Raw genomic sequence first — 72,089 nt, 5'->3', positions numbered from 1 at the left:
ATGGGGCCTTTAGTCATGTGAAGTGCATGCTCAAATGTGGTTGAGACCTGATGATTCACTTGGCCATGATCTTGGATGGTTGACTATTGTGGAATAGTCTACTTCTTTGCCTTAAAAATCTCCTGTTATGCTTTCTCAGTATGTTTTAGAAGCCCTAGTAATCCAGTGTCACTGGAAGCCATGCATGCGCATGTCATCACACTGCCTCCACCATGTTTTACAGAGGATGTGGTGGGCTTTGTATCATGAGCTGTTCTAAGCTTTCACCATACTTTCTTCTTCCAATCATTTTGGTATAGGTTTATCCTAGTTTCATCTGTTCAAAGAATGCTTTTCCAAAACTGGGCTGGCTTCTTTAGATGTTTTTTGGCAAAGACTAGTCTAGCCTTTCTATTTTTAAGCCTGATTAGTGGTTTGCATCTTGTAATGAACCCTGTGTATTTGCTGTCATGAACTCATGTTTAGTAAACGGTTTCTTTGTGGTAGACTTAGATACTAAAACACATACTTACCAATTTCCTGGAGAGTGTTCTTCACTTGATGAATGTTGTGAAGGGTTTTTCTTCCCCCTTAAAAGGATTCTGTTGTCTTCCATCTTCCATGGAAATCTTTTTGAATTCCCAAGCTCACCAGTGTGCTCAATTTTGTGCAGAATGTAACAAAACTGTTGATTTGGGCACTCTTAAAATTTATGTTTTCTTTTCTAGTGATTTCTTCTATTTTCCAGCCTAATGATGGTCTGTTTCTCTTTTATTGAAAGCTCCTTTTGACTAAATGTTGTGGGTTCAAAGCAACATCTTCCAAATGCAAATACAACACCTGGAATCAGCTACATACTTTTTTTCTGATTATCTAATGATTAATTAAAGAGAGAATAGCCCATTAAACAGCTTTTGAGATAATTTTTCAATTACCTTTGGTAACAAGAGGCAGCTACATATTAAAGATCTGTAGTTCCTAAACCATTACTCCAATTAGGATGTGAATACCCTCAAATTAAAATTTAGAATCTGCACTTTAAGCCCATATTGATTATATAACTGTATCTTGAATATGTTTTGTTAAAGAGCTAAAATGCCAAAACTTGTATCGCTGTCCATATATTTCCTGACGTAACGGTCTGTGTTTATATTTTCAGTATGTACAATGAGTACACCCAACAGATTTGTCAAGACCTTTAGTTTCCTTTCAGAATCAACATTTATTTGCTATAGGATATCATACTGTACAATACTGCCACAAATGTGGGCCATTGATTGCATAAAAGATTTGCTATTTTGCACAGCAAAAAAGTAATTTTTCTAACAAATTCTTACAAGACCATGTTGCAAACATTAGTTGACCCCAATCTTTCCATTGCATGCTGTCTGTGATGGCACCACATGAAAGAAACATTTCACAAGACCTGGGAAAAAAATAATATGATACCCAGTGTTGTCAAAAATGTGTAAATTGTTTTTGTGTTCAGTGAGAAATTGATTAAAATCTTACTTTTTATAACAAGTGTATGCAACACAGTATGCCAAATATGAGAGAACATAATAAGAAAGATTTGATTGGCATAGAATAACTTTGATGCAATTCGATTTTCCTGATCAAATTTGATGGAAATGATGAATTTGAATTTGTAATATATATTTGAAAAATTGATGAGCCATAAAAAATTTTTTATAGAACAAAGTAGAGTTCCAAACCAACATCTGTCTATGAAAGTATAATAATATACAGAAAGTGTATTTGTGTCGATATTGTAGTTTGTCTTTGAATATGAAATTCATCCATGTTTTTATAATTGGATCATTGCCTAAGCCATTCAACTGATTTCATGCCTGCCACAAGGAAGCAACAAAGCAGGAAAGCGCTTTCTTCCTTGTTAGCAAGGTATTTGGCGGATTAGTTTAGTAAACTGAATTCCCAAAATAAACAATATCAACTCTCTCCATAGTTTACATAATCTCCTTACTCATGGCTATACAAGACTCCTCCGGCACATTCCGAAAGCTGCTTTCAGATCTTGTACAAATAGTAAAGCCTGAAAGACTTAATAGTATTTTTTTCTTGGAGGAATAATCCAGCTGTCTTGGATAAATCCCTGCTGAGTTCAGTGGATATATGTGAACAAGAACCACAGAATATGCAGGACAAAGTAAATTTGCTTTCCCGACACCCGGCTCTATTGTTCAGCTTCAGCTAACAAAAGGAGACAGGAATGATACAGTTGTTTTATTATTCCAATCTCACCGTGCTTCATATATTACAAAAATCTGTAGTTGAATATAAAAGCAGAAGTATAATCTGGTGATATCGTTAGGTGGACTAGTGTGAAAGGAAACAAATGCAAAGTGGCAGACTGAAAAATGTGACTATTAAGCCATAATCAGTTCTCTTACATTTTCACTAAAGTGCGCCATGTCAGTTTAAGGTTTGTATCGTTGTCAAGAATCATTAGATATTACAAGTGATTTATTGCAACTAGATTTTAACTGCTTCAGGTTCAAAATATTTTATTCAGATCAGATTGATTTTGTTTATAACCCGTCGGGAACTGTTTCTTAGAAAATGAATATCAGGCTGTAGTATTGGCAATGAGTTTTTTTCACTTCTTCACACAATAATTAATTAGTAACTAAGCCTTAAACATTTATATATATATATATATATATATATATATATATATACAGTATATATATATATATATACTGTATTTTAGACATTTCGATTGCTTGCATATTGGTGAGATTTTGATGCTAATATCCCACCAATTGTGCAAAAGATTGCTGAGAAATGAGTATTTTACCCTGTTAGGGTTGGCAGAGCGCACTAAATAAGATATAATAATAAAGGGCGTTCGCAAGCCCAGGTCCACCGTGCAGAGATGCAAAACTGCAGCTAATATGAACAATGGTGAACTAAAGACAGCGAGCGAACTCCTAAAAGGACTATATTAACTCCACCCATATGAACAGAACACACCACACTCAGCTCTGTTAGCTTCACAGAGAGGTAGAACTAAAGGGTTGCGCTCGCTCTGTAACTGACCCATGCCAATCGCACACATGACCGAAACAGATGCTGAGACACAAGAAAAATACAAAAACTGATGCTTTTCTGGTAAAACAAAGATAAGCTTTTATGTTCTTATTGCTCAACAATAATAATAATAATTTTATTTCTATAGTGCCAACATATTCCGCAGCACTTTACATTATAGAGGGGACTTGTACAGACAATAGACATTACAGCATAGCATACCAATAAACACATAGATCAAAACAGATACCAAGAGGAATGAGGGCCCTGCTTGCAAGCTTACAATCTATAAGGGAAAAGGGGAGACACGAATGATGGATGGAAACAATTGCTTTTATTGTTTCTATGGTTTGGACGTTCCCTAGTGTAAGAATCGGGTGTTCCTGTTGCTGCATGAACCAGTTAACAGTCTAAATATGTAACAGTACAGACACAGAGGGCTATTAAATGCAAAAAGCATGTGAGAACATGATGCGAGGAACCTGGTTATGATAAAAAATTTAGAAATGAGCCACATAGGGATATTTACGTTAATGCATTGAGGCGATAGGCCAGTCTGAACAAATGAGTTTTTAAGGCACAGTTAAAACTGTGAGGTTTGGGGATTAATCGTACTAGCCTGGGTAGTGCATTCCAAAGAATTGGCGCGGCTTGTGGAAAGTCTTGGAAACCGGAGTGGGAGGTTCTGATTAATGAGGATGTTAACCTCAGGTCATTAGCAGAACGGAGGGCACGGGTAGGGTGGTAGGCTGAGACGAGGGAGGAGACGTAGGGTGGTGCTGAGCCATGGAGGGCTTTGTGGGTGAGGGTAATAAGTTTATACTGAATTCTGGAGTGGATGGGTAGCCAGTGTAAAGACTGGCACAGGGTAGAGGCATCAGTATAACTATTGGTGAGGAATATGATTCTAGCTGCTGAATTTAGGACAGATTGGAGAGGTGAGAGTTTGTTAAGAGGGAGACCGATAAGGAGAGTTACAAAAGTCCAGACGAGAATGAATAAGAGAAACAGTAAGAGTTTTTGCAGAGTCAAAAGTAAGAAAGGGTCGAATTCTAGAAATGTTTTTGAGGTGCAGATAGCAAGAGCGAGCCAATGATCGGATATGGGGGGTGAATGAAAGCTCTGAATCAAGTATGACCCCAAGACAGTGGGTATGTTGCTGGGGAGTAATGGTTGAACCACAAAACAGTGGTTTTCATCTTGTAACTCTGCCATTCAGCCCATTTTTGCCCAGTCTCTTTCTTATAGTGGAGTTCTGAACACTGACATTAACTAAGGCAAGTGAGGCCTGCAATTCTTTGGATGTTCTTGTGGGGTCCTTTGTGACTTCCTCGATAAGTCATTGTTGCATTATTGGGGTAATTTTGGTTGACCGACCACTCCTTGGAAGGTTCACCACTGTTCTATGTTTTTGCCATTTATGGATAATGGCTCTTAATGTGGTTTACTGGAAACTCAAAGCTTTAAATGTGTCTTTATAACCTTTTCCAGATAGATCACAATTATTTTGTTTCTCATTAGTTCTAGAATTTCTTTGCATCGCGGCATGATGTCTAGCTTTAGGTGTACTTTACTTTGTCAGGCAGGCCCTACTTAATTGATTTCTTGATTGAGAACAGGTGTGTGGCAGTAATCAGGCCATGATGTGGCTAAGGAATTTGACACCATTTTGTAAACTAGACCCCTTAAGGAACTTATCAAGATGTGTGGAGAGCACGTTGAACCTCCAAGTGCTTCACAGAAGTTTATAATGTAGAGCCGCAAAAATAAAAAAAATCATATTTTTTCCACAAACATGATTGCTTCACTCCCAAATTTTTATTTTCACATGGGTAGCAGGAGAAATTAGACCCCCAATATTGTTGTGCAATTTGTTCTGAGTATGCAGATATCCCATCTGTGGGGGTAAACAACTGCTTGGATGCAAGGCAGAGCTCAGAAGAGAAGGAACGCCATTTGACTTTTTCAAAGCAGAATTGGCTGCAATTGAGATAAGATGCCATGTCGCATTTGGAGAGCCCATGATGTGCCTAAACAGTGAAAAACCCCCACAAGTGACAATATTTTGGAAATTATACCCCTTAAGGAACTTATCTAGATGTATGCTGAGCACTTGGAACCCCAAAGTGCTTCAAAGAAGTTTATAACGCAGAGTCGTGAAAAAAAACCATTTTTTTTCCTCAAAAAATGATTTTTTTTTTTAGCCCGCTATTTTTTATTTTCCCAAGGGTAACATGAGAAATTGGACCACTGATGTTGTGGTGCAATTTGTCCTAAGTACGCTGATATCCAATATGTGGGGGAGAACCATTGTTTGGGCGCATGGCAGAGCTTGGAAGGGAAGGAGTGCCGTTTTGGAATGCAAACATTGATGGAATGGTCTGCGGACGTCATGTTATGTTTGCAGAGTCCCTGATGTGCCTAAACAGTAGAAAACCCCCTCATGTGACCCCATTTTGGAAACTAGATACCCCATGGAGCTTATCTAGATGTGTAGTGAGCACTTTGAACCCCTAAGTGCTTCACAGAAGTCTATAAAGCAGAGCCATGAAAATAAAAAATCTTTTTTTTCCACAAAAATGATTTTTCTTTTCAATGTTCTTTTTATTGAATTTTAAGCATAACATCAAACATATTGGTATATTGTTACACATATGGGTTTCAGTGCTCTAACAAGTACATAGCAAGTCCAACTAAGTTCATTATGATTCAGTTTATGATACTTACAACTTGCATTATAATGCCATAATAGGAATATTGACTTGGAGCCTGAGAAAATTACATTACAATTCAAATTAACAATCTTAAGAATCACATGTTAACATCCAGTAATCATATGTTCTCAAAGTAACTGATTAAGGGAACAATAAGAAAGGTAGGAGTAAATAGTATTAAGAAGAGGGGGAGCAGAATGGATAAAGAAAGGGATTTGGGGTAGGGGCATGTGAGGAATCACTAGTCAGCACCTTGTAACATATCTGAGTGATCGTTTGATCTGAAAAGAATCCATGGTTTCCAGGCATCTTTGAAGATTGCTTGTGTGAGGTTTACTTGAGCCAACAACTCAGCCGTGTAATACAATTGGTCTATTTTGTGAAGCAATTGTTGGCGCGTAGGGCTGTTTGTAGTTTTCCAGTATGTGGATATCAGAAGCTTGGCTGCCGCTATTATGTTGTGAACCAATGTAGAGAATCTCTTATTTCCAGGCCACACTGGAAAGTTCAGCAACGCAGCTTCGGGCGTTAGGTTTTCTTTTTTCCCAGTTACATACTTAATAATTTTTTCTGTGAGCTCCCAAAAGCGTTTTGTATTTGGACAGGTCCACCATAGATGGAGATGTGGTACCGGAGAGGGTCACTATCTCCAACACTTTGCATGAAGATTCATCCACCAGGCCTGAAACTGTGTCTGTACAATATACCGTCTTGACACTACCTTATAGGAGTTTTCTTGGGTTTTAACACATTTAGCCAGGCCATGGGAATGTTTGTATATATGAAGTACTTGTTCTTGTGAGAACGTGTAACCTAGATCTTTTCCCACTTTGCTATAAAGGCTCGCTTAAAGCAAAGGCATTCTGAGAGGAGCTCTTGGTATATTGTAAATAGTACTTTTAAGGGTTTGTTTGATTTGGAACATAGAGTCTCGAAAGGAGTGAGTTTGCGTGAAATATCTGTATAATAGTGTATTCTTTTCAAGGTCTCTTTTATTGTGGAGTATTGTATGAAATTGATGTTTGCAAGTCTGCGTATTTTGCAAATTTCTGGAAGTGGTAGAAGCACTCCCTCCATTAACAACTAGTCTATTAAGGTTTTCAACCCATGCGGTACGTTCTTGGATGAGGTTTCTAGGGAGTGAGCTAATATGTCTGAAAGTGTTAGTATTGGTGATGGGGGGGTACTGTACGAGAATGCTGTGTGTTTTCGCCCACACCTTAAATAATGAGCGTGTGAGCAGGTTTGAATGGGCAGATAGGGAGCTCGGTCTAGAATAGGTCAGAAGTGGTCTAATAGGTAGAGGTGAAAGCTCTTTCTCTACTGTTATCCACTGCTGGTCCTGCGAGCCCCGAATCAGGTGTACTGATCGTGACAACACCGCGGCATAATAATACTTCCTTATGTCAGGCACCCATTCCACCCCTTGCTTTAGGTAAAGTCAGTGTGTGGAAAGCTATTCAAGGCTTTGCACTGTTCCACATATATTTAGAGAAGAGGGAATTTACTCTAGCCAAATGAGAATCCGGCATATGGATGGGCAGCATTTGGAACAGGTAGGTAAATTTTGGTAATATCAGGCTTCTTAAAAGATTTTTCCTACCTGTCCATGATAAGAACGGGTCTCTCCAGGATCTAACTGTAGTAGCAGCGCGAGCGCGTTCTAATGATGGGTTATAGTTGTGTGAAATCAGCTCTTTTTCTGTCCTACTTATTTTAACTCCCAGGTACGTAATATAGTTTTTGGGCCAGGTGAACGGGTATTGACTCTTCAGTTTGTTAAGAGTGTGTTGTGGAACGTTTAGGTCCAATGCCTCAGACTTAGACACATTCACCTTAAAATTTGAGATATTACCATATTCATCTAATATCTTCATGAGGGCTGGAAAGCTTCTGAGTGGTTTTGTCATTGTGTCAAGTAAGTCGTCGGCGAAGGCTGCTGTCTTATAATGTTGCTTTCCGATTTTTATGCCTTCTATTTCTATACATTGCTGTATCGCATTTAATAGGGGCTCCATTGTCAACACAAAAAGTAGTGGCGGCAACGGATATCCTTGGCGTGTGCCATTTTTTGTAGTGAATGTGAATGAGCCATTGATTCCAATGCGGGCCTTTGGGTTTTTGTATAACTTCATTATGGTTAATACTATCTGACTCGGGAATCCAAACCCTATCAACGTTTCCTCTAAGTAGGTCCAGTCTACCCTGTCAAAGGCCTTTTCTGCATCCATACCTAGCAGAACCAATGGGAGTTTACTCTTTTTCGCATATTGCAAAAGGTGTAATATTTTATATGCATTGTCCTTCCCCTCTCTCCCCCCCACAAAGCCTGTTTGGTTTAAAGAAATTACTGTTGGCAGGATCTTCGCTATCCTGCGCGCCAGCATCTTTGCGAATAGTTTCAGGTCGACATTTAATAGCGATATTGGCCTGTAACTACTGCATTGATCCTGGTCTTTACCTTCTTTATAAATTAATGAGATTTTAGCTCCCAAAGCTTGGGTGAGAAACTGATCCTTACCCAGTATGGAATTGCACATACTCAACAGGTGTGAGCTAAGGATCGAGGAGAAGGACTTGTAGTAAGTTATTGGTAGACCATCTGGTCCGGGTGCTTTGCGCTCTTTGACAGGGCAGACTGGAGCTCATCCATGCGGAATGGTCTAATCAGCTGGGTCTGTTCTGTTTCAGTCAGTTGGGGTAATTTCAGTCCGGACAGGAAGTTTCTAATTGCACTTTTCCTTTTTTGTTGTTCTAAACTTGATTCTGTCAAGCGTAAGTTATATAGTTGTTTTAATATTCCAGAAACTCTGACTCTATTTGCGCATAGTTTTGGGTGTTTTGTCCTCCTGGTTTTTTGATTGAATGTATATATGTGCGTGTTTGGCGCTTTCTTATTCTTGAAAGCATAAATTTAGTGGCTTTGTCTCCATGTACGAACATTCTAGTTCGCTACGAGGCGTACCATTTTGCAGATTTTTTGTTTAAAGTGTCCTTCATTTGTTGTCTTTTCTTATTAGTGCAGTCATCAATTTTGTATCTAATTGTTTTTTATGTTGGGTCTCTAATTCAAATATCTCTTCGTATAAAGTGTTTATTTCTCGCTGCCGTTGCTTATTTTGATACGAGGTGATTGAGATTAGCTCCCCCCTTATTACAGATTTATGTGCTTCCCACAAAATAGGAGCAGAAACCTCCTTTGTGTCATTTTGGTCGAAGTATTGTTTGAGGGCCTTGGTTATGCGTGTGCGAGCTCCTAGGTCAGACAATACTGACTCGTTCAGTTGCCATGTTCTATTGATGGAGAAAGGTTTGGGTAGCGTCATTTGGAGGGTTACTATAGAGTGGTCTGAATGAATATTAGGTAGTATCTTTTAGGTCAGGGCATTGGGGAGTAGTCTTCTAGGGATAAATATGTAGTCAAATCTATTGTAAGTCTTGTGGGGATGGGAGTAGTAGGCGAAGTCCTTGTTATTCGGCTGTAAGTACCTGCAAATGTCTAGCATCTGCATTGATCCTATTTTTGTTTTAAGTCTGGTCAGATCTCGTAGAGATATTGAACCTTTCTTTTTTGTGGTGTCTATTTGAGGATCTAGTGCTACATTCAGGTCACCCCCTATGATAAGAGTCCCTTCTCTAAATTCTTCTATTTTCCTAAGGGTTCTCAGCAGCCATTTCAAATGTTTCTTATTGGGAGCATAAAGACTACAACTAGTATATATATTCCCAGCTAAGAGTCCCTTGATTAATACAAATCGCCCGTTTGGATAATTCAGCATTTTATGCAGTTGAAATGGTATTCCTTTTGCTATTGCCACCGAAGTGCCCCTAGAGCCCGCCTGTGTTGTTGTGGCATGGTACCATGAGTCGTAATATGACAGTTCAAAGTTGGGGAGTTTAACTGGGAGTTCTGTGGAAACTGTTTGGGTAAGAATACAAGGACAGAACAATGGAAAGGACACCATTGTAGGCATTTACTACAGGCCGCCTGTGCAAGCTGAAGATATGGATGAACTCTTTATGCATCAAATGGCCAAGTTCTCCAAAAAATATGACATAGTTGTCATGGGAGATTTCAACTATCCAGACATTTGTTGGGAATCTCTCTCAGGCAAAACTAACAGGTCAAGGAAATTCTTATCCTCTCTTGCTGACAACTTTATCTTCCAAAAGGTAGGGGAGAAAACAAGGGGAACTGCTACCTTGGATCTAATCCTTATAAACAGGGAGGAAATGGTTGAGGAGGTAAAAGTGGCTGGAACCCTAGGAGGTAGCGACCATGCTATTTTAGAATTTTGGATAACTAGAGGTGGAAGACCTGTGAAGACTCAGACGTCAAGGTTAGATTTCAGAAAGGCAGATTTTAAGGGATTCAGAAAGATAATTGGAGGGATCCAATGGCTGGATATCCTTAAAGACAAAAATGTCCAGGAAGGATGGGAAATCTTGAAAAATGAAATTCTCAAAGCACAGTTGTTAACAATTCCGAAAAGAGGGAAGAATAGGAAGCATTTAAGGAAACCAGGATGGATGAATACAGAACTTAAGCACATGCTAAAAAGGAAGAAAAAAATGTTTATAAAATGGAAAGAGGGAGGCATATCTAAAGAAGAATATAATGCTGTCTGCAGAACCTGCAGGGCACAAATCAGATTAGCTAAAGCTGAAAATGAATTGAGGCTTGCAAGAGATGTCAAAAGCAATAATAAAGGATTTTGGGGATATGTCAAAAGTAAAAGAAAAGTCAAAGATGCTATAGGATTTTTACAGGATGAAAATGATGAAATGGTAAGACAGGATGTTGAGAAGGCTGAACTTTTAAATTCCTATTTTGCATCTGTTTTCTCTCAGAAAGGAAATGTAACATCAACTGTTATTCACTGTCCTATTAAGGGAATAGAAGAATCCAGGATATCTATAAACAGAAAGATAGTGAGGAAACACTTAGCTAACCTAAATGAATTCAAGTCTCCAGGTCCAGATGAATTACACCCCAGAGTACTGAAGGAGATAGCAGAAGAAATTTTTGAACCCCTCTCCATAATCTTTGAAAATTCTTGGAGAACAGGAGAAGTGCCAGAAGACTGGAGAAGAGCAAATGTTGTTCCTATCTTCAAAAAGGGGAAGAAGGTGGACCCAGGCAACTATAGGCCGGTGAGTCTGACTTCTATACCAGGAAAGATCTTTGAACAAATTATTAAACAACATGTATGTCAATACCTGGATAAGAATGAAGTGATCAAACAGAGTCAGCATGGGTTTGTAACTAATAAGTCATGTCAGACTAACTTAATTTCCTTCTATGACGGTATCACTGATTGGGTGGATCAAGGAAATGCTGTAGATATAGTATATCTTGACTTCAGCAAAGCATTTGACAAAGTCTCTCATACAATCCTTATTGAAAAAATGACTAATTATGGAATGGACAAGGCAACTGTTAGGTGGATTCATAACTGGCTTAGTGATCGGACCCAAAGAGTGGTCGTAAATGGCTGCACATTTAGTTGGAAGAATGTCTCAAGTGGGGTACCACAGGGCTCTGTCCTGGGCCCTGTATTGTTCAACATCTTTATCAATGATTTAGATGAAGGAATTGAGGGTAAACTGATTAAATTTGCTGATGACACAAAGCTAGGAGGGATAGCTAATACTAGAGAAGAGAGAGAGCGGATTCAAAAAGATATAAATAAACTGGAGCAGTGGACAGCAACTAACAGAATGGTTTTTAACAGGGAGAAATGCAAAGTACTACATCTGGGCAATAAAAATGAAAAAAGCATATACAGAATGGGAGGAATAGGGCTAAGCGACAGCACATGTGAAAAAGACTTGGGTATACTAATAGATCACAGACTGAATATGAGTCAACAGTGTGATGCAGCAGCAAAAAAGGCAAATGCAATTCTAGGATGTATTAACAGAAGCATACAGTCTAGATCACGTGAAGTCATTATTTCCCTCTACTCCTCTTTGGTCAGACCTCATCTGGAATATTGTGTCCAGTTTTGGGCACCACATTTTAAAAAAGACATCAACAAACTGGAGCAAGTTCAGAAAAGAGCGACCAGAATGGTGACCGGTCTGCAAACCCTGTCTTATGAGGAAAGGTTGCAGGATTTGGGAATGTTTAGTTTGCAAAAGAGAAGACTGAGAGGAGACTTAATAGCTGTCTACAAATATCTAAAGGGCTGTCACATTGTAGAAGGATCAACTTTATTCTCATTTGCACAAGGAAAGACTAGAAGCAATGGGATGAAACTGAATGGGAGGAGACACAGATTAGATATTAGAAAAAACTTTTTGACAGTTAGAGTCATCAATGAGTGGAACAGGCTGCCACGAGAAGTGGTGAGTTCTCCTTCAATGGAAGTCTTCAAACAGAGGCTGGACAGACATCTGACTGGGATGATTTAGCTAATCCTGCTTTGAGCAGGGGGTTGGACCAGATGGCCCAGGAGGTCCCTTCCAACTCTACGATTCTATGATTCTATGATTTAACTATTTTGAAGTGTGTTTCCTGGATCATTAAGATGTCTGCTTTTTGTCTTTTAAGAGTGTCTAGTGTTTGTCGCCTAGTAATCGGTGAGTTTAGGCCATTTGCGTTTAAGGAAGCAAAGGTAAATACCTTGTTATGGATAGCCATGGATATGGAAGATATGGTGGGTGAGTATTCTCTGGATCAGTGTCCATTTTTGTCCCAAGTGCCTCTTGATGCCGGTTTTTGGATGGAGGATGGGGAGGGGAAAGAAACAGGTGAAATAGATTGAGCAGGAAAAAAGAAAAGGAAAAAACATAGTGAAATTAGTGAATATCACATTAGTCAAAGAACTACAACTAGCAATTCTACAGAACTTAAACATCATTCTTGTGGGCTTTTTTGAGGGAAAATTTTCTCTGAGTCCTAGAGCCCAAAAGGGTTATGTCTAACTCAATATAATAGTGTTATTATAACGAGAACCACTGCAAATCAAGTAATGGGTTTGAGCATAGTCTCAAAAGGTATCAACCATGAAATATCATAATTAGAGTTGAGCGAAACGGGTCGAAAAAATTCAAAAGTCGCCGACTTTCGCCAAAGTCGGGTTTCATGAAACGAAACCCGACCTTAGCGTGAGGTCGGCCACGAGGTCGGCGACCATCGCGCCAAAGTCGCGTTTCAAAAGATACTTTTGCGCCCTTTTTCAGCCAATCAGGAAGAACGGACACTGTGGGCAACGTGATGACATAGGCAGTGGTTACCACCATGTTTGTGAAGGGCATGCAATTGATTGGCTTGCTTTGTGTGGCGTCACAGGGGGTATAAAAGGGCGTGCACGCCGACCGCCATCTTACTTATGCTGATCTCAGAATAGGGAGAGCTGCTGCTGATTCTGTAGGGAGAGCGTTAGGCAGGGAAGAAGATACCAAAAACTACTTCTGCTGCTAGCGATTTTGCCTGTACAACACACCAGTTACTGTGCAGTGCAAGGAGAGGCTATATTTCGGTGCATCAGCTCTGTTGGTTATTAGGCTGCCTTTTAAGGCTCCCTGATAGCTGCATTGCTGTTTTCACACTGCTGAGCAAACTGCTTTTTTCAAAGCAATCCAAATTTTAATGCTTTGCCCTGGTGAGTTACTGAGCGTTCATTTTTTCACACACCGTACAGCGGTATACGCTCCTCACACAGTACCATGTACTGGCTATTATTACTGCCAAATTGAAGCTATCTATGTGTGTGACTCTGTAAGGAAAAGTTGAGGAGTTTGTCCGTTCTTACAGACCTACACCTTATAGTTTTGTCCGTTTTTTAAACAGTTTAGTATATTTGCTGTTTGATTACATTCAAAACTAGAGAGAGACAGTGTGTGTCAGTCCGTATACAAAAACACGGAGCTTGACAATTTTACATACACCGTTCATCGGTGTATGTGCACGCTCCTCTCTCAGTACCGTGTAACGGCTGTTATCACGGCCAAATTGAAGCTATCTACGTGTGTGACTCTGTAAGGAAGAGTCGAGGAGTTTGCCCGTTCTTACAGACCTACACTCTAGGGAGATTCCAATTCTGCCCAATTTTATATACACCTTGTAGTTAGTCATACACTAGGCAATTTCTGCCTGTCACATTGCGGTGTAATCTGTCCTGGGTCAGACACAATAGTTCAGCGACCTCCAATCTACATTGAGATTCAAATTCTCAACAATACTCTATACAGCTTCTGCCTTCTCATACACCAGACAATTTCTGCCTGTCACATAGCGGTGTAATCTATACTGGGCCTGAGACAATAGTTCAGCGTCCTCCAATCTACATTGAGATTCAAATTCTTAACAATACTCTATACAGCTTCTGCCTTCTCATACACCAGACAATTTCTGCCTGTCAAATAGCGGTGTAATCTATACTGGGCCTGAGACAATAGTTCAGCATCCTCAAATCTACATTGAGATTCAAATTCTGAACAATACTCTATACAGCTTCTGCCGTCTCATACACGAGACAATTTCTGCCTGTCACATAGCGGTGTAATCTATACTGGGCCTGAAAGAATAGTTCAGCGTCCTCCAATCTACATTGAGATTCAAATTCTCACCAATACTCTGCACAGCTTTTGCCTTCTCATACACCAGCCAATTTCTGCCTGTCAAATTGCGGTGTAATCTATACTGGGCCTCAGACAATAGTTCAGCGTCCTCCAATCTACAGTGAGATTCAAATTCTCACCAATACTCTATAGACCCTTTACCTTGTTTTACAGTACCATATAGCTGTTGTTATTTTGGGTACCTTTTTCAAAAAAATGAAGAAGTATGGTGGAAGAGGCCATGAAAGTGGGCGGGGGTTGCCAGCTGGTCCTGATGGTGGTGTTGGTGCTTCTGCTGGTTGTGGCAAAAGCACAATAGCACCTAAGGCAGGAGGTGGTGAGCCGGCGTCATTGTCTGGCTCCACAAGGCCTCGTAGACTCCCTTTTCTGGGAGTGGGTAAACCGCTTCTAAAGCCGGAGCTTCAGGAACAAGTTTTGGCTTACATTGCTGACACAGCCTCCAGCTCTATCGCCTCCTCTTCTGAAGTTTCAAAAAATAAAAGCACTGCGTCGTCAGTGGAGGCTCCTGGTCAGGAACAACACCTTTCCTTGTGTCCTTCACCCCTACCAAAAGTAAAGGATGCGGCAGGCCACACTACAAATTACTCCATGGAGCTGTTTTCTCATACCATGCCTGGGTTATCAAGTCAAATCGTGAATTCCCCCGTCAAAGATGAATCTGACATGGAGTGCACTGATGCACAGCCACTGCTAGATTTATCTGCTGGTAGATTCACTCAGAACACTGCATTGTCCTCGCAGTGTATTGAGCCAGAATCTGACCCCGATGAAACTCAGGTGCCCCTTCCCGCATACTATACCACCATACACGGTGACACAGAGGAAGGTGCACATGACATTGAAGAGGAGGTGATGGATGACCCAGTTGTTGACCCAGATTGGCATCCATTGGGGGAAGAGGGTGCCGCTGCCAATAGCTCTGAAGAGGAGGAGGAGGAGGATCCGCAGCAGGCAACGACATCGCAACAGCTGTTATCTGGCAGGCCTGGGGCAGTCCAAAAACGGGTTACAAAAGCAAAAGAGTTGCAGGACAGCTTGGCCAGACGGTCAAAATAGTACAGCGTGCAAGGCCTCAAAATGTCTTCCATAGTAGGAAGAGTGCAGTGTAGCACTTTTTTGAACAAAATCCTAATGATCAGGCCAAGGTTATCTGTAAGAAGTGCACAAAGACCTTTAGCCGAGGGAAAAATCTGAGAAATTTGAATACCAGTTGCATGCTTAAACATTTAATCACCATGCACTTGCAAGCATGGACAGACTACCAAACCTCACGTACCACATGTGCAACTGCTCCCAAAGAAGGTAGTCAGCAACGCTACATTGTTTCCCCCACTGTAAGCCCACCGGTTAGCACACCACCAGCAGCAAATGTTGAGGTGTCGCCGCAAGGCCAAAGCAGTCAGGGAATCACAATGTTATATCAATGAAAGACTAAATCTAGGCCATCAGAAAGAACACCAACTCCATCACCATCATCAACCCTCTCTCAGTCCGCCATGCCCACTGCTAGTTCCACCATATGCAGCTCTCAAGTTCAGCTCACCTTACCAGAGACTATGAGTAGGACAAGAAAGTACTCATCCTCTCATCCGCGTACACTGGGTTTGAATGCCCACATTGCCAAACTAATCTGGTTAGAGATGATGCCCTACCGGTTGTTTGAAAGCGCAGCTTTCCGCGAACTCATGGCCTACGCAGTACCACGCTATGACCTACCCAGTCGCCACTTCTTTTCTCGCAAAGCCAACCCAGCCCTCCACCTTCATGTGAAAGACCGCATTGTCCATGCACTCAAGCAATCAGTGAGTGGAAAGGTGCACCTCACAACTGATGCATGGTCCCGTAGGCATGGCCAGGGCCGTTACGTGTCCATCACTGCGCACTGGCTTAATGTGGTGGATGCAGGGTCCACAGGGGACAGCGGTGGTGGGACAGTGCTGCCTAGCCCACGGTATAGGAAACAGTTGGCTGTAGGCGTTCGACCCTCCTCCTCCTCCTCCAGAAGCGAGAGCTCATCCACAGAGCGCAGTCGCACGAGCACTCCATCCGCAGCTGCCAGTGTTGCACACAAGGTGTCCCCCTATCGAACAGCTAGTGGAAAGCATCAGCAGGCTGTGTTGCAGATGATGTGTTTGGGCGACAGACACACCGCAGAGGTACTGGCCGACTACGTTCAGCGACAAACTGAGTCATGGCTGCGCAGTCTACATCTTGAGGCAGGCAAGGTAGTTAGTGATAACGGCCGGAATTTTGTGGCGGTCATAGCCCTTTAAAAACTCAGACACATACCTTGCTTTGCTCACACCTTGAACCTGGTGGTGCAGTGCTTCCTCAATAATTATCCGGCATTAACAGGCCTGCTCCATAAGGTTCGAGGACTGTGCTCGCACATCCGCCGGTCGCCGGTACACTCCAGTTGTATGCAGAAGCTGCAGCGATTGCTCCACCTTCCCAAGCACCGCCTAATTATCGACGTTGCAACAAGGTGGAACTTCACCCTGCACATGGTTGAGCGACTGTGCGAACAGAGGCAGGCCGTAATGCATTTGTGGGAGGATACACGGGCAGGCACTTTGAGGGCAGACATGGAGTTGACTGGTGTGCAGTGGTCGAAGCTGAAAGACATCTGTAAAGTCCTTCAGTGTTTTGAGTAATGCACACGGCTGGTAAGCGCAGACGATGCCATCATAAGCATGAGCATCCCACTTATGCGTTTGCTCAAGCAAACTTTGATGCACATTAAGGAGCAGGCGTCTGCAGCCGAGGTAGATGAGGAGGAAGAGGAGGAGGGAAGCCTTGATGACAGTCAGCCATTGTCTGCTCCGGGACCTCTCCTGGACGAGGTGGAGGAAGAGGAGGAGGAGGATGATGGGGATGATTATTTAGGGGAGGAGGATGCTTGTCGTGGGGCAAGAGAAAATGTTGGCGTGGCAAGGTCTGGTACAGGGTTTGTGCATGTCTGGAGGGATGTGGATTTGCCAGAAAGTGCTCCTCCACCCAGAACTCGCAGTGCATCATTGACACCGGGAACATTGGCCCACATGTCAGATTTTGCCTTGCAGATCCTAAAAAGGGACCCCTGCATTGCCAAAATGATGAACGATGACGACTACTGGTTGGCCAGCATCCTGGATCCACGCTATAAAGGCAAATTCCAAAACACAATGCCACAGGAGTACCTTGACCTAATATTGGCTAACAAACAAGCAACTCTGGTAAACCGGTTGGTTGAGGCATTCCCAGCACACAGCAGCGGTGATGGTTCTCACACGAGCCGTTAGGGCTGGGGGCAGCTTGAAAGAGGTGTTCATGGTGCACACATCAAAAGCAGCGTTGGAGACAGGGGTTTCATGACCATGTTGTGGACTGATTTTTCAAGTCCCGCTCACACGACTGGCACTACTGCATCGATTGAAAATGACAGGAGACAGCAGTTGTCAACTATGGTTACAACCTACTTCTCGTCCCATATCGATGTTCTCCCTCACAGGTCATTCCCATTTGACTATTGGGCCGCTAAACTGGACACCTGGCCTAAATTGGCACAATATGCTTTACAGCAGCTCGCTTGCCCAGCTGCAATGTGCTATCAGAAAGAGTCTTCAGTTGAGCTGGATCAATGCTGACAGAAAAAAGGACCCGTCTGTTGACCCAAAATGTGGATGATCTAACCTTCATTAAAATGAACCATGCATGGGTTTCCAAGGATTTTGTCCCACCTTCCCCTGATGACACCTAGGTTGCCAGAAAAATGACTTGCTTTGGTCCTCCTCTTCCTCGCACTTGCCCAATTTCGCCTTTTGCAGCAGCTGAATGTCCAACATCAACATATGCCATTTTGTAAACCTCCCTAACTGGGCTGCCTCCCCCCCATGGCCAGGGTCACCACCTAGCGCACCCAACCGTGCGAGTGCCATTGCCCTGGACAGGTGGGTGAGCCGACTCTTGGGCACGGGCACTGGCACAGGGTCCCTCATAGTGCAATCAAATGTCTCTGACGGTGGGGGTGCACACTCGCCATCAGACACACCGCCGTACTATGAGGGGGCCTGTGCCAGTACCAACACCCACGAGTGTGCCCCCCTTGCTTGGGCAGGGCCACAGCATTTGCAATGTTTACCTCTCCCTGCTCCTCCGCTGTGTAGTTTGGGCTGTCAAATCCTTCACTGGGACTGCGACTACAAATTTGTTCAACTGATAGATGATGGTTAAGACGTAGCTATGCCCTGTACCGCTGGCCAGGCTCTAGCTTTAGCTGATCAATGGCTTCCATTTCTTATGGACCTCGACTCACAATGACATGCAGTGGTGGTTTATCATCAGCTTTCACAGTTTTCCTACTCACAGACGCGCGACATTCCGGTGCACATTTTTAAATGTGCCCTCTCATGCCAATCCCATAGAATCGCCTACGGCCTGTGGTTCTGTCTTTTGCACTCCAAAGTTACGTGACAGATCATGATAGGCAGTGAGCAACATGTTTACGTCTCTCCCTGTGATTAAAATTTTATGGAGATGAGTAACGCTGATGGGATCAACGGTACTGCGATACAGCAACACTTTCTTCACAAAGTTATGTTTTCGCTGTCTCCACATACAAATTAATTGAGGGTCAGCATCGCCTCTGAGAATTGTGACGGCAGTTTTTCCCGTGATTGTTAATTCCTAGATTTCTGCAATCACTAGACTTTATGTAAGTAATTGTATGCATCTCATTTCCTATGTCGGAGAGGCTGGACTGTCTTACTGAGACAGAAATATATATGAAGATTTAAAAATACCACCAAAAGTGTATACTAGTGTACGCTTCAAAAACATTTCCTTTTTTCTTCTTTTTAGATTGTTGTCTAATCCATACTGAGAACACAGAGATTTTAAATGTTTAAACTATGCTATATATACCTGCTATCCTGTGATAATGTACCATTTCTCACCTTTGTCCAATCACGTCTAATCCATACTGGGCCTGAGACCGTCTGAGCCTGCCTCTTGATCTATAGACATAGGTTTTTAATGTGTAAACTATGCTATACATACCTGTAATCCGGTGATACGTTACCCTTTCTCACCTTTGTCCAATCACGTCTAATCCATACTGGGCCTGAGACCGTCTGAGCCTGCCTCCTGATCTATAGACATAGGTTTTTAATGTGTAAACTATGCTATACATACCTGTAATCCGATGATACGATACTCTTTCTCACCTTTGTCCAATCACGTCTAATCCATACTGGGCCTGAGACCGTCTGAGCCTGCCTCCTGATCTATAGACATAGGTTTGTAATGTGTAAACTATGCTACATATATACGTGTTATCCGGTGAAACTGTACCCTTTATCAACATTCTACAATGTTGTCGAATCCATACTGGGCCTGAGAACGGCTGCTGAGCTGTTAAGCAAGCTACAGCACCTGTGGTTTGGACACATAATTTTTTCATTTTGTCAGGAATGTCGGTTAGGCCTTAATCCGTAATTGCAGTTGACCTGCACTTACTGGGAAATCATCGTTCTCGGGGAATAATTGGAATCCCAGATCCCCATCACTAACGGTGTTCAGCGGGTTATCAGCATCTGTAAGCGACAAAAGCTGGTCCTTTCAGTGTAGCACGCATGCAGCCCCGGACATGTAAGGGCATGATAGACCTGTTATTGCTTGATCTCACGTGCCAGAGCCTCGCGTATCCCTCTAGTAAGCTTGACGCGTACAGCGGGGGCATGCTGGAGTCTCGGTCGTTAACGGAATAAAGCTGAGAAATCGCTAGCACAACTACAAATGGACATACCACACCACACACAGAAACGACAAAGCTTGCAATCTGTCCATCTTTTCTGTAGCTTGTATTTTTGTGGTTTCCCGGGTGGAGTCCAGTTAAGCCACAGGCTGCACTCCTGGTGGTGCCCTTTTGGACATTCTTTTAAGGTTCAGCTTTGAAATCATACAGCCCCCGGAAACCAAACAATTTGCCTTCATGGACACAGTTTGGAGGTTCGTGGGAATAACACCGCCCCATCAGCAGTTGCCATAATTTATTGGTGGGCAATCCGACAGTATATGATCGTGTACGATTTCAGAATTTTTTTTTTGGTTTGTATTTTACATTTTTATTCCAGCCTTTCTTGACTTCATAAGGGCATGACAAGCCTATATCTGTGTCTCCTCCACCTCCTCCTTTTACTCCTCCACCTCTTTCCTAAATGTAGTTGCCCTTTTCCATGTTATTTTTGTCTTCTGAGCATTTTGTCTGCTTTGGGACACCTTTAAAGGTGTTTTGTAATTGTTTCCTGTGTGTTTGTATGTGTTTGTGTTTGCCTGCCATTGTTTTGAATGGGGTTCGACGGTGTTCTACGAACGTTCGACGAACATTCGACGAACTTGCCTCCTGTGAGACGAACCAAAACACTAGCGGGGTGGCTCAACACTACTCCTGATATATCGAAGTACATTGTTAATGTTTAAACTATGCTATATATACCTGGTATCTGGTAATACTGTACCCTTTCTGCCAGGAAGTCCTCCTCCAACCAACACTCTAAGTGTATCATTGACACCTGGAACATTGTCCCACATGTGTGATTATTTCTTGTGGATCTTCTTGTTATATTGTGGTGTGATCCATCCTGAGCGTGTGAGTGTCTATGAGTTACTCCTGCAATTTAGATGTACATTTAAAAATTACCCTAACACTGTATACAGCTCTGGGATACACTGTATACGCTTGGGATACATTACCCATTTACTGCTTATTATATTCTGGTCTAATCCAAAATGACCAAGTGAGAATTATTTTCTGACTGTGGAAATAAATACTGAAATTGACAACAATGACACCTACACTGTGTACCGCTGTACACTTGAGATCCATTACCGTTTTATGGCTTTTTAGATTGTGTTGTAATCCAATACTGAGCCTGAGAGTGTCAGTGTGTGCCTCCTCAAATATATACAGAGATTTAGAATGCGAAAACTATACTATTTATACCTGCTATCTGATAATACTGTACTTTGCCTAATTTTTATATTCTTGTCTAATCCATACTGAGCCTGTGAGCGTCTCTGTGTGACTGATGGAATATATAGGGAGATTGACAATTATCCTTTGACTGAATAGAGCTGTACGCTTCTGATACAGTGCCATATATCTGATGTTATTTTGGGTCTATTTTCTGCAACATTTTGAAGTTTGGGGGAAGAGGCAGCGGACATGGGCGTGGGGGGCTGTTATGATTGAGTCACCGTAGGAGGCAAAAACAGAAATGCTAGCTAAGTCCTGAAAACCAGTGAAGTTGGCAACTATCAGATTGCAGACCCCTGAACCTATCAACACAACTAGCAGTAGCCGTGGGGGGTTCCTACGATGACCTAGACCCCTCGATCACAGCCGGAGAGATACATAGGCCTAAACAAGGAAAGGGGAAATCTAACTGCCCCAGAGCAGACCCCAAAGCAATAGGCAGCCCCCCACATATAATGACGGTGAAGCAAGATGAAAACACTTACACAGACAGAAAGACAGGCTGAGCAAAGACGGGGCCCAAATACTACCTAGATAGGAACGGATAGGAAGGCTGCTGTCTGCAATCTGCCAAAACCCTATCAGAGACAAAAGCCAACAAGCTGATATAAAAAAATGGCCCTGAAGCAACTAAGCTTCAAAAACTAAATCAGCACTCAGGTACCTTCAGAAGACAGAGCTCACGGAACACTGCACACTCCAGCAGGGAGTTGCAGAATCCAAAAAGCAAGAAAAACAAAAACAAATCTTAGATGCAAAAAGGCAAAACAGAAAACTTAGCTTTAGGAGAGCAGGAATCAGACTGGTGTCCAAGAGTCCACAGAGAAATCACCCGCAGGGCAGAAAGGGCGTGGGCTGCCTTAAATCCAGTCAGTGACTCCACTCTGCCAATCGTCTTCATTAGTCCCAGGTGTCTGATAATCAGGCTCACTACCTTCCTTCACTAGAATAGGGAGTTCACCAGGCCTCAGTGACGGAGGGGAAAATGAACTCACAACAGGCGGCCAGCTGGTGCTGATGGTGGTGGTGCATCTGCTGGTAGTGGCAAAAGCACAATAGCAGCTATGGCAGGAGGTGTTGAGCCTGCATCATGGTCTGGCTCCGGAACGCCTGGAAGGCTACCTTTTCTGGGAGTAGGTTAACCGCTTTTAAAGGCGGAGCATGAGGAACTGGTTTTGGCTTACATTGCCGAAACAGACTCCAGCAAATATGCCCTCCTCTTCTGAAGTTTCAAAAAATGCAAGCACTGAGTCGTCAAGTGCTGGCTCCTGGTCAGGAAGAACCCCTTTACTTGTGTCCTTCACCCCCACCAAAAGTGAATGATGTAGCAGGCCACACTTCACATTAGTCCATGTAGCTCTTTCTATCATACCATGCCTGGGTTATCAAGTCAAATCGTGAATTCCCAAGTCCAAGATGAATCAGACATGGAGTGTGGGTGGCCAGCCAGGGCAGTGGGGTTAATTGGTACCGGGCCGGTGTCTCACAGGGATGTGTCACGGTGGTGGTGACCCGTTCCATTGCCCTGGGCGTCCATGCAAAGGGGTGAATTACGTTTATAGGTGAATGATACATGACGCCACCTGTCGTTTCTGATTAGATTGACCAGCGCTTCAGTGTCACTTCTCTGTGACAGATGTTGTGGTGATGTTGTGGAAGCCCTGCACAGGTAGGGCCGTAGTCGCAGGGCAGATAAAATAGTTGGTAGATGGTGTGCAGTGCAGGATGTAGCAGAGCCGTGCGCAAGGTGCAGGAGAAAGATGACAGACACAGTCATGCAGTTCCTTTACCTGTACTTGGTAAGTGCCATCCAGGACCCTGAGTACAGATGGAGAAGGAGTTGGTCAGCCTGGAAGCCAATTTCGAATTCTCTCTCTGCAGATAGGTAGTGTGGCCTCCGTTCTAGCGCTTATCTGAGGTATTCGCTGTGCTGAGTTCAATGAAGTTCCCCCATTGACTCTCTTCTGGAACCTTCTCATATGGCAGGCAGCCGTAGCCTTTTCCTTCTGGCTCCCACACGTCGATGCTGGGGCCTCCGAGCCTTAGTTGGGTACAGAGCATTTACAACTGCTACTTCCTCCGGTTTTGGCTGCAGGAACGTCAGTGTCCCTACAAACTCGGAGACCGGAATCCGGACCATGCGCTCCAGCTAGGAGTGAGCCTTATCTCCGCTCATCCTCCAGCTCCCCTTCTCATGTCCACACACTTCCCCTTCTCTGCATAGATTGCCCTAACTTACCTCCTCCCAACCACATAGAGCAGCTCCTCAGCAGTCAGGTTCAGAGGTCTCCCTGCTGGCCTGGAGTGGGAAATGTGTTGTGTGTTGGTTGAACTGCTAGAGAGATCCTTCGTTGCTCCCAAGCATGACATCACACTCCCTAGGAGGAAGGTAATGCCACTGTGGCGACCGTACTCCTGGGGACGCCACAAGTGCACTGATGCCCACCCGCCATCAGACACACAGCCACACACCGCCGTACTATGAGGGGCCCTGTGCCAGTGCCGTCGCCAACGAGTGGGCCCCCCTGCTTGCTCCGGATCACAGCACTTGCAACGTTGAAATACTTACTTCTCCCTGCTCCACCGCCATGACGTCTTCCGCGTGTCCTGACAGTGATATTCTGATTAGAGAGCGCAATGACATCACGTCTGTATGCTCTCTGCCTAAACAGCCAAGTGCAGTGAGATGGAAGATGGGGATGATGAGGAGTCCATACTAGTACAGGGATTCCCTAGCGAGGAGACTTATTTAATTGTTTTCAATGTTGGGACAGCAATTTTTGGGGAGCACTATACTCTGGAGAATGATATATGGGGCCCACCATACACTGGAGCATTCCAAAGGTGGACATCAGACACTGGAGCAGCATTTACAGGGCCCATTATACACTGGAGCATTAGAAATGGGGCCCATTATATATGGAGCATTATTTGGGCCCATAAGACAGTGCAGCTTCATCCATGGGGACCAACATATACTGTAGCATTATGTGGAGCTCATCATATACTGTTTCAAACATTATATGGGACCAATGATTCTGTATGGAGAAATATATGGGCCTCATTACTCTGTATAGCACACTATGCTGTGCCCATAATACTGTATGGAGTAATATACTGTCCGTTTTTGGAGCTATTGGAGAATTTAAAATCGATATCAGTCATGAGATGTAAAAAGTGAAGTATTTTTCATTGTACTAGAGCATCATGAGTTGTGGTATGTGTTAAAGGGGCGCTCTTTGGCCCAGGGCACATGAAAACCTGGAGCCAGCCCTACCACTCCACAACTTTAGCCAAATAACCCCCAGTTTTCAGTGCGTAACTATTATTATGAAGTAAATTAAGGTTGACAAGCATCAGTAATAAAAATTGATGTTTTTACCATTCAAATGGGCACTGTAGGTGTGTTTAATGTCCTCCACTCCCTGCCGACTTTGCTTCCCTATTGACTTGCATTGGGTTTCGTGTTTCAGTCGGCCTTCGACTTTTCACGATAATCGGTCGAGTTCGTTCGACCCGACTTTTGAGAAAGTCGGGTTTCATGAAACCCGACTCGACCCAAAAAAAGGCAAAGTCGCTCATCTCTAATTATAATCAGTAGGAGAATCCACAGTGAAACAGCAAGTTAACAAGGGATCCCAGTGTTCATGTCACCTCTTCGTCTCCTCTTGAATTCGGGGACTTTGTGGATTTCTTCTTTTGTTTCTGGGATTTTGGAGTCCCCACCAGGTGCCACAGTGTTGGATTTGGCAAATGCTGATAGTGTGAGGCTGAGTGAAACAACTCGAGATCCAGGAATGGCTCCAGAGGGATGTCTAGGGCCTTGCATATTTCTTTACTGTCCAATGATGATCTGGCTTGGTGTTTTTTGTCTCCTGTTGTTATGAAAATTCCAAATGGTAACAGCCAACGAAAGCGGTGCCCTTTTTGTATTAGAGCTTCTGTAAATGGTTTTAAAATTGTACGCTTTTTACGTGTTGTGGCCGATATGTCCTGGAAAAGTCTTATTTGTGAGCATTCGTACAAAATTTCTTGCGTTTTGCGTGCTCTAAGAAAGAATCAGGTCTTTTAAATGGTAGTCAAGAAAGCGACACAGCACATCTCTTGGGGGCTCTCCCTGTTTGGGCTTGGGGCGTAGAGACCTGTGCACCCTAGTACGTTTAATGTCCTTAGGATCGTCGTTCAATGGGAGATTAGAGAAGATCTCTGTTGAGGCTTTAGTTAGTGCCTCGATAGCCACTGATTCCGGAAGTCCCTTTATGCGAATATTGTTTCTTTGTTCGCAGTTTTTGTGGTCTTCTAACGTAGTTTGAATTGTATGTATCTGATTTTCATGTTCACTGAGACAGTCATAGAGAGTATTAGCGTGTTGTGTCAGGGTTGTCTGATAATTTTCAACCGCTTCAAGGCTATGATCTTGTTGCAATATGTCCTGCTTTATCTCAGCCAGCTCCCTTCCTATAGGTTCCAAGGCTTTTGAGAGGATTCTTTTAATAAATGAGTAGGTCACCAGGGTATCCTTCATGGCTCCCCCTCTGTCTGAGTCACTCACCAGATCTGTTTCTGAGTCATCTTCCAGTTGAGAGTCAGTTTGCCTTGGGGATTTAATAGAATCTGGGAAAGAGACTTGTTTTTTCAGAAATTTGTCCACGTCTGCCTGCTTTAGAGATTTTGTGGCTCTAGTGGTGCTTTTCAAGGGTTTCACCATGGTTTTTCCCATGGTTTTTGCTATTGGGCTCTGGGAGCTGGTGCATGTTAAGATAATGTTATTTTCCCCCTGCCAACAAGCTGCGAGGTTAGAAGAGCCTGTCAGTTGTTGATATCATGCAAGAAAATTGTGCTCTCCTGTGTCCTTCCATTGAATTATTTAATAGCTCCTTTGTTAGATCAGTTGGGTATATGATTGTTCTGTAGTTTGCCGCTTCTCTGTGTTGCCTAATGTCGGTCCTGGAAAGAGGGTCTGGAGAATTCTTTCAGATATTTCAGTATTGGGAGTCAGTCGTAGAATATCCCTCGGATGTACACTAGATGTCGCCCAATCCTCATTTACTCAGTTCCAATTCGTTTGAGGACTGGAATATATTTTCCCACTGTCCCAACGTTCTCCTCCGACTACCCTGAGTGGTATCAGCAGGGCAACAGTTAGCCTGGTGTTTTGCCCAGGTTGTGCTTTCTGGCCACAGAGCTGGTGTTATAGATGCCGGTGTTATCAATAGGGGTGTAAGTGTGAGCAGATAAATCCCCACAACTCCAGGGGGTCACAATCACAGCTGTGTCCACAGGGCCCGACAGCATCTCTCTTCAGCTCCGATCCCCTCTGTCCTCGCCCCCAGCACCACGGCACCCCAGACAATATGGCGCTCGCCCAGGTCTAAAAGGGCGTGAACTTTCCCGCCACCTCTCCGAGTCCAGCTCCCCCATCCCCGCTCCAGCGGATCAGGCCGCAGAGAAGGGTCTGCGATCGTGCAGTGGCGGGCACTCACCATCCGGTTCCAGCAGACCGGAGCTCTACCTCCATGTGGGCAAGCAGGGAGGAAGTGAGAGATGCCCACGGCACACCAGGCAAGACCCGTCGCACCACAAGCACTCCCGTCAGGCGCTGAGGCAGGAGAGGGCAGCGGGTGTCAGGAAAACCGGCCTGCGTGAGTACGGGTGGGGGGAAGGTAACCCGGGGACCCGATACCTATGCGGGGCAGGCTGCTCCCGCTCCAGATCTCAGAGCCTATAGATAGGATGGCTTTCAGGTCTTCCCGTCTGGGCCCTCACAGGCCGCCTCACCTCACCACTCAGTATGATAGGAAAGTCTTCATTTTTTGCTTCCTTTTTCCTTGTGGCTGTTCCAGTAAGGCACACCTTACTGGCTCGTTTTAAGTGACCGAGCAGAGCTGATTGTGTGCAACATTTGTTGTTTTGGTCAGAGGAATGTTGTGGCAACAAACAAAGAAGGTTGTTACATAAGTAAAATGCATAATTATTATACTATGAAATGTTAGCCCAGCATGGAGCAGTCAAAGGTGACAAAGCACTTGTGGCAGTAAGAAAGAAAACTGAGTGGCACCATAGCTACCCACACAGCCGCTGGAAGTGACCTGAAGAAGTCTGTTGGCTGATGGAAGGATGGACCCAAAGTTTTTAGCGTCTCCTCGGTTTCACGATCTCTCCAAATCGCGTTGACACTACCCAGTTGAGAAGGACCCAATAACGACAAATTAGAAGACATATTGGAAGCTAGCTCAATACAGCAGACCAACAAGTAGTACGCAGTTTGTGATATCCCACCAAAATGGATGTGGTCTAATCCGCTGACCTTAGTGAGGTTGCTTTTATAGATTAAGGATAATAATCTTTATTTTTATATAGCGCTAACATATTCCGCAGCGCTTTACAGTTTGCACACATTTTCATCACTGTCCCCGATGAGGCTCACAATCTAACTTCCCTGTCAGTATGTCTTTGGAATGTGGGAGGAAACCGGAGTATCCGGAGGAAACCCACGCAAACACGGGGAGAACATACAAACTCCTTGCAGATGTTGTCCTTGGTGGGATTCGAACCCAGGACTCCAGCGCTGCAAGGCTGCAGTGCTATTCACTGAAAATGGATTGCATATGGATTGTATACAGTTTGCATTTGATAAAATTGCACAATGAGATTGCACTTAGATGCCATACAGACTACCATATGGACTACAATCATCTGACTTTTATGAATGAAAATCTTAACAATTTTTTATGCTGTATTGTGAACCTTGCCAAAGAGTATACATTTTTTGTACTGCCTATAAAAAAGCACAAAAGTAGTGCAGCATAATATAGTGTGAAAAGCTTGACAATACAACACTTACATTTTAGTTTTAATCAAATTAAATTCAATTGGTTACAGTTATTCTAAAACCACATGTCGCTTTTTCTAAAACTCTTTCATTGAAGACAAAGGAAGAAAATAATAAGTATAAACTTTACCATTCAAGTTCGGAGGAGAGTCTAGCTTTAAACTGGCATATTAAAAGGAATGACAATTCCACAGAATCCAAACTTATGTTATTGAGCAGCTGACAAACTTAGAAAATGTATTTATTTTGAAACTCTAAGCCAGCTGAGGACCTGCTTGAGAAAATTGAGAGAAAATTGTTGGGTGATGAGTTGAATCTTGACTCCGAACTTAACAAATTGAATTGAAATCTTGTTACTGTGCAGATTTATAGGTCTCTGTCCACATTCATTTGTCCATCTATGTTTTAGTAATCTTGGTAAAGCTTTGCATTTTTCACTTTCTAGAATCTTATTTTTTCTCTAGATGTTGATTGTGAAATCTAAAGAGCTTTGCAAATGAACAAAGACATGAATACATAATTTTGTAGAGTGTATTTTCAAGTGTAGTTAAATTATTAAGTAATGTTTCTATATGAGGTATTTCTATATTAAAGAGAATGTGACTTCAGAAAATGACTTATTGCTTAAATATTGTTTTATATGAAATATATTTATCATTTTTTATATTTTTCATATAACTATCTATGAAAAAATAAATAATATCCATATTTCACTTTGTCCATTAGGTCTATTAGAGTTTAGTAGCATTTGAGACGCTGTCAATTGTTAAATATAGGTATATTGGGGGCTCTTATCCTACAGGGGGGGATATCCGCTGCAAGACAAGACAACACACCACTAAGTCGTTTAATTATAATACAGATAATGTAAAAAATGCCTGTGCTGAATAAACCACACAACCCCACAAAAGCAAGGGTTAAAAAGACCAAATATAGCAATAAATTGCAAATGGATATGGGGATCTCAATTAATCAATATATACAATGAAAAAACAAAATGTTCACCTAACATATATGTTCTAAAAAACGCAGTAGCAGAAAACACACTGATTGAAACTACCACTATATAGAAATAGATAAAAGAATCAAACATATATAATAGGTGTATAAATAATAAAAACACTTTAAGAGGATATATACAGTATATATATGTACATTAGGTGCATTCCTAAAAAACGTTCAAAGCCTCATAAGGGGACCAGAATGTAGCGATTATGAGGGAGCTAATAAAGTTGAGGCTCCATCGCTGCAATGATAATCAAATACTGTACATACAGAGACTAAAAGCAAGACAAGAGTACGTTTAAGGCACTCAGTCCAGCAATATCTGCTGAGAGAACTGTCCCGGCCGGTGACAGTTTCTTAGTTACTCATTGTACGCTGCTCCCTCGGTGCGCCGGCGTTCTTCTCGGCGCGATGCCGCCGGCTGCAGTGAAGTTGCAGGACCTTGATGATGTCAAAGAGTCACGTGACTGAGATCAGCAGGTAGTACGGACCAGATCCTTCCAACCGGTTTCGGAAGTGCACGACTTCCTTCATCAGGAAATTGTTGATGTATTTAATTACCATGCTCATATCAAAGCAAATGTCATTGTGAAAGGAGTGATAGGGGGTGGACTGTGACCGTACCTATTGTGAATGATGGATTCTGTGTATAATTATGACATTCATGTCGGCGTCATCTACTTTGGCTTTTCTTTGCCTAGCCATAACCTGCCTTTGTTGCTTGACAAGCAGAGTAACAATATGGTGGTCCTGTGTGATTATGGTGTTTATGGTATCATCTTGATCTGGAGCATAAGGGATAACTTCTATTGTAGATTCCTGATGTTAACCCTGGCCAGGGCAGTCGGGTATTTAAAATCCTATATGCCTATTCCCCATTGCCAGTAATTCAGTTCAGCTAGACCTGGTCCACATCTCTGCTCTATTACTCTTGTAGTACTATTTTAATAATCATATTTTCTGACCTCGGTTTGTATTTTGACTACTCCCTTGATAACTGATTCTGTTCCCTATTCGACCTCTTAGTATTGAGTCCTCTTGCTGTCGACTTGCTTTACTGGTCAGCAGCCTGCTCTAAGGTCCCAATCCAGAGGAATTTATATTGGTCAAAGTCCCTAGACAGTGACTAAGTGTAAAAGCCAGTGCAACCACTGGAATCTCGTGGATGAAGTGGCTTACACTAGGCTTGTCACTGGAGGCTTTGCTGGGACCTGCCGGGCTGGCATGAGCAGTGTGCTATGACAATAATCTGCTACATATAGAGATGTTACATTAATTGTAATGCTCTTTTTTCTTTTTTACTCTCATAGTTGTGGTCTTCCTATGATGTCAATTACAGGCCTCTCTCATGTTTTTAAGTGGGAGAACTTGTACAATTGGTCACTGACTAAATACTTTTTTTCCCCACTGTAGATGCTGGCTTTATAACACAACCATCATCTCCCAGGCATAATATAGACACAAGTTACTCACAGAGCCTTGCAGTGATCTCAGCAGTCACAGCTGATAAAGATGGACTGACATAGCATGTTTGAAATCCTAAGCAGGGAGTGCAGCAAGCTGATTTCGAGAAAATTTGGGATAGTAAGAATTTTAGCGATGATGATACAGATTCATTGTGCATTCACATTTTTTGTGCAAATGTTTTTCTAAAGGGGGTGTCATGTCCTCACTAAATGAACCGGGATTCACGTAGCTTAACAGGCAGCTAAACCGCTATACCGGGGTCCAATAAGGGAGACTGTAGTTGAATCTGTGCTTTATTGAATGTAGGGTATAAAGATGTGGTGAAACTAGAAACAGATACATATATATACAATCAGTACTGGGTTCATAGGAATACATGTTACATAACATACATATCTGAACTACTAGCTGACCAAGGGAGCTAACTAAGCTGGCTAATATGAGATAGGGATTATATACAGGGCGCATGTTACATACCAGCGACGCTGGTGCAAGGGGAGTAGAGAAATGAGATGTTCACAAAATGCAGGCTTGAGAGGAAATGAAAGAACTGGAGGGAAAAATGGGGGCTGGACTTAACCATGATGCTTTGCAAATTACCAGGGTGCTTTGCAAACCTTCCCAAAATGCATAGTGAAGATAGGGAAATAGAATCCAGGAAGTACAGTGTATAATAACATGCAGTTATGACTTTGGTCAGTAGATGGAGCCAAAAACAATGAATACATTAAATCTATGGCTGAACTGAATACTATGGATATTCACAGCAATTTATTATATATATTATCAAAATAAACAGTGTGGTGTAGTGACCACTGTGTCCACTAGGGGGCGCTGTGTGGGTGTCCTAGGAGAGAGGATGAGTGGCAGGATGCTGAATGATCATTATGTATCCCAAGTTAGGTGGCCTTGGGATGGAAGTTTGAATATGTGTGTTGATCAGCAGAGGTACTGCTGAGCTTTTGTTATACTGTGTCAGGGAGAGCTTTCCAGGTAGCTGGTGAGATGGGTGGCCCCAGCTAACTTCAAACCCTCCTAGAGGCAGGTGTCTAGAATGCCATAGTAAAGTAAATGTGTGTGAATGATTGAAGGACCTGTGATGGTCATAGCCATGTGATCTGGTGGGTGTCTACTCCATGTGACTGGAGTAGACACACGGTCAGACGATAACTGGATGGTTCACTGGACTGATGGGGCTGACCCAGTGGTACTCGTTGAAGATATGCAGGAAGCCTGTGCTGAGGAAGGGGTGCATCAGGCTTTTAAGGACGCCGCCAAAGCGTGTAAGGTGCACTGGGTGCCTGAGACTCGGCAGTTGGTGATAATATCAGCCAGGGAAGATACAGCAAACCAGGTAGCTGCCCTGAAAGAGATGCATTTGCAATGTTTACACGCCAAACAGTTGGTCAGGCGGAGTAATATGAAAGCTGCTTGACGTCTAGAGTTAGCAAGGGAGGCTATGGATCAGCTGGGTTTGCGGAAAGATGTAATTCTGGTACCCAAAGGTCTGATTGGGAGAATCATTGGAAGACTTGGGAAGGTAATGCAAGACCTTGTAAATATATCCGGTGTGTTGAGGGTGAGGATCCTTCCTGATGATGAAGACCAGGTATCCAGTGAAGAGGGTAGGATTCCCATCATGGTGGTTGGCTCTGTGGAAAGCCTGAGAAACTTTCGATGCTCTTGGAGTATCGAGTGGGGTACCTGCAAGAGATTGAGCAGTTGAGGCTGGACTGTCTGCGGATCAATAAAGAGATATGGAACACCAGGTGGCGGCCGCCTTCAACCCAAGATGTAAGGTCCTGAAGGGTTCCTCCAAGTAGTGATAAGGCAGGTGGCCGAAGAATGTCAGCAAGTGGCAGTGCGACGGGCAGTACAAGGCTGAGAGACCTTAGCCCCTGTGAGACTAAACAGTGTCTGATGATGCAGACAGATCGTGACTGGAAGGTCAAAGACCAAGGCCGATATTCTGACCACTCGGGGCGAGGGAGGCCTAACATAGGGATGAGGCCGTATGACAGATGAAGACAGTTCTCTCGACCTGTTGGGTAAGGTGTAATGAGTGCCCAGTCTCGAGATCCCGGGGTAATGTTGTGTGTTTAATCCCACAAGTTTGAGCAGAGGTATGTGGTGTAGTGACCACTGTGTCCGCTAGGGGGCACTGTGTGGGTGTCCTAGGAGAGAGGATGAGTGGCAGGATGCTGAATGATCATAATGTATCCCAAGGTAGGTGGCCTTGGGATGGAAGCTTGAATATGTGTGTTGATCAGCAGAGGTACTGCTGAGCTTTTGTTACACTGTGTCAGGGAGAGTTTTCCAGGTAGCTGGTGAGACGGGCTGAACCAGCTACCTACAAACCCACCTAGGGGCGGGTGTCTAGAATGCCATAGTAAAGTATATGTGTGTGAATGATTGAAGGACCTGTGATGAGGACATAGCCATGTGATCTGGTGGGCATGGCTACGGACCATATAAGGTGGCCAAGGTAGGTCACATGAGTGAATGCTTGGACCCGGCTGGTCCGTATGGAAGGTCTCATCTGGCTGACGTGGCTGCCTTCCTGACAGCACATGGAGAGGCTGTGTATAATGGCTGCATATGCCTGAGAGTTCCCAGGGAGAGGGAATGAACGTCTGTATGGAGAAGCAGCCTTGAGGTAACCCTGACAGGGGATATAACTGTGAGGCTAGAGAGCCTGTGTGCTGGACATGGCACAACCTGTGTGACCACAGGATAAGCAGAGTGAAGCTCTGTCATGGATGCTATGCTGTTTATATGCACTTTCTGTTGCTGTTGCTTTGGTTTATGCTGCATAATAAACCGAATGGACTGTTATTGTTAAGAAACCTGTCCCGGACGTGATTTATCGGCTGCCTAGCAAGTATCCCCTATCTGAATAACAAGCGCTACCTTACAACGGCTAAAGGTTGTGAATTATGTTGGAGACAGAACAGGGGGATTGTTTTTTAACGTTGTCAAAGAAAAATCTTTATAGTACAGATGTTTAAATACAGCAGTTTACCTTACAAATATTGCATTTCACAAACAATTTTTTAATAATAATCTTTAATTTCATATAGCGCTAACATATTCTGCAGCGCTTTACAGTTTTCACACATTATCATTGCTATCCCCGATGGGGCTCACAATCTAAATTCCCTATCAGTATGTCTTTGGAATGTGGGAGGAAACCCACACAAACACGGGGAGACTATAGAAACTCCTTGCAGATGTTGTCCTTGGTGGGATTTGAATCCAGGACTCCAGCTCAGCAAGGCTGCAGTGCTATCCACTGAGCCACCATGGTGACCTTTTAATGCATTTCGCTAGTCAAATTTTCATATATATACACCACACCAATACAGAATCGTTTTGCAGGTGCTAACTTTTTGGTCATTTATTTATTTTGTTAAAAAAATAAATAAAATGTAGACATTAAACCTAGCATTTATTGTTAGAATTATTACATCCTTTTTGGCAAGGGTTCAATAATTGAGATTGAAAAAATAGACAAGAGATAAACAGGTAATTACGGTATATTGTTTTACAAAATGTGCAGAAAAAGTACAAATCTTTTAGGTTCTGAAAAGCCTTGGCTTTTCAGAACACTTGAGCTTCTGCTTATTCTGTTTGTAAATTTTTCTGTAACGTACAGTATCTGTACTATAGCTACCTCTTCTTAATGTTAAGAGGTAATAAGAAAAAATGGGGACCGTGTCTCCGAGCGCTGCTGACAAGGTAGATGAAGCCGTTGTCGTAGATAACGAATTCATAGATTATAAAATACATTTCAGGGATGGTCATAAAGTTAGTTTTCTCAAGCAGTTTTGTTCCTCTTTATAATTTTTATTGTATTGTCCTTTTTTTTCTATGAAAAAAATGCTATTGCCTTTCCTAGTCCATGAATTATAATAGTTGCAAATAGAGTAGAGCGAAACGGGTCGAAAAAATTAAAAAGTCGCCGACTTTTGGCAAAGTCGGGTTTCATGAAACGAAACCCGACCCTAGGATGAGGTCGGCCACGAGGTCGGCGACTTACGCGCCAAAGTCGCGTTTCAAAAGTTTGTTTTGCGCTCTTTTTCAGCCAATCAGGATCCACGGACACTGTGGGCAACGTGATGACATAGGCACGGGTCACCACCATCTTTCAGAAGGGCATGCAAGTGATTGGCTTGCTTTGGTGGGCGTCACAGGGGGTATAAAAGGGCGTGCACGCCGACCGCCATCTTACTTCTGCCGATCTTAGTATAGGGAGAGGTTGCTGCTGATTCGGTAGGGAGAGCGTTAGGCAGGGAAGAAGACAAAAAAACTGCTTCTGCTGCTAGCGATTTGGCCTGCACAACACACCAGTCACTGTGTGTGCAGTGCAAGGGGAGGCTATATAGTGGTGTATCAGTGGTGTTGGTTGTTGGGCTGCCTTCTAAGGCTTCCTGACATTCCTGCATTGCTGTTTACCCACTGCTCCGCAAACTGCTTTTTTAAAAGCAATCCCAATTTTTTTTTTTTGTCCTGCTGAGAAGAAAAAAAAACTGCTTCTGCTGCTAGCAATTTGGCCTGCACAACACACCAGTCACTGTGTGTGCAGTGCAAGGGGAGGCTATATAGTGGTGTATCAGTGGTGTTGCTTGTTGGGCTGCCTTCTAAGGCTTCCTGACATTCCTGCATTGCTGTTTACCCACTGCTCCGCAAACTGCTTTTTTAAAAGCAATCCAATCTCCCTTATCCTCTAGTCACTTTTGTCACAGCTGTGCCATCGAGCCTGTCACATAGCGCTCAGATATTCATTGGGCCTCACACAATCCAAAAGTGTCCAGTGTCCAAAAGTGTGTGCAGAGATTCAAAATCTCCCTTATCCTCTAGTCACTTTGGTCACAGCTGTGCCATCGAGCCTGTCACATAGCGCTCAGATATCAGTGGGCCTCACACAATCCAAAAGTGTCCATCCAGTGTCCAAAAGTGTGTGCAGAGATTCAAAATCTCCCTTATCCTCTAGTCACTTTGGTCACAGCTGTGCCATCGAGCCTGTCACATAGCGCTCAGATATCAGTGGGCCTCACACAATCCAAAAGTGTCCATCCAGTGTCCAAAAGTATGTGCAGAGATTCAAAATCTCCCTTATCCTCTAATCACTTTGGTCACAGCTGTGCCATCGAGCCTGTCACATAGCGCTCAGATATCAGTGGGCCTCACACAATCCAAAAGTGTCCAGTGTCCAAAAGTGTGTGCAGAGATTCAAAATCTCCCTTATCCTCTAGTCACTTTGGTCACAGCTGTGCCATCGAGCCTGTCACATAGCGCTCAGATATCAGTGGGCCTCACACAATCCAAAAGTGTCCATCCAGTGTCCAAAAGTGTGTGCAGAGATTCAAAATCTCCCTTATCCTCTAGTCACTTTGGTCACAGCTGTGCCATCGAGCCTGTCACATAGCGCTCAGATATCAGTGGGCCTCACACAATCCAAAAGTGTCCATCCAGTGTCCAAAAGTGTGTGCAGAGATTCAAAATCTCCCTTATCCTCTAGTCACTTTGGTCACAGCTGTGCCATCGAGCCTGTCACATAGCGCTCAGATATCAGTGGGCCTCACACAATCCAAAAGTGTCCATCCAGTGTCCAAAAGTGTGTGCAGAGATTCAAAATCTCCCTTATCCTCTAGTCACTTTGGTCACAGCTGTGCCATCGAGCCTGTCACATAGCGCTCAGATATCAGTGGGCCTCACACAATCCAAAAGTGTCCATCCAGTGTCCAAAAGTGTGTGCAGAGATTCAAAATCTCCCTTATCCTCTAGTCACTTTGGTCACAGCTGTGCCATCGAGCCTGTCACATAGCGCTCAGATATCAGTGGGCCTCACACAATCCAAAAGTGTCCATCCAGTGTCCAAAAGTGTGTGCAGAGATTCAAAATCTCCCTTATCCTCTAGTCACTTTGGTCACAGCTGTGCCATCGAGCCTGTCACATAGCGCTCAGATATCAGTGGGCCTCACACAATCCAAAAGTGTCCATCCAGTGTCCACAAGTGTCTGCAGAAATTCAAAATCTCCCCTGTCCTATAGACACCTTGTACCTTGTTTTACATTACTATATAGTTTGTTGGATTTTGTCTACATTTCTACCAAAAATGAGGAAGGCTGGTGGAAGAGGCCGTGGAATTGGGCGGGGGTTGGCAGCTGGTAATGATGGTGTTGGTGGTGGATCTGATGGTAGTGGCAAGAGCAAAATAGGACCGAATGCAGGAGGTGCTGACCCTGCGTCATCGTCTGGCTACATAAGGCCTCGAACGCTTAGTTTTCTAGGAGTTGGCAAACCGCTTTTAAAGCCAGAGCATCAGGAAAAAGTTTTGTCTTACATTGCTGACTCAGCCTCCAGCTCTATCGCCTCCTCTTCTTCAGTTGTAAAAAGTAAAAGCACTGAGTCGTCATTGGAGGCTCATGTTCATGAACCACACCTTTCCTTGTGTCCTTCACCCCAACCAAGATTGAAGGATGACGCAGGCCATACTACTGATTACTCCATGGAGCTGTTTTCACATACCATGCCTGGATTATCAAGTGAAATGGTGAATTACCCAGGCCAAGATGAATCTGACATGGAGTGCACTGATGCACAGCCGCTGATGGATGATTCTGCTGGTACATTCACTCAGAGCACTACATTGTCCTCGCAGTGTACAGAGCCAGATTCTGACCCTGATGAGACTCAGGTGCCCCTTCCCGCACACTATACCACCATACACGGTGACACAGAGGAAGGTGCACATGACATAGAAGAGGAGGTGATGGATGACCCAGTTGTTGACCCAGATTGGCATCCATTGGGGGAAGAGGGTGCTGCTTCCAATAGCTCAGATGAGGAGCATCCACAGCAGACATCAACATCGCAACAGCTGTTATCTGGCAGGCCCGGAGCACTCCAAAGACAGGTTCCAAACATCAAAAGAGTTGCTGGACAGCTTGTCCAGAGGGTCAAAAGATCACAGCGTGCTAGGCCGCAAAATGTCTGCCAAAGTAGGAAGAGTGCAGTGTGTCACTTTTTTGAACAAAATCCTCATGATCAGGCCAAGGTTATCTGTAAGAAGTGCGCAAAGACCTTTAGCCGAGGGAAAAATCTGAAAAATTTGAATACCAGTTGCATGCTTAGACATTTAACCAGCATGCACTTGCAAGCGTTGGCACAACACCAAACCTCAAGTGCCACATGTGCAACTGATCACAACGAAGGTAGTCAGCAACGCTACATTGTTTCCCCCACTGTAAGCCCACCGGTTAGCACAGCAGCAAATGTTGAGGTGTCGTTGCAAGACCACAGCAGTCAGGGAATCCCACTGTTATATCAACGAAAGACTGATTCTAGGCCATCAGAAAGAACACCAACTCCATCACCAACATCAACCCTCTCTCAGTCCGCCCTGTCCACCGCTACTTCCACCATATGCAGCTCTCAAGTCCAGCTCACCCTCCCAGACACTATGAGTAGGTCAAGAAAGTACTCAGTCTCTCATCCGCGTACACTGGGTTTGAACGCCCACATTGCCAAACTAATCTCGTTTGAGATGATGCCCTTTCGGTTGGTGGAAAGCACAGCTTTCCGCGAACTCATGGCCTATGCAGTACCACGCTATGACCTACCCAGTCGCCACTTCTTCTCTCGCAAAGCCATCCCAGCCCTCCACCATCATGTGAAAGACCGCATTGTCCATGCACTCAAGCAGTCAGTGAGCGGAAAGGTGCACCTCACAACTGATGCATGGTCCAGTCGGCATGGCCAGGGCCGTTACGTGTCCATCACTGCGCACTGGGTTAATGTGGTGGATGCAGGGTCCACAGGGGACAGCGGTGGTGGGACAGTGCTGCCTAGCCCACGGTATAGGAAACAGTTGGCTCTAGGCGTTCGACCCTCCTCCTCCTCCTCCTCCTCCAGAAGCGAAAGCTCGTCCACAGAGCGCAGTCGTACGAGCACTCCATCTGCAGCTGCCACTGTTGCACACGATGTGTCCCCCTATCGAGCAGCTAGTGGAAAGCGTCAGCAGGCTGTGTTGCAGATGATGTGTTTGGGCGACAGACACACCGCCGAGGTGCTGGCCGAGTACTTGAAGCGACAAACTGAGTCATGGCTGGGCAGTGTACATCTTGAGGCAGGCAAGGTAGTTAGTGATAACTGCCGTAATTTTGTGGCAGCCATAGCCCTTTCAAAACTCAGCCACATACCTTGCTTTGCTCACACCTTGAACCTGGTGGTGCAGTGCTTCCTCAAAAATTATCCGGAGTTAACAGCCCTGCTCCAGAAGGTGCGAAGACTGTGCGCGCACATCCGCCGGTCGCCTGTACACTCCGTTCGTATGCAGAAGCTGCAGCGATTGCTCCACCTTCCCAACCACCGCCTCATTATCGACATTGCAACAAGGTGGAACTCCACCCTGCAGATGGTGGAGCGGCTGTGCGAGCAGAGGTAGGCCATAATGCATTTGTGGGAGGATACACGGCCAGGCACTTTGAGAGTAGACATGGAGTTGACAGGTGTGCAGTGGTCAAAGCTGAAAGACCTTTGTGAAGTCCTTCAGTGTTTTGAGGAATGCACACGGCTGGTAAGCGCAGACAACGCCATCCTAAGCATGAGCATCCCACTTATGCGTCTGCTCATGCAAACTTTGACGCACCTTAAGGAGCAGGCGTCTGCAGCCAATGTTGATGAGGAGGAAGAGGAGGAGGGAATCCTTGATGACATTCAGCCATTGTCTGCTCAGGGACCTCTCCTGGACGAGGTGGAGGAAGAAGAGGAGGAGGAGGATGATGATGGGGATGATTACTTAGGGGAGGAGGATGCATCTCGTGGGGCAAGTGAAAATGTTGGCGTGGCAAGGTCTGGTACAGGGTTTGTGCGTGACTGGAGGGATGTGGATTTGCCAGAAAGTGCTCCTCCACCCAGCACTCGCAGTGCATCATTGACACCGGGAACATTGGCCCACATGTCAGATTATGCCTTGCGGATCCTAAAAAGGGACCCCCGCATTGCCAAAATGATGAACGATGACGACTACTGGTTGGCCAGCATCCTGGATCCACGCTATAAAGGCAAATTACAAAACATCATGCCACAGGAGAACCTTGACCTAATATTGGCTAATAAACAAGCAACTCTGGTAAATCGGTTGCTTGAGGCATTCCCAGCACACAGCAGTGGTGATGGTTCTCACACGAGCCGTACGGGCCGGGGGCAGCTTGGCAGAGGTGTTCGTGGTGCACACAGCAGAAGTGGCGTTGGAGACAGGGGTTTCATGACAATGTTGTGGACTGATTTTTCAAATACCGCTCACACAACTGGTAATACTGCATCGATGGAAAGTGACAGGAGACAGCAGTTGTCAACTATGGTTACAAACTACTTTTCCTCCCATATCGATGTTCTCCCACACAGGTCATTCCCCTTTGACTATTGGGCCACTAAACTGGACACCTGGCCTGAATTGGCCCAATATGCCTTACAGGAGCTCGCTTGCCCAGCTGCAAGTGTGCTATCGGAAAGAGTCTTCAGTGCAGCTGGATCAATCCTGACAGAAAAAAGGACCCGTCTGTCAACCCAAAATGTGGATGATCTAACCTTCATTAAAATGAACCACGCATGGGTTTCCAAGGATTTTGTCCCACCTTCCCCTGATGACACATAGGGTGACAGAAAAATGGCTTGCTTTGGTCCACCTCTTCCTGGTACTTCACCTATTTCGCCTTTTGCATCAGCTGAATGTCCAACATCAACATATGCCACTTTCTAAAACTCCCTAACTGTGCTGCCTCCCCCCCCATGGCCGGGGTCACCACCTAGCGCACGACACCGTGCGAGTGCCGTTGCCCTGGACAGGTGGGTAGGCCGACTCTTGGGCGCGGGCACTGGCACAGGGTCCCTCATAGTGCAATCAAGTGTCTCTGACGGTGGTGGTGCACACCCGCCGTCAGACACATCGCTGTACTATGAGGGGCCCAGTGCCAGTACCGACGCCCACGAGTGGGCCCCCCTTGCTTGGGCAGGGCCCCAGCATTTGCAATCTTTACCTCTCCCTGCTCCTCCGCTGTGTAATCTGGGCCGTCAAATCCATACTGTGCCTGACACCGTCTGAGCCTGCCTCCTGAGACATATATTTTGAATGTGTACGCTATCCATACATGTTATCTGGGGATGCGGTACCCTTTCTAACCTTTGTGCAATCACGTGCAATCCATACTGGGCCTAACACCGTCTGAGCCTGCCTCCTGAGACATATATTTTGAATGTGTATGCTATCCATACATGTTATCTGGGGATACGGTACCCTTTCTAACCTTTGTGCAATCACGTGCAATCCATACTGGGCCTAACACCGTCTGAGCCTGCCTCCTGAGACATATATTTTGAATGTGTACGCTATCCATACATGTTATCTGGGGATACGGTACCCTTTCTAACCTTTGTGCAATCACGTGCAATCCATACTGGGCCTAACACCGTCTGAGCCTGCCTCCTGAGACATATATTTTGAATGTGTACGCTATCCATACATGTTATCTGGGGATACGGTACCCTTTCTAACCTTTGTGCAATCACGTGCCATCCATACTGGGCCTAACACCGTCTGAGCCTGCCTCCTGAGACATATAATTTGAATGTGTACGGTATCCCAACATGTTATCTGGGGATACGGTACCCTTTCTAACCTTTGTGCAATCACGTGCAATCCATACTGGGCCTAACACCGTCTGAGCCTGCCTCCTGAGACATATATTTTGAATGTGTACGCTATCCATACATGTTATCTGGGGATACGGTACCCTTTCTAACCTTTGTGCAATCACGTGCAATCCATACTGGGCCTAACACCGTCTGAGCCTGCCTCCTGAGACATATATTTTGAATGTGTACGCTATCCATACATGTTATCTGGGGATACGGTACCCTTTCTAACCTTTGTGCAATCACGTGCAATCCATACTGGGCCTAACACCGTCTGAGCCTGCCTCCTGAGACATATATTTTGAATATGTACGCTATCCATACATGTTATCTGGGGATACGGTACCCTTTCTAACCTTTGTGCAATCACGTGCAATCCATACTGAGCCTAACACCGTCTGAGCCTGCCTCCTGAGACATATATTTTGAATGTGTACGCTATCCATACATGTTATCTGGGGATACGGTACCCTTTCTAACCTTTGTGCAATCACGTGCCATCCATACTGGGCCTAACACCGTCTGAGCCTGCCTCCTGAGACATATAATTTGAATGTGTACGCTATCCCAACATGTTATCTGGGGATACGGTACCCTTTCTAACCTTTGTGCAATCACGTGCAATCCATACTGGGCCTAACACCGTCTGAGCCTGCCTCCTGAGACATATATTTTGAATGTGTACGCTATCCATACATGTTATCTGGGGATACGGTACCCTTTCTAACCTTTGTGCAATCACGTGCAATCCATACTGGGCCTAACACCGTCTGAGCCTGCCTCCTGAGACATATATTTTGAATGTGTACGCTATCCATACATGTTATCTGGGGATACGGTACCCTTTCTAACCTTTGTGCAATCACGTGCAATCCATACTGGGCCTAACACCGTCTGAGCCTGCCTCCTGAGACATATATTTTGAATGTGTACGCTATCCATACATGTTATCTGGGGATACGGTACCATTTCTAACCTTTGTGCAATCACGTGCAATCCATACTGGGCCTAACACCGTCTGAGCCTGCCTCCTGAGACATATATTTTGAATGTGTACGCTATCCATACATGTTATCTGGGGATACGGTACCCTTTCTAACCTTTGTGCAATCACGTGCAATCCATACTGGGCCTAACACCGTCTGAGCCTGCCTCCTGATGTATAGACATATATTTTGAATGTGTACACTATCCATACATGTTATTTGCGGATACGGTACCCTTTCTCACCTTTGTGCAATCCATACTGGGCCTAACACCGTCTGAGCCTGCCTCCTGAGACATATATTTTGAATGTGTACGCTATCCATACATGTTATCTGGGGATACGGTACCCTTTCTAACCTTTGTGCAATCACGTGCAATCCATACTGGGCCTAACACCGTCTGAGCCTGCCTCCTGAGACATATATTTTGAATGTGTACGCTATCCATACATGTTATCTGGGTATACGGTACCCTTTCTAACCTTTGTGCAATCACGTGCAATCCATACTGGGCCTAACACCGTCTCAGCCTGCCTCCTGAGACATATATTTTGAATGTGTACGCTATCCATGCATGTTATCTGGGGATACGGTACCCTTTCTCACCTTTGTGCAATCACGTGCAATCCATACTGGGCCTAACACCGTCTGAGAATGATAGATGGGGCCCACCATACACTGGAACATTCCAAAGGTGGACATCAGACACTGGAGCAGCATTTACAGGGCCCATTATACACTAGAGCATTAGAAATGGGGCCCATTATGTTTGGAGCATTATTTGGGCCCATAAGACAGTAGAGCTTCATCCATGGGGACCAACATATACTGTAGCATTATGTGGAGCTCATCATATACTGTTTCAAACATTATATGGGACCAATGATTCTGTATGGAGAAATAGATGGGCCTCGTCATGAGATGTAAAAAGTGAGGTATTTTTCATTGTACTATACCGCTATTTCTCTGCCGTATCGGAGCATGATGAGTTGTGGTATGTGTTAAAGGGGCGCTCTTTCGCCCAGGGCACATGAAAACCTGGAGTCAGCCCTCCCCCCCACAGTCTGTAGCCAAATAGCCCCCATTTTTCAGTGCGTAACTTGTATTATGAAGTTAATTAAGGTTGACAAGCTTAAGTAAGAAGAATTGATGCTTTTGGCATTCAAATGGGCACTGTTGGTGTGTTTCCTGTCCTCCTCTCACTGCCGACTTTTATTCCCCATTGACTTACATTGGGTTTCGTGTTTCGGGACGACCCCGACTTTTCCCTATAATCGGATGATCTTGCTCGACCCGACTTTTGGAAAAGTCGGGTTTCACGAAACGAAACGCGACCCTAAAAAACCAAAAGTCGCTCAACTCTAGTTGCAAAGAATTATGGGAAATCTGAGAAGGCCATGACAGATATCAGGTATAGAGATGAGCCAATATTTAAATGTTCGGTTCGGATTACGATTGCCAAATTTGAAATATTCGACGATTTATTCGTAGACTTCTAACGGCCCCAAAAACAGCCAAAACACATCAAATGGAGACAGACACCAGGAAAGTGGTCTAAATTCCCTTACAGTACAAATTATAGCATGACACTGCAGCAATCAGTCATGCATGAGGTATCATGGTCTGGTCCAGTATACACAGCTTTCAACTGAACATCAAAGTAAGATGAGGTGGGTGAGGGATCAGTGTAGGCCTGCTGTGCTGGGAGCCCTGATACCATCTCAGTCTGCCTTCATGCTGAGCCACACTCAGGTATCAGATTTGTAGACTACCATTGTCAGAAAAATCTAAAGATAGTAACACAGGTAGTTGACTCCAATGAAATGGAGGCCTGATGATTTCAGAGGCCTACTACTACTAAGCAACACACATGAAGGAGACCCAACCAGAAGTCTACACATTGACAAAAATTAGTGGCAGCCACCAACAAAGTGGCATCAATTTCATCACAGTATAAATAGTATAATAGGGACTGACAGGTCTTAACCTACACCCAACCCAGCAGATGGACACCCAACCTGGAGTGTTCACATTTCAAAAAAACTGTGGCAGACACCACCAAAGTGTCATCAATTTCACCACAGTATAAATATGATAGGGACAGACAGGTTTTTCACTACACCCAACCCAGCATATGAACACCCAACCAAGAGTGTTCATATTTCCAAAACTTAGTCGCAGACATCACCAAAGTGGCATCAATTTCACCACAGTATAAATAGTATAATAGGGACCGACAGATGTAGACCAACCATGACTATTCACATTTCCACAATTTTGTGTTAACATCTGCAGCAGCAGCAGCAACAGCAGCAGACACAGAAGCCACAGTAGCGATATCACAGAGTGCAGTGAATTTTTTTGGTGCCTGTGAATAAGGCTTCTATAACAGACTAGATGCTGCAAACAATTTGAAAATGAGATTTCCCCTACTGTTCTACGTTAGCAACAGAAGAATTTTTTTTAGTGTGGGTGACGCCTACATAAAATAGAAGATATGCTCCAAACAATTTCAAATTCAGATTTATCACATTTGTAAAAAAAAATGTTTTTTTCAATGTGCAACAGCTCTGCACACACAACAATTTCGCCACCACAAAACTACAACGTGGGATAGGGCAGGATTTATCACATTTAGCAGCAGAAAATATGTTTTTGGTTATGTGCAAGAGATCTGCAGACAGCTTAATTTCAACCCAACAAAATGACAACGTGGGATACGGCGGGCTGTATCAAGTTTAGCAACAAAAAAAATTATAATTTTTTTAATGTGCATTAGGTCTGCAGGAAGCTTCATATCACCACCACAAAATGATAAAGTGCAATACGCCAGGCTATATCACATTTAGCAACAGAAAATATGAATATATTTTTTTAATGTGCATGAGCTATGCACACTGACGAATTTCACCGCCACTAAATAACAAGGTGATATATGGCAAGGTGAACCACGGTAGCAACTGCCCCTAAAAATATTTCTTCATGCACAACAGCTCAAATCACAGAATTATGTCACCACAGCACTAAATGACAAGGTGGGATGTGGCAGGCTGTTTCACAATTAGCTAATGTAAAAGCAAGATTTAGAACGCTATACTCGTGCATGGAGAACAATAGAATCAGTGCACAACACACTTGTATGACATGTCTGTGAACCTCAGTAATGGCAAAAAATAAATTGCTGGAAGACTGATTTCACAGCCACACAGGACAATACCTAGCTAAACTATCTGAGTAAGAAACAACTGCCTAGCTAGCTAGCTAAAATCTCTGTGCTGTTACAGTGTCAAAATGGTGCTAAAACACCATGTACACTATTTATATGGAGAGGGACATGTGACTTCAGAAGCCAGTGACACAAGCCATTGTGTCAGGAGTCAGGACATTGTGGATATTTCCTGGGCCCTGATTGGCTAGCCGCAATGTGCACACATAAAGTTAGGAGAAAAAAAATTACTGTCTACAAGCATGCCGCACCTCTGAGCTCTGCAAACCCCCTCACCTCATCAAACACGTGCCAAACACTCAAGATACACAGCCATTATCGTTGCAAAAGTGCTGAAAATACTTTTGTGGCAACGCAAATATTTTCCAGCACTTTTTACCAAATGTTACTGATTTTTCCTGATTGTATAAACTTTTGCTTGTGTTTCTGATCATGAATCTGAATGTTCCATATTCGTACCAAATTTATGTTTGGCGATTGTTTTCTGAACAAATTCACTCTTCACTAATCATGTGAGTCCTCTCTGAATATTGCAATCTTCAGCCCCAGCTGGGATTCCAACACTATATAGTCATTTGACAGCAATACTGTACATCACTTGATGTAAGTACTATGCCTACTCTTTGAATATTCTTTTGCTATTTGCACAAATCATTTCACTCAGCCTTGCTGTGTGGTACAGGCAAACGCACTGTGGTCTATGTACTATTTGCAGATATCTTCATCTACCAATGTGGTGCCCCCAGGAGTATGGTCGCCACAGTGGCATTATCTTCCTCCTCAGGAGTGTGATGTCATGCTTGGAAGCAATAAAGGGTGTCTCTATCAGTTAAACACAACACACAGCACAGTTCCCACTCCGGGCCAGCAGGGGGAGCTCTGAACCAAAACTGGGAGAGGAGCTGCTCTCTGGGGGCCAGGAAGGGGAAATTAGTTAGTTCTTGAGAGGAGGGAAACGTGTGTGGACGTGAGGAGACGAGCTGGAAGATTGAGCAGAGTTCAGGCTCACTTCTAGCTGCAACGCATGGTCTGGAGTCCGGTCTCCAAGGTTGTATGGATACTGATGTTCCTGCAGCAGAAACCGGAGGAATAGGAAGCTGTAAATGCTCTGTTCCCACATAAGACTCGGAGGCACAACAGCAACGTGTGAACCAGAAGAAGGAGGCTACAGCTGTCTGCCATACAAGGGAGTTCTAAAAGAGAACAAGCAAGTGGAACTTCAGTGTAACACAGTACTGCAAGTACCTCTGAAAGCACTAGAAAGGAGACTACACAACCCATCTGCATAGAGAGATTCCTAAGTTGCTTCCAAGCTGGCCAGCCTCTGTTCCACATGTAATCTGGACCCTGGACTGCACTTACAACGGAAACTGCACCCTGTTGTGTCATTGCATTCTTCCTGCAAACCCTCCAGCACTGCTACATCTCTGTGCTAGACGCTACACCCTCTTCCTCAACACCTATTACCACTGCCCTGGGACTACAGCTCTACCTGTGGGGAGCTATTACATCTTGTTGCCTTATACCATCTGTCCCAGATGATCTGCCTGCAGCATCAGCTTAACCCCTTCATTGCCGAGCACCACAGGTGGCGTCACGTATCATCCACTTATGAACTTTAACTAGCCACTCTTAACCCCTTTTACATGGATGCCCAGGGCCACCGGGTCACCGCTACTGTAACACTTCCCTCTGAGATACCGGCCCGGCACCGAGTAACCCTCTGCCCTGACCGGCGATCCAATTTGGCATCACGAACAGGACTTATGGATCCCCGGGTTCTGTGTGCAAGAGACTGTGTTGTGTGCCATAGACTATCTGCGCAATTGCCGACATTGCCCCACTGCTTGGCACACGTGGGACGCCAAAGGTGTGGGCCATCGTGGGCGGAGCCAGCCAAAAAGCACGAAAAAGTGAAGTGCTGCACGGGAAGAGGCCAGCGCGCGGGAAGTGAGGAGCAGAGGCCTGCAGTCCCGGCGTCGCCCGATCATTCAGCCTGCAGAGCGGCAGCCGGTAACCCAGTGCAACCCAGGGCCTGGCCAAACATTAACTAGGGGGGAGGAGAATGTCTGAGGCAATAGCAGATGCAGCGGTGTATGCCACTGCACCCCCCACAGTGCTGCAAGAAGCAGGGGCCAGCGCAGCTGCGGCTCCTGTTGTGAGTTCATTTTCTCCTTCACTACTGAGGCCCGAGGAACTCCCTCTTCTGGTGAAGAAAGGTAGTGAGCCTGATTGTCAAACACCTGGGGCTGATGATGATGATTGGCTGAGTGGAGTTAATGACTGGATATAAGGCTGCCGACGCCCTTCTGGCCTGCGGGTGATTTCTCTGTGGACTTCTAGGAAACCAGTCTGATTCCTGCTCATCTAAAACTAAGATTTCTGCTTTGCCTTTTTGCATTAGTGTTTTTTTTTCCTTGCTTTTCTGGATTCTGCCATTCCCTGCTGGGGTGAGCTAAATCTCCTTTTGCCTGTTGCTCTGTCTTCAGAATATTCCTGAGTACTGACATAGCTTTTTTGAAGCCTAGCGTCTTCAGGGCCTTTTTTACTGTCAGTTTGTTGGCTCTTATTTTCATAGGGTTTTTCACGGATTGCAGACAGCAGCCTTCATGTCCTTTCCTATCTAAGCTAGCGTGAACCCCATCTTTGCTCAGTCTATCTTTCTGTCTGTGTTTTGTTCTTTCTTCTTGCTTCACCGTCATTATATGTGGGGGCCTGCCTTTTACTTTGGGGTCTGCTCTGAGGCAGTTTAGATTTCCCTTTCTGTCTTTAGGCTATGTAGTCCTCCGGCTGTGATCGAGGGGCCTAGGGCATCGTAGGAGCCCCCCACGGCTACTGCTAGTTGTGTTGATAGGTTCAGGGGTCTGCAATCCAATAGCTGCCAACTTCTCTGGTTTTCTGGACTTAGCTAGCATTTCTATTTTTGCCTCCTACGGTGACTCAATCATAACAGGCTCCAATGGCACCGCAGAATCCAGCAGCCAGCGCTGCCTCCAGAGCACCGCAAGAATCAGCGCCCACCGCAGCAGTCCCCATAATGCCGCTGTCCATGCCCTATATACCGGGAGCAGCCTGGCTACCACAGTACTCAGGGGAGTCTCATACCCTGAGTGAATTTAAAGAAAGACTGTGCAGTTTGCTTGAGGTGTATCCCCTGTCTGAAAACCAAAAAGTGAACATCCTTATTGGGCAGTTAGCTGGTGCAGCGCAAAGGGAAGTAAAAGCCTGGCAGGACACTGATAAAGAGACTGTTAAAAAGATTCTGGCTAAGCTAAGAAGCACCTTTGACACCCGCTCTGCAGATGAAATAAAAATGAGATTCTTTGAGTGTAAGCAGAGAGCGCAGGACAGTATACGGGACTATGCTCTTAACCTGCAGGAGGTGCTGTGAGCCATAAAGCAGATTGACCCAGACAGTGTGAAAGATGGAGACAGACTGTTAAAGGAGCAATTTATTGAGGGACTCCCTTTCGAGTACCCACAGAGCACAGCTGTGCATCATAGCCCTACAAAACCATGACCTAGACTTTGCAGACTTCAAAGGCAGGGCTATTCGGGTGCTGCATGAACCAAATGTCAGCTGTCCAGCGCCCCCTAGGCGCCCAGCGATCACATACCACCAAGAAGCAGCATCTTTCCCTCCCAGCCCTGTGTGGGCTGACGCACAGACTCTGGATAATAATTCATCTACAGAATTGCGTCTTCAGGTCCAAGAGCTGACCAAAAGTATGGCTGCACTTGCTAAAACTGTGCAGTCCATGCAGGTGTCCTCAAAGGAAAAGATCCAGCTTGCCTCCAGTCCAGAGGATGTCCCGTGGCTACGGAAGAAGAGGGTCCCGCCATGCTGAGGGAGAGACAACGATCGCTATGACCAGGACGGACGTCCCATCTGTCGTCACTGCTGCAAGGCAGGCCACATTGCACCAGGCCCAAAGAACTGGCGAGCCAAGTATGTTGGAGGGCGACCGGTCCTCCCAGTGTTGATTTACGGCATCTCCATGAACGCTTTGCTGGACACTGGCTCTCAGGTGACAACTATGCCATATATCCTTTACAAGCGATATTGGGCTGACTTTGAACTTAATCGCGGCCCAAGTGATGAACTGACAGTAGTTGCCAGCAATGGTCAGTCTCTGCCGCAAGTAGGATGTAAAGAGATTACCACTAAAGTGGGGCGAGTAAAGTTAAAGTCTCAAGGTCTGATAGTTGTAGACATTGATCGACGAGAATGTAACCCAATGATGACCTTAGGTACTAATGTGATTGAAAATTGTCTTGCCGAGGTTATTGTTTTGTTACAACAGGTGGCTGAGACTGCTGGTTCCAGTGAACAACGAGTCCTGCAGAAGGAGATCAAGGCCCTGATGCAAAGACAGCAGGTAGAACTGTCTGGCAGAGAAATTGGCAGCGTCAGAGTGAGTGACTCTTTCCCTATTGTGATACCCCCCAGATGTGAAATGTTAATTTGGTGTCGGGCAGCCATCGGCCTCAGAGGAAAAGATTACCAAGCATTGGTAGAGCCAGTGTACTCTGATAGCCGGCCCACTGTCCTGACAGCCAGAGGGGTAGTTGATGCTCGCAAAGGGAGAGTACCTGTATGCCTCTTGAATTGTGGGGAAGAGGAGGCCACAATACCTCGGTATGCCACAGTTGCTAATCTGTTTACTGTCAGTAACAACGCAATACAGGCAGCAGGGCCCTTGGTCTCATCCGACCAGGTGGAGGACAATGGCTCTGTAAAGCAGCTGGAGGAGTGGTGTCAGCAGCTGCATGTGGGAACTGGCCTCAGCCCTTCATACCAAAAGAATGAGATTTAATGAGTGGCTCCAGAGTATGATCGGGTATTCAGTAAAAACCCTCTAGACTTTGGGAAGGCAAAAGGGGTTCAACAGCATATCCCCACTGGAGATCGTCCACCCATTAAAGAAAGGTACCGGCCTATACCCCCAACACAATACCAATGTGCCAAAAGTATGTTGCGGGAAATGAAGGAAGCTGGGGTGATCAGAGACAGTTGTAGCCCCTGGGCAGCTCCAATAGTCTTTGTGAAAAAGAAAGATGGTACCATGAGAATGTGTGTTGATTACCGAAAAATTAACAGCATTACACAAGGATGCCTACCCACTACCCAGAATTGAGGAGTCATTAGCTGCACTTAAAACTGCTAACCATTTTTCCACCTTAGATCTCACTAGTGGGTATTGGCAGGTTACCGTGGCAGAGGCAGACAAGGAGAAAACAGCGTTTACCACCCCAATGGGTCTCTGCGAGTTCAACTACATGCCGTTCGGGCTCTGCACTGCCCCAGGGACATTTCAATGGCTAATGGAGTGCTGTCTTGGACACAAGAACTTCGAGACAGTTCTGTTATACCTTGATGGTGTCATTGTTTTCTCCAAGACTTATGAAGACCATCTGAAGCACCTGGCAGAGGTGTTTGAAGCCTTGTCCAACTTTGACCTGAATGTGAAACCATCCAAATGCCACCTCCTGAAGCCCAAGGTACAGTACCTCGGTCATGTAATGAGTGCAGAAGGTGTGGCACCGGATCCAGACAAAGTCACTGTCATCCGAGACTGGCAGAAGCCCAGCAACCTCCATGAAGTAAGTCAATTCCTCGGGTTGGTAGGCTACTACCGAAGGTTCATCAAAGGCTTCACTGAGATAGCCACCCCTATGCAAAATCTTCGGGTGGGCCAGCCCAAGAAAGCCAGGAAGAAGAGTCCTACATTTGAATGGAATGAGGAACTGGAGAGGTCCTTCACTCGACTGAAAATGGCTCTCACAGGAGATGAAGTTCTGGCCTACCCAGATTATGACCAACCATTTGTTCTGTATACTGATGCCAGCAACATGGGGCTGGGAGCAGTACTGTCACAGGTACAGAATGGCAAAGAAGGAGTGATCTCCTAAGCCAGCAGGAAGCTTCGTCCCACTGAAAGGAACCCTGACAACTACAGTTCCTTCAAGCTGGAGTTCCTCTCCATAATCTGGGCTGTGACTGAACAATTCAAGCATTACATAGCTTCAGCCAAGTTTACCATCTTCACGGACAACAACCCACTGACTCACTTGGAAACTGCAAAACTAGGTACACTGAAGCAGCGATGGATGGCCCGGCTGTCTAACTATGAATTCACCATCAAGTACCTAGCAGGGCACAAGAATGCCAATGCTGATGCGCTGTCCAGAATGTCCATTCTGCCAGATGCAGGAGAAGACCCTGAGGCACTCGAAGAAATAGAGTTACCTGCCTTCCACCGGCCAATTGTAGCCCAGCGTGCCCAAGGAGTGAGAAACAGACGATCTTTCGTGAAAGAGGCCACCCTAAATCCATTCCATCATCATGACTGGGCAGAAACGCAGGATATCGACCCCGCAGTCCGTCTGATAAAGTAGCTACTGTCACAAGCTGACTCATGCCCAAGTCCAGATGCTCCTGAAGAAACCCAGCAGTTGTGGAAGGAAAGAGGCCAGCTGTTCATCTATGAGGGAAAGCTGTGTCAGAGGAGTATCAATGCCCGCACTCATGAGTTGGTCTGGCAAGGCATCAATGGTCTTGGAAGCATACCACAATGGAGCTGGACACTTCGGATGGAAGAAGTTGGAGGCCTTGCTCCAGGAGATTCTACTGGGCTGGTTTGAGTAAGGCCATTGAAAATTGGTGCCAAGAGTGTGGACAATGTAACTTGCGCAGGAAGGACCGTATCAGCCAGCGAGCTCCTTTACAGTCAATAATAACCAAGCAACCCCTTGAGTTGGTCGCCCTGGACCATGTGAAGCTGGTTCCAAGCCGTTCAGGCTACGTTTATGCTCTTACCATCGTTGACCACTACTCGAGATTCCTGGTAGTCATGCCTGTCAAGGATCAAACAACCAGGACAGCAGCCAGAGCATTCCAACAGCACTTTTGTTGACCACACGGATATCCCGAGCGAGTGCTTATAGATCAAGGTCCAGCCTTTGAGGCAGAAGAGTTCCAGGAATTATGTAACTTGTACAGTTGCAAGAAGATCAGGACAACACCATACCATTCACAGACCAATGGCATGTCTGAAAAGATGAATCAGGTGGTGATCGATCTACTGAAGACCTTGCCTTTTGGAAGAGAGGAATCTGTGGCCAGAGAAGTTGCCAGATCTGGTAGACCTCTACAATCACATTCCTGTGAATTCCACCAACTGCACTCCAGCCTACCTAATGAGAGCGAGGCATGGCAAGCTGCCCATTGATTTGGATATGGGAGTCCTTACACCTGAGGTAACATCACCAGATGCTGACTGGGATACAGAGTGGCAGCAGCAGTCCCATAGAGTACAAGAGTGCGTAGAAAAGAGTCTAGCTCAGGCGAGACAAAAACAGGAAAAGAACTACAATCAACATGCACCTGCAGTTCCCTTTTCACCAGGAGAACAAGTCCTAAAGACGAAAAGAAGGATGCATAAATTGGATGACCAATGGGAAGCTGAACCCTACACCGTTCTACCATCAAACCTTGACAACACCAAAGTGTGCCTTATCAGTAAGGATGGAAGAGAAATCTCATCAGCAGTGTCGAGGGATCATCTGAAACTGTGCCCTGACCAACTAAAGGACAGAATGGAAGAACAAAACAACCTTCAGCCCATAGAGGAAGAAGAAAAGGTCAGCACTGTACTTGGAGAATTTCCCTGCAAATTGGACTAGAGCGAATCAAGCCATAGTGGTGCCAGTTTTGACCTTTCCCCAACTGGTAGTGCAAGAAGAATTGACTCAAGACCACCCTGCAAACCAGCAAGTACAGGCAGCGGATGCCACACCAGCAGTGGAACAAGAGAATTCTCAACCTGCCAGTGGTGAATCTGTCATGCTCACAGTGAGTAGAAGTGGTCCTAGGAAAACTAGTATCCCTGTGCTACGCAGAACCAACAGTAATGTAGCTAGTACAACACTCACTACACCAGTAGTAGTTAACACAAGGCATCCAGTAAGGTACCCAACAACACCAGTGCTATGTAGGTCTGTCCGTAGTACCCAAGGTATACCACCCTTAAGGTTTCGTATCTAAATAAGTTATGTGAATGGTAAAATGTAAATATGCAACTTTTCAAGCTTATGTGCCTACAGAGACTCTGTAAGAACCTTTTGGAAATATCAGTTTGTTTTTTATGGACAATTGGGCCATAGGACTATGTGTGGCCCAAACTATCTTGTATATAGTTACCAACTTTCTCAGGAATTGGACCACATTGACGCATGGACTAATCGTCATCAGGACTATTTTTGAGCTTTGGTTTTTGTAATTTTTCATTTTTTTTAAAACTTGTAACAGTTACAATTGTTCATTTGTTTAATATATTTTTGCATGTTTTCTCAGTCCGGGAGTACTGAATTGAACAAGGGGGAATGTGGCGCCCCCAAAGGTATGGGCACCACAGTGGCATTACCTTCCTCCTCGGGAGTGTGATGTCATGCTTGGAAGCAATCAAGGGTCTCTCTATCAGTTAAACACAACACACAGCACAGTTCCCACTCCGGGCCAGCAAGGGGAGCTCTGAACCAAAACTGGGAGCTGAGCTGCTCTCTGGGGGCCAGGAAGGGGAAATTGGTTAGTTCTTGTGAGGAGGGAAACGTGTGTGGACATGAGGAGACAAGCTGGAAGATTGAGCAGAGTTCAGGCTCACTTCTAGCTGTAGCGCATGGTCAGGAGTCCGGTCTCCAAGGTTGTATGGATACTGATGTTCCTGCAGCAGAAACCGGAGGAATAGGAAGCTGTAAATGCTCTGTTTCCACATAAAACTCGGAGGCACAACAGTAACAAGTGAGCCAGAAGAAGGAGGCTACAGCTGTCTGCTATACGAGGGAGTTCTAAAAGAGAACAAGCAAGTGGAACTTCAGTGTAACACAGTACTGCAAGCACCTCAGAAAGCGCTAGAAAGGAGACTACATAACCCATCTGCATAGAGAGATTCCTAAGTTGCTTCCAAGCTGGCCAGCCTCTGTTCCATCTGTAATCTGGACCCTGGACTGCACTTACAAAGCATTGTAAAGGTAACGGAAACTGCACCCTGTTGTGTCATTGCATTCTTCCTGCAAACCCTCCAGCACTGCTACACCTCTGTGCTAGACACTACACCCTCTTCCTCAACACCTATTACCACTGCCCTGGGACTACAGCTCTACCTGTGGGGAGCTATTACATCTTGTTGCCTTATACCATCTGTCCCAGAGAATATACCTGCAGCGTCGGCTTAACCCCTTCATTGCCGAGCACCACGTATAGTGTTGAGCGATACCATCCGATATCGTGAAATATCGTATCGGATTGGATCGGACCGATACCCAAAAAGTATTGAGTATCGCCGATTCCGATACCGGAAACCAATGCAAGTCAATGGGACAGAAATATCGGAATTAAAAAAAAACCCTTTCTTTCCTTGTTGGTTAATTCTACATGAAGAAAAACAACTAAAAATAATGTAGAATGTATTGGGGGAGGTGGAGGAGACATTAAAGGCATTGAGGTTTAGCCCAATCAAATGGAATAGCAGGAATACATTTTTTTTTTAATGACGTTCGGAGTTACAAAGATATTGACTATGTTAACCTTTGTTATATTTTGTCAAATATGTATGTTTCACTACTTCCATGCTCTTCACCTTCTTTTTTACTTTCCCCACACTTTCTCCTTCATGATCTTCAGCAGCAGCATCTTTTTTATCAACTTCTTCTTCACCTTATTCATCTTCTTCTTCTTCACCTTCTTCCTAATATTCTTTTTTTTACATTCTTCATATTCTTCTTATTCAACTATTATTCTTCTTCATATTCTACTTCTTCATCTTCTTCCTATTCTTCTTCTTCATCATATTCTTATTTGTGACAGGCATTCCTGTAGTTGTTATCTATAAAAGTTTGAAGATTACACCTTCCATTCTGCCTGTCACAAAAGATTTACAACAGAATTTGTCCGCGTTCAGTTTGCCCGCAGCAGCAGACATTTTCCAGGGGCACCACGAGCAGGAACGGACTTACCCCCATACACTGCTTAGACTTCTTCTGCTTATAATTTAGATAATATCTTTTGCTCTGATTTTTAATCTTATGCTTAATGTTCTTCGGCTTTTGGTTCTTCTGCTTTTCGTTCTTCTGCTTCTTGGTCTTCTGTCTCTTGTTGTTCTGTATCTTGGTGGTTGTCTTCATGTTCTTTGTCCTCTTGGTCATCTTCTTCACGGTCATCTTTTTGGTCTTTTTCGGGGTGGTCTTCAGGGTCATCGTTTTCGTGGTCGTCGTCTTCTTCGGGGTGGTCTTCAGGGTCGTCGTCAGGGAGATCCAGAGTGATAACCAAAAACCATTTCCAAAAGCTTGAACTAGAAAAAGTAGCAGAAGGTACAAGAAGGCTGAGGAACTGCCGAGAACCAGCTGATGGTACTGGAACCTGGATGGGTAAAAGAAGGAACAAGAGCCAATGGCACAACCGTGGACCAGCTGGCGGTGCTGGAACACGGTTACTAAGCAGGAGGTACCTGTGCTGGAAAGCACTACCAATGACCAGCAGACGTTGCTGGAACTCGGATACCGAGATGGAGGCACCTAAGCCAAAGGCACTGTCGAGAACCAGCTGACGGTGTTGGAACCCGGATGGGTAGCAGAAGGTACCCATGAAAAACAAAGTTGCAAGGCCGTGAGCCGGCCGCAGTTACCGAAACCCACAGTCCTACAGGGGGTGCTTGTCCTATTGGCACTACGGAACCAGCCTTTTTTTGCCAGATCGAGCAGCCCACATAGGAAGCCCATAAACTGCAGGCACCATAGACTCGGCTAACCCGACCGCAACACGACAGAACAACGTTTTGGTGGAAAAGTGATGTTGACACTACCCAGAAACAGCAGGCGTGCTGGAACAAAGCTGGGCAGGAGGGAGTACTCGTGCCAAAGACACTGCCGAGAACCAGCTGACGGTGCTGGAACCCGGAGGGGCAGCAGAAGGAACAAGAGCCAATGGCATTACCGATGACCAGCTGACGGTGCTGGAACACGGTTACTAAGCAGGAGGTACCTGTGCTAGAAAGCACTACCAAGGACCAGCAGACGTTGCTGGAACTCGGATACCGAGAAGGAGGCATTTAAGCCAAAGGCACTGCCGAGAACCAGCTGACGGTACTGGTACTCGGAACGGTAGCAGAAGGTACCCATGAAAAACAAAGTTACAAGGCTGCGAGCCGGACGCAGTTACCGAAACCCACTGTAGTTACAGGGGGTGCTTGTACTATAGGCACTATGGAACCAGCCTTTATTACCAGAACCCGCAGCCCACATAGGAAGCACCTAAACTGAAGGCACCATAGACTCGGCTAATCCAACCGCAACACGACAGGACAACGTTTTGGTGGCAAAGTGACGTCGACACTACCCGGAAACAACAGGTGTGCTGGAACCAGGCTGGGCAGGAGGGAGTACCCGTGCCAAAGACACTTCTGAGCAGCAACTGGCGATGTTGGAGCCCCGGGTCAAACTGGGTGTAGGCTGAGGCCTAATTTCATCAAGTTTTATATCTGTTGTAGACTACTTCTGATTTCAACTGTACTCCTATTAGGCCTCTGGCTCCATGGTCTCTAGTATTTACCCTGTCCTCCAACACCTCCAGTTGCTGCTCAGAAGTGTCGTCTGCACAATCAACACTTGTTCCTGTGTTACTGGGGCTCAGTAACGTCAGTTGATCCCCTGATGTGTGTCCGGCAATGTCTCCTGCTCTGTCCACATTCCCATTACTAGTAGCCCTGGGTTTACAGTTTAGATAGTAGAAACATGACACAACAGGAGACCTGGATACTGTTGCCAACCAATTATTTATTCTGGAAGAGGACTGGCAAATTCCGGCGAGATCCAGGCCTTGTTTATTTTCAGAAAAGTAAACCGGTCAACGTTATCGGAGGATAGTCGCGTGCGACGGTCTGTTAGTACACCACCTGCGGCACTAAAGTCGCGTTCCGATAATACACTGGCAGCAGGGCAAGCCAACATCTCCAATGCCTACTGGCTGAGCTCTGGCCATGTATCCAGCTTAGAGACCCAAAACTTCAAGGGGGAAGAGCCGTCTGGGAGTACACTGACAGGGCAAGACATGTAGTCTGTCACCATCTGACGGAAACGTTGCCTCCTGCTGACTGGAGCCGTCTGTGATGGTGTAGACATTTGTGGCGGGCACACAAAACTTTGCCACATTTGGGCCATACTGGTCTTGCCTTGTGCTGAGGCGCTGCCTCTGCTCCCTCTTTGTGCAGAGCTTCCTCCACTGCCTCGACGCACAGAGCTGCATTGTAAAGCGCTAGCAGCACTGCTCTCGGGTGGAATGGAGAACATGATGGAATGCACCAGTGTGTCTTGGTACTCCCGCATTTTACGCTCCCGGTTGAATGGTGTTATGAGGCTTTGTAAGTTGTCCCGGTAGCGAGGATTTAGGAGGGTGTACACCCAATATTCAGCCGTGTTGAGAATGTGGGCGATGAGGGCAGTCGCTTCTCAGGCACTGTAGCATGAAATCAACCATGTGCTGCAGACTCCCAACTGCCCAAGAAACGCTGTCACCTGCTTGAGGCGTCATCTCTGCCTGCTCTGCATCACCCCACCCTCGCTGTACATACTGACTACTAGAGCATTGTGTACCTCCCTCCTCTGGAGAGATGTGTTCCTCCTCAATTGACTCCTCCTCATCCTCCTCACAAAGTGTCCCCTGCCTAGGCCTTTGTGAGGAACCACGTTGCGCAGACTGTCCAGAAGCAGATGGCATTTGTGACTCCTCATCCTCCACCTCTTCCAAAACCTCCTTCCTTAGTGCTTGCAGTGTTTTTTGAAGCAGGCAGATAAGGGGGACAGTCATGCTGACTAGTGCATCAACTGCACTCGCCATCCGTGTGGAATCATCGAAGGCACACAAAACAATGCAGATGTCCTTCATAGAGGCCTACTCAGTGGTGCTGAAGTGTGACCGGCGCACAGTGCAACGTGTTTGCGCCTGATGCAGCTGGTACTCCATTACTGCTGCCTGCTGCTCACACAACCGCTCCAACATATGTAATGTTGAATTCCACCTGGTGGGTAGGTCACATATGATGCGATGTTCCGGAAGCGGAATCGGTGCTGCAGAGCTGCAATGCGCGATCTTGCCATGCTGGAACGCCGCAAGTGAGTGCACTCTATGCGGACCTTGTGCAGCAGTTCATCAAGATCCGGATAGTCCCTCAGAAAGCTCTGCACAACCAAGTTGAGCACATGTGCCAGACATGGGATGTGTGTGAGGTTGCCTAGGCCCAGAGCTGCCACAAGATTTCGGCCATTGTCACACACTACCAAACCTGGCTGGAGATTCGCTGGCACAAACCACACGTCGCTCTCCTGCTTGATGGCATTCCAGAGCTCCTGCGCTGTGTGGCTTCGATTCCCCCCAAAAATTAATTTCAGTACGGCCTGTTGACGTTTGGCCACGGCTGTGCTCATATCGGTCGTAACAGGGTCCTGCAGCGCTGATTCTGAGAAACTGGAGTATGAGGAGGAGTCAATGTGTACAGACTGGATTCCTGCAATCCTTGGAGTTGGCAGAACATGTACAGCGCCACTCTCAAGATCTGTACCCGGCTCCACAACATTGACTCAATGGGGAGTGAGGTAAAGGTATCGTCCCTGTCCATGGTTACTGGTCCATGCATCGGTGGTCAGGTGGACCTTGCTACTGACGGCGCTTAGTAGCGCATGTTTAATTTTTCCCTCCACATGCTTTTGCAGGGCAGGGATGGCTTGCCTACTGAAATAAAAGCGGCTGGGCACGGTGTATTGTGGGACTGCCAATGCCATGAAGTTCCGGAAGGTGTCAGTCTCCACCAGCCTGAATGAGAGCATTTCAAGGGCCAGTAGTTTGGCAATGACAGCATTCAGAGCCTGTGCTGGGGATGGTTTGCCGAGTATGCCCGCCTTTTCTCCCATGCCTGTGCTACCGGTGGCTGCCGAGTGGCCTGGGAGTGTGAGGATGACTGGGAACGTGGTGCTGTGGGTAAAATGTCACTGGGTCTCTGGACAACAGTGCCAGAGGTTCTTCCATGGCGATCCTGTGAGGAAGCTGAACCAGCTGTGTGCCTCTGTGGCCACTTGATGTAACAGCTCAGGAATCACTACTTGCCAAGAGACAGACAGGGCCCGCTGCAGCTGGACCTTTCTATACAGCAATCCGTCTCTAAGGTGGAGCTTCCCCAATTGACGTAGGATTTGCTTCGTCCCGGGGACCAGCGTCTCTCTCTCCTCCCAACTGGGCAGCTGTTTGGAGGCCACCCACCGCCAAATTCAGGCAAGCTCTCCATCTTCCTGGTGAAACCACTCATCGTGGGGCTGTCCCAGCACACCTTCCTTAGGTTCTACCTGAGCCTGTTCCCTCATAGCTGCCAACATCCTGAGAGATCCTCGGAACTCAGGAACTTCGCCCGCCTCCAGCTCTTCATTTCGTTTAGGACCAGGTTGCTTTTGTGGAACCCTGGATAACGCATCTGCATGGATATTTTCAGCCCCCCCGTTGGTAGACTATTTTGTACTGGTATTTGGATGTTATAGCCACCCAGCGCTGCTCCAGAGCCCCTAACTTCGTGTTCTCCAGGTGGGCCAGAGGGTTGTTGTCAGTGCGCACCAGAACTTCTCTGTCATGGCCCATACTAGTGCCAACAATTCTAGTTTGGACAAGCTGTAGTTGTCTGGATTCTGTTCAGACATGGAGGGAACGACTCGCAAAGGCAGTCACTCTTTTCCATCTTGATTCTGTGACAACACTGCTCCGAGCCCATGTAAGCTCCCATCCGTATGGAGAATAAAAGGTTGAGAAAAGTCAGCATAAGCCAAGACTGGGGCTTCTGTCAGAGCCATTTTCAAAGCTTAGAACGCTTTCTCCTGACGCTCTCCTCACTGAATTTCTTGATTTTTTGCTCCAAATGGCACTCCTTTGAACAGTTCTAGTAATAGGTTCGCAATGTGGGTGAAGTCTTTCACAATCTGTCGATAATGCCCAGTCAACTCTAAGAAGGCTCAAATATCCTTTATAGTTCTCAGAGTAGGCCAGTCCTGCACTGATGCAATCTACTCACGGGACGGTCTCACGTCTTCTGCAGAGACCACATGCTCTAGGTACTCAATCTGAGTGCAGAACAGATGACATTTAGAAGGTTTCACCCGCAGTCCATGCTTCTGGAGTCGGCTGAGTACTTGCTCCAGATGCTGTAAATGCTCTTCAAATGTGGTGGCAAATACAATTATGTCATCCAGGTAAACAAGAGTGGCTTCAAAGGTTAGATCTCCTAAACATCTTTCCCTGAGTCGCTGAAAAGTACCCAGAGCATTAGCCAATCCGAACAGCATTTTGTTAAACTTGTACAGGCTCATAGGTAGTATAAAGGCTTTCTTTGCTCGGTCATGTTCTGACATCGGCACTTGCCAGTACCCAATAGCCAGGTCTAGAGTGGAGAAGTGTCTGGCTTTTCCCAGAGACAAGGATTCTTCGATACTGGGCAGTGGATAGGAATCTCATACTGTGCAGGCATTTAGTTTGCGATAGCCCACACAGAACCATAGAATACTGTCTTTTTTCCACACTAGTACAATGGGCGCAGTCCACGGGCTTTGGCTCTCTCGAATAACACCGTTCTGTAGCATTTGTGTGAGCATCCCTTTTACCTCCTGGTAAATTTGCAGAGGAATCTGTGGATAATGCTCTCTCACAGGTGCAGCATTACCCATTGGAATCTCATGTGTGATTGCAGTCGTACAGCTGAAATTATCCTCATGTCGAGCGAACACGTCCTGGTAACATCCTAGTAAGGACTCCACCTGCTCCACCTGCTGTGGTGTGAACTCTATCCACTCAGCCCGAGTTTGTTCTAAGATGTGACGCCCCTTTCTCTGTGGTTGGGGTGCATACACAGAGGCTGTCTCCACAGCTTAAGTCCATGGATCTTCTCCTTTTGCCTTTAATTGGACGGTCTGTGATGGTATCAGCTCCTGTGGTATGCCTACAACTTGCCCAATTTCACTTCTGGGAGAAAGCGTCAGAGTGTATTCCCTTAAGTTCACACACCACATGGGTACTATTCCATCATGTACGATAGCTAATGTCCTAGCTACTAAGAGCCCTGAAGGTAGATTCTCCACAGTAGCCGGTTATAGCTGTACTTTGACCCCTTCCAGCAGGGTGCAAGCTCGGACAGGTAGTGAAATTTTACCAGGTGGTAAGTAGAGATTGGCTTCAGCTGGAATTATCACTTTTCCCAGCATCTTTCTATCACAGGAGGCTTCTTGTGCCTGGACCGTACGGATCAACTGCTGAAACACTTCTTTGTGGTGTATGCGGGCTCCACTGTTTCAGGAACACATTAGGAGACTCGTTAATGAGAAGACTTCCAAACTCCCTGAGGACATTTATTCCCAGTGTGGCAGTATGTGCTTGCTTGGAGTCTCCTGCGGTTAACACCACTACCTTGCTGCCCAAGTCTTTACCGCAGACCTTAATCTGCATCCATGCCACCCCTGCGACCGGGATAGGTAACAGATTGGTGGCAGTCAAATTGATCGCTGACCCCCACTCAGGTCTCATGGCTTCTGGGAAGTGTCTTTTAAAGTACGTCTCAGGCATCGTGGTTACTTGAGAGCCCGTATCTACCAAGCAGCGTATGGCCTGTCCATCCATTTTGGACCAAACTAATAGACACTACGACACTAAATTGATGGGACTATTGGTTCGCCTTAAGAGCTGTACTGGCTCCGGGCGGCGTCCCCCAGCCACGGAGCTTCCTAGTTTAACAGGTGGCGCTGTAGTGTCTGCCCCCATTGCGGGCAGACCCGGACCACATGTCCTAATTCTCCACAGTGGTAACAAGTTAGTTTCCCGATGAGATAATCTTCCACCCCATCGCGGTTCTGAGAATATTCTGCTTCTGAGCGTACTTAACGAGGTCATCTCCCTTTTATTATCAGTCAGATCTTCCCTCATAGATTGGATGTCTTTCCGTAAATCTTCCACTAATCCTGGATCAGGAATTGAATTTATGGCCACCTGCCTGCTCCGGACCTTCACCGCCGGGACTGTCACCCCCTGCTCCTGTTCATGCGCGCTCCTCACTTCCCACCTCTGCAAAGGTCATGCATGAGTTCGCGAGCAAGCGCAGCCGCAGGGCCTGTTTTATCAGCGTATCTCTCATCCCGGTCACTAATTGGCCTCATAACACCACGTCAGTTGGTCCTACTCCCGAGCCATCTTTTCCAGCTATGGCAGTGTGAATCTCTTGCAATACATTCATACACTGCGTCCCCGTCTCCCCCTCTCTTTGAGTCCAACTAAATAGCGGCATACGCAACTCCCCTACATCTGTGGGGTCCCCGTGAGTCTCCTCCAGGATTTGCAACACTTTGTCAAGGGTTTCCCTTTCCCGGGGGGGAGCCGCTACATAACTGAATCCCTTGCCTCCCCCTCTAAAGCCATTACAGTGACCTCCGCCTGCAAGGCGGGGACCATAGGGTGCATTCTCATCATTCCTTTTATGTGCTCTGTCCAGCTCCATAACATGGTGTTATTTCCATTAAATTTCGGAAGATTGTTTAACATTGCCCCCAGAGAGATACTGGAACTAGGGCTCTCCCCAGACACTTGGTCTGCCATGTCCATACATGTAGACTGCATCCTGCCGACTACCCCAAGTGTAACTTACAAGCAGGCACGTAGGATGCAGTAACGGCCCGTATGCAGACCAAGGGTAACAGGGGATTATTTACAGCGGATTCTCCACGCAGGGAGGAAACTGAGGGAAGATTTTCCCTGAAACAGCCTATAACATAAGACAAAATAAGCTAAAAGAACAGGAATGAACTGACAGCACATTCAATGTTAATAGCTAGTGATGAGCGAACGTGCTCGCCACTACTCATTACTCGCCCAAGTATCACTGTACTTGGTGAGCACCGAGCATTTCTGGGAATACTCGGCAGGAACTTGGGTCTCCACCCAGCATTTTTGATGGTCTTTAAAGACCCACTCACCATGCAGGGACTGTCTGCTAGGCACTGTAATGCCACAGCCATATTTGCTGTGGTCGTGCAGTGATTGGCTGGCCGCACAGCATCATCAGGGGTATAACATATCGGACGCCACCCTGCTCGGCGCATTCAGCTACGGATTGAGATGGTGTAGGGAGAGCTGCTGCCAAGGTAGGGTCAGATTTTGGAATTTATTAGTCAGTGTGGGGTCTACCATCCTAAAATACTGAAATCCAGCTAAACCAATAGTCTATCTAAGGACTTATTTAGGAGCATATAGGTTGCAGTGTTAGGTGGGCAGGGGATTTTACGTCGCTCTATACTTATCAGTGCAAGACCTGCGGGCACTGTATGTGTGTATATAGATATCATTGCATACATCAAGAGGGTCCATTCGATTACTGTCTGCTGCTGCTACCTATAGCAAATATTGACCGTATATACCTAGCCCCAGGTATAATTGGCTAGGAAAAAAATTTTTGACAGCTTAATAGAGATTATTTTATTGACAAGCAATACAGAGCCCTTTTTTTTCTCCATTTGCTTTTTGACAGTGCACAATACAGACAGATCTTTTTACTAGCACAGCATAAAAATCCAGCAATTTTAAAGGGGTCCCAAAAATCACTTTTGAGTGCTCAGAGAAATCTTTAATTTTTATGTGGTATGGTAGAGTACATTTTTTTTTGAGTGTCTTACACAATTTCTTGACACTATTTTGCTGAACCCCCCCAAAAAATACATACTGGCAATATTTTACAATGTAGTATATCTGTGACATGCCTCATCCATCCGTCTGCTAAAAATGTGGGCATTTTAGGCCTAAATTCAATTTTTTTTGCTGTCTGTCACTCTAGTTATATACAGCACTATTTTGCATTTTTTAAAAAATTCAACCCACATATTTGGCAGTGTGGTATCTCGGAGCAAGCAGATATATGAGGCCTGGCACAAAGTTTGGGCATTTTAGGCCAGTATTCCATTGTCTTCCATTATGTCACTCTAGTTATATAGAGCACTATTTAGCATAAAAAAAGAAAAAATACAGGCCACATATTTGGCAATGTGGTATCTCCATGCCAGGCCTTATATATCTGTGCAAAAAATTTGGCCACTTTAGGCCTACATATTCTAGTGTTTTTGCAGTCTGTTACCGTACTTATTAACACCAATTTGATAACCCAAAAACATTTTTCACTACAGTCCAGATAGGTAAAAGTGTGATTTTCTCACCCACGTATCACATACAAGTTCGCTCCCAATTCAGTCATTTGTAGTGAACGTGTATAATATTCTAGTCCATTTACTATAGGCAAAGCACGTGGCAAGGGACAAGGAAGTGGACGTGATGGTGATGGTGCATGCAGAGGAAAAGGGCGTGAGCAAGCTGAAATTGGGCCACCAAAAACACCCACATCTTCTAGCTGGACCTTAGTGTCCAAAGTCCTAGGGGACCGTAGCAAGACAGCACTATTGAAGCCAGAGCAGTGTGAAAAGGTTGTTGGTTGGATAGCGTATAATACTTCCAGTTACTTATCCAACACCACCAGCACCCTGTCTTCCACACGGTCAAGTCAGAGTAGCCGTGAATCTGAACCGCATATTCCTCACAAAACTTACATATGAAAGGTAGACTCAACAAATCCTGACTGATGCACTAGCAGGATGCAGCAGGCCTCCATTGATAAAGGCTTGGGGCAGCACAGGTGCAACCCACTGATGAAGACAGCCAGTATCCAAAAGAAAGAGAGGAGCCGGCTGCCTAGTGGGAAAAATGCACACAGATTAGGCTTGCATAGGACATCAGTCACACAGTGCGATGCAAAGTGTCTGAACAGCCTATTTATCACTCCCATAGTATTAGCAGGCGGGCTGTTCTGCACTATATACATGCATCACACAGAAAAAAACAAGCCAACATAAAGAGGCCCAGCTGCATCCTGCAAAAATGATAAAAAGTGCAAAAAGATAAAAATACATGGGGTATTGGTTACTATTTTGGCCAAGACAGATAAGTTCGCAATCCAAGCGTCAAGGATCCCCAGATTTTGCGAGTCCCTAACACTAAATCTGAACAGCTATAACATAAGAAAAAATTCAAAAAACTTACATATGAAAGGTAGACTCAACAAATCCAGACTGATGCTCTGGCAGGATGCAGCAGGCCTCCATTGATAAAGGCTTGGGGCAGCACAAGTGCAACCCACTGATGAAGACAGCCAGTATCCAAAAGATACTGGCTTGTTTTTTTCTGTGTGATGCATGTATATAGTGCAGAACAGCCTGCCTTCTAATACTATGGGCGTGATCAATAGGCTGTTCAGACACTTTGCATCACACTGTGTGACTGATGTCCTATGCAAGCCTTATCTGTGTGCATTTTTCCCATTAGGCAGCCGGCTCCTCTTTTTCTTTTTTTGGATACTGTCTGTCTTCATCAGTGGGTTGCACCTGTGCTGCCCCAAGCCTTTTTCAATGGAGGCCTGCTGCATCCTGTTAGTGCATCAGTCAGGATTTGTTGAGTCTACCTTTCATATGTAAGTTTTTTGAATTTTTTCTTATGTTAACTGCATATTCCTCACCGTGATCCTCCTTCCTCCCGCCATGCTGAGTGCCCTGAGACAACTGATTCCACACTCGGACAGTCCAAAGAGCTGTTCAGTTTTCCATTTGTAGATTTGTGCCTTTCGCTTGGTCCACTTGAAGCAGGGCAAGAGGAGATTCCATGTAGCGATGCACAAATATTTGAGCAGCCATGGTCACAAGAGGTGGACGATGATGAGACACAATTGCTGGAAAGTCAAGAGGAGGATTAGGGTGCGGAAGTGGAAGATGAGGCGGTGGATGATACAGTGTCTTACCCAACCTCGGAGGAGGACATGCAGAGCGAGTACAGCAGCACACAGGGGGAGGGAGGCGTAGCACCCCTTCAGCCAGAAAGAAGCAGTGTGGTGGCTGCAGACAGAAGGCGGGCAACAGTTACCTATAACACCAACATGACGGAAGTTGCCAGTACAACTGAGGTCTTCTCGAGTCTGGTTATTTTTTAAAGACTCTGCCGATAACCCCAAACAGGCAATTTGCAACACCTGTGATGCCAGCATCAGCAGGGGTAGCAAAACTAACAGCCTTAACACCACTAGCATGATCATGCACATGGCAGCAAAGCACCCGACTTTGTGGGCCCAACCCCAGGTTCCAGTAACAGTGTCTGTGAGTGACACCACTGAGTCTTCCACTGTTGTGCATGCAAGCCAATCCCCGTTCCATGGTGCATGCGAAGATGCCTCCTGCCCTGCACCTGCCATTGCCCACAGTCAAATAGCATCATCATCAAGCACTTTGATGTCCATGTCCTTTTCCCAGCGCAGCCTTCATTTGTCCATACCCCAGTCATTGGAATGTAAGCAGAAATATGCAGCCAATGCCCCACAGGCCACAGTACTAAATGCACACATTTCTCATCTGTTTGTGCTCGAAATGTTGCCTTTTACGCTCATGGATACGGAAGCTTTCCACAACCTGATGGCGGCGGCCATGCCAAGGTACTCAGTGCCCAGCCCACACTATTTCTCCCCCTGTGGCTTCCCGGCATTACACAAGCATGTGTCCCACAACATTACCTATGCCATCAACAATGCAGTTACTGGGAAAGTACACCTAACTACAACCACGTGCACAAGTGCTTGTGGCCAAGGATGGTACATCTTGCTGACGGCACACTGGGTTAACATAGTGGAAGCCGGGATCCAGTCTGACCTTGGGATGGAACACGTCCTCCCGACGCCAAAGATTGCGGGCACTACAACAAACAGGGTTGCCCCCACAGTGTACAGCTCCTGCACCTCCTCCTCCTCCTCTTCAGCCTCCATTTCTGAAATGAGTACATCAGTCACAAGCTGGAAGCACTGCAGCACTGCCAAAGCCAAGCGGCAACAGGCTGTGCTGAAGCTAATTTGCTTAGGTGACAAACCGCACAATGCTGAAGAGTTGTTGACAGCTCTGAAAGAGCAGGCAGATTGTGTGGCTGACACAGCTGAACCTCCAGCCATGCATGGTTGTGTGTGACAATGGCAGGAACCTGGTGGTGGCACTGAGGCAAGGCGAACTGATACATGTACCATGCCTGGCCCATGTGCTTATCCTCGTTTTTCAGCATTTTCTAAAAAAGCTACCCGGAGCTGCCATATCTGCTGGTGAAAATACACGGCCTGTTTGCCCATTTTGGAAAGTCAGCTACAGCTTCAGCCGTCCTTGCCATGCTTCAGAAGCGATTGCACATTCCGGCTCACCGACTGGTGTGTGATGTCCCCACACATTGGAACTCTACACTGCATATGTTGGAAAGGATTTGTGAGCAGAAGAAGGCAGTTGTTAAATACCAGCATCAAGAAGGCCGTCGTTTTTCAGGTTTGACTCCACACAAAAGACCTCAGGAGAGGACATGGATGTCAGAAATATGTAACATCCTCCAAAACTTTGAGGAGTCCACCAAGCTGAGGAAGAGGAGGAGGAGGAAGAACAGGAGCTACTTTCATGCACAATAGATGATACTACAACCACAACTGTCATACCGTCTGTTCAGCATGGATGGCCTGAGGACAGGGAGGAAGAGGAGGAGGAGGACACCTTGGTCCGTCATCCTGTTGGTGAGGACATGGAAGGCTTGCCTGTTACCAGTCTGGCATGCATGGCTGACTTTATTTTGCGCTGCCTTTCCCATGACCCTCATATTGTAAAAATATTGGGTAACAGTCTTTACTGAGTAGTGAGACTTTTTTTGACCCACGCTACAAGGAGAACTTTCAATCTATTGTTCTAGAGGCAGACAGGTGTACTAAAATGGTGCAGTACCAGAAGGCCATTGTTCCAGAATTCTTAAAAAAATCCTATCTCAAAACGTTGGAGGCAGACATAACATTTTGTTGGACAACCAAGGAGTACAGGCGAGAGAAACACAACTCCAATCCAGGAGAGGCAGAGGAACACTGGCAAAGTTCTGGGACAGTTTTCTCAGACCTTCCCATCACCCTGGCCCTGATGCGTGGGGTAATGTCAAAAGGAATGGAATGTTTTCTAAGATGCCTAGGGAGTACCTTGCTGACCGTACCAACATCCTCAGTGATTCCTCTGTGCCTATTAATTATTGTTTATCCAAGCTGGACACGTGGCATGAACTGGCTCTCTGCGCCTTGGTGGTCCTGGCCTGCCCTGCCTCTAGCATTTTGTCAGAGAGGGTTTTTAGTGCCGCTGGAGGAATTATCACAGATAAGCGCATTTGCCTGTCAATGTAAAATGCAGACAGGCTGACTCTTATTAAAATGAACAAGGGATGGATTAGGCCAGACTTCTCGACACCACCAAATTATGACAGCAAAACATAACCTCCAATGTCGTGTCTTTCTGGGAGGTGTATTCCCATGCACCTCTTCACACCCACACATGGGTATACGCTTCCTGATTTTGGCTATTTGGTGTCCTCCTCCTCCTTCTCCTCATCTTCACCATCCACTACCAATCGAACACTAGGGTGAATGTATCCCGTCATGCTCCAGCCACTCTATTTTTTGACAAGGGTGTTATGATGAACGTCAACAAATTTAAGCAAATATGTTTGTCCGCCCATACACTTAGTGTATGGGCATTACAAGTCTAGGAGACCGGCTCCTTTAAATTGGGCATATTTTTAATCATTATTCACTGCCACTAGATCACCAGGGTTAACGTGTTCCATGCTGCTACAGCCAGTGTCAAATTCTTAACAAGGGTGGGTGGCTATGCTGGGCGTAAAATTCTTGTTATGAAAAAGGTTGAGGTGTACCCCACAGGGGAAAATGTTTGCCAGCCCATACACTTAGTGTATGGGCATTACAAGTCTAGGAGACCCACTCCTTTAAATTGGGCATATTTGTTAATCAGATCTTCCTCCACGTCTCATCATCCACCGCCACTAGGTCACCATGGTTAACGTTTTCCATGATGCTGCAGTCAGTGTCAAATTCTTAACAACAGTGGATGGTTATGCTGGGCATAAAATACTTGTTATGAAAAAGGTTGAGGTGTACCCCACAGGGGAAAATGTTTGCTAGCCCATACACTTAGTGTATGGGCATTACAAGTCTAGGAGACCAGCTCCTTTAAATTGGGCATATGTTTTAATCAGGCCTTCCTCCACGTCTCATCATCTACCAATACTAGATCACCAGGGTTAACGTATTCGATGCTGCTACAGCCAGTATTGATTTCTTAACAAGGGTGAGTAGTTATGCTGGGCGTAAAATACTTGTTATGAAAAAGGTTGAGGTGTTCCCCACAGGGGAAAATGTATCACAATGCATTACAAGTGTAGGAGTCCCGCTCCTTTGCAATGGGACATTTTTTAAGAGGCCCTCCTCCATTTTTCTTCCAAGGGGGATTGGGGTGCGTGCAAATTTGGGTCAAGGCGGCCCTTGCACTCAATGCATAAGGAAAAAGTATGGCAGGACCAACTGAATAATGTGAAGTGGATTTTCCTGTGCCCATCCAGTACGTGGTTCAAAGGCTTACAGGGATGCATATGACTTGGCAGCAGGGCCGGCCTTGCAGTAAATGCAAAAGAAAAGAGTATGGAAGTATGAAATGAATAATGTGAAGTAGATTTTCGTGTGCCCATCCAGTATCTGGGTTCAAAGTCTTATTGGGGTGCATATGACTTAGCAGCAGGGCAGGCGTTGCTGTCAATGCATAACAAAAGAGAATGGGAGTACAAAATGAATAATATGAAGAGGATTATCCTTTGCCCTTCCAATACGTGGATTGAAAGCTTATTGGGATGCATTTAACTTTGGGGCAAGCCAGGCCTTGCATACAATAACTGCATATGACTTGGTAGCAGGGCAGACCTTGCAGTCAATGCATAAGAAAAGAGTTTGGGAGTACAATAAGAATAATGTGAAGTGGATTTTCCTGTGCCCCTCCAGTATGTGGGTTCAAAGGCTTATTGGAGTACCTGTAACTTTGGGGCAGGCAAGGCCTTGCATAAAATGCAACATTTTTTAAGGAAGCCCTCCTGTAGCTCCCGTGAAAGGGGAATTGGGGTGCATCGTAATTCTTGGCAGCCCATCCACTCACTGCATAGACAATAACTGCATAGGAGACCCACTGTATATTAATGGCCCTTTAAGAAGATTAATGATGCCTGATGCCCTGATAAAAATAGGCTCTGTGACTTTAAGAGTCCATCCTTCAAAAATGAAACAAGATGTGTCTGCTTATGTGTCACACACCACATGGCCAGCTAGGGTTGTTAAATGTTACAATGACATTTCCCAGTGAATGCACTTGTATTGGTTCAAAGCAATGCTAAAATTGCAAAACGCCTCAAAAACCCTGTGTGTGAACATAGCCCAAGTGGTGGAGGAGCATTTTTGTTTTGGGTTAATTATTTTGGCTTAGATAAAAGTCATTCAACAGGAAAGGATTTTTCCTTAACATATTTCCCAGCAAAATCCATTTTGGTTTCGTTTTTTGGTGCGCCTGTAAAAAGGGTGTGAAACTCTGACAAAATTATTTAGAGCTGGGATCTAGGAGTCGGCAATGCTTTCAGGGGCAGTTGCCATGATGTTCCTGTGTCATTTTAGCAGTGTTTTCACCATTTTCTGACGTTTTAGACCTTGAAAGGACCCCCGAGGGGATCGTGGTAAAAATGCTCATGTCTCCCTTAGACTTACATTGGGCTCGTTGTTCTGTCTGAGTACCCGAGTATTCCAATTTGCTCGACCCAAGCAATGAGCACCCGAGCATTTTAGTGCTTGCTCATCACTATTAATAACTTATCACTCTGGCGTCAGTCACAATTGAATTCCTGAAAATCGCTTATGGCGCCTAAACTGTGATGCCGTGGGGGGTCTGAGGCAGTCCTGAGGAAGACAGTGTCCTCTATGCTACGATGGCGGTGTTTCCCAATTATCCTGACATCTACGAGGATTCCTTGTGGTTCTGAGGCGGGTATTGGACACAGCAGTCATGGAAGCGGAGAGTACAAAAATGTCCTTATCACCAGCTGTCATTGTCCCAGCACAACAGGGGTACTCAGCACTGTCTATGCACAGTTCACAATGGACAGTAAAGCTCGTCATATTGTAGGGTGTGTGCCTGTGTCCCATTCACCGACCTTGTCTCCCGCAGTCAGTGATCTCGGTGAAATCAACTGTGGCAGCTGTGTCAACAGTTTCCACAATGTCAGTAAAATCGGATCAGAACTCAGTTGACAGTCTCTAGTCCACTCGCTATATCCTCTCAGACTCCGACCTAAATCACCTCGCCCCCTCACAGCTCGAGCCTCCTCATAGGACACTCGCGAGCTTGAAGTTCCCGCCCAAACTGACTGGTTCCTTTCATGCTACAGCTCCGTCAGCTTAACCACGCTCCCTATTTTCAAATACAGATTACAGTCTCGAGTCTCAAGCTTTCTACCCTGCAATATAGGTGACAGTCCCAACGGTTCCGG

This window comes from Dendrobates tinctorius, unplaced genomic scaffold (assembly GCF_039654945.1).
Source record: "Dendrobates tinctorius isolate UK_male_01 unplaced genomic scaffold, ASM3965494v1 ptg000108l, whole genome shotgun sequence".
In the NCBI taxonomy this organism is placed as follows: Eukaryota; Metazoa; Chordata; class Amphibia; order Anura; family Dendrobatidae; genus Dendrobates; species Dendrobates tinctorius.
This window is presented reverse-complemented; position numbering follows the sequence as displayed.